The sequence below is a fragment of the Aulostomus chinensis genome, chromosome 11, assembly GCF_037954235.1.
Source record: "Aulostomus chinensis isolate RoL2024-O1b breed Wild chromosome 11, RoL_Achi_v1.0, whole genome shotgun sequence".
Classification (NCBI taxonomy): Eukaryota; Metazoa; Chordata; class Actinopteri; order Syngnathiformes; family Aulostomidae; genus Aulostomus; species Aulostomus chinensis.
In genome coordinates this window covers 11119715-11191803 of record NC_141330.1, presented here as the reverse complement: position 1 = coordinate 11191803, position 72089 = coordinate 11119715, and the positions used below count along the sequence as shown (strand labels likewise).

The 72089-nt window shown below is 42.1% G+C and overlaps 3 protein-coding genes across 6 annotated transcripts in view; all 3 read left to right on the top strand.

The window, feature by feature from the left end:
• efna3b (ephrin-A3b) overlaps window positions 1-19946 on the top strand; it is a 63814-nt gene extending 43868 nt beyond the window's left edge. For all 3 annotated transcript variants that reach the window (XM_086218422.1, XM_086218423.1, XM_086218421.1), the window contains 4 exons: window positions 8930-9222; window positions 11345-11410; window positions 12459-12536; window positions 18746-19946. In XM_086218422.1, the coding sequence (XP_086074548.1) occupies window positions 8930-9222; window positions 11345-11410; window positions 12459-12536; window positions 18746-18864 (556 nt within the window). In that variant the 3' untranslated portion in view covers window positions 18865-19946. The remainder of the gene's footprint in view (window positions 1-8929; window positions 9223-11344; window positions 11411-12458; window positions 12537-18745) is intronic.
• Window positions 19947-53363: 33417 nt separating this feature from the next.
• Window positions 53364-63231, top strand: efna1b (ephrin-A1b). Its single transcript, XM_086218420.1, has 4 exons — window positions 53364-53573; window positions 60983-61278; window positions 61358-61546; window positions 61629-63231. Exons 1-4 carry the CDS (start codon window positions 53476-53478, stop codon window positions 61745-61747), a joined length of 702 nt encoding a protein of 233 aa, XP_086074546.1. The 5' UTR covers window positions 53364-53475; the 3' UTR covers window positions 61748-63231.
• Window positions 63232-65863: 2632 nt separating this feature from the next.
• On the top strand, window positions 65864-71168 carry slc50a1 (solute carrier family 50 member 1). 2 transcript variants are annotated; one of them, XM_086217203.1, is made up of 6 exons: window positions 65864-66080; window positions 66422-66499; window positions 67188-67311; window positions 67494-67574; window positions 69685-69804; window positions 69934-71168. In XM_086217203.1, the coding sequence occupies exons 1-6, from the start codon at window positions 66013-66015 to the stop codon at window positions 70036-70038; spliced, it is 576 nt and encodes a 191-aa protein (XP_086073329.1). In that variant the 5' UTR covers window positions 65864-66012; the 3' UTR covers window positions 70039-71168. The 2 variants fall into 2 exon arrangements, with proteins under 2 accessions (XP_086073329.1, XP_086073328.1); XM_086217202.1 differs by having other exon boundaries at window positions 67413-67574.
• Window positions 71169-72089: the final 921 nt, after the last annotated feature.

The following is a 72089-nucleotide window of genomic DNA, read 5'->3' as shown; positions in this document are numbered from 1 at the left end:
ACCTCATCAGGTGGTTGCTGTGAAGGATCAGTCGCTTCTTGCTGTTTCATAGTCAAATTGCCTCAAAGGAAATTATCCAACCCATCTTGTCAGACGTATCGCGATGCCGGTTGATCCTCTCGTATATGGAATCAAACTAAGGTTGAAAGAGGTGTTACACACGGATGAGAAGCAATTTGAATCTCAAAAAGTTTCCTGTTGCGGACATCTTTGCGTGACAGAGCCCTACCATCTTGCAGTTTAAGTAGGTAAAAACAAGTGCAAGCTGATAAAGAATGATTTGCAAATACCGTCTGACCCAGGTCTGCTTGACGGATGGCGCTAGTTCTCATTCCACATGGTCCCTCTGCCTGGCAAACACTGTTTTTTGCCCCGGATCCCTTATTAAATGTGTCTCAGGAGACGGATCTTGATAATGTTGTTGTTGTTGTTGAGAATCCCAGCGCTTGAGCTCTTTTCCCCGCAGCCCTGATATTCAAGCCTCCAGACCCTGACCCAAACATATCAGTCAGCAGGACATAGTGCCATCCGACTGGGCCAGGAAGTGGGTTGAGAGCGATTGTTATGCAGCAGTTCGATCAGGTTTCACAGGACGCCACTGAACTATCAATCTGCTGGACCGTACACACGTGGTTGTGTATGTGTGTACGTGTGTGTTGCTTTTTTTTTTTTTTCTGCAACAGGCAGGGTCAGGACTTGTGTGTTTGGGGCAGCGAATGCAAGAATCAATAGCTGGGTCAGAGGGTAATGTCTCACTGAGTGCTGAGTCTATACACAGCCATCAGGCAGGATCACTATCAATCATAGGAGAGCTCAGGGAGCGCACACTCATTCTCTCTGCTGGGATCACTGTTGCTCGTGTCAGGGCTTTGGGAACCCAGTGAGAGAGAAGGAACCACAGAGGCCCGGGGTGGACTGACAGGAGCGAAAGTGGTTCATAATATGTGGTGAATGACACTTTGGTTTTTGAAAAATGGAAGAAGCACTTAAGTGTTAAAACTCTGTCTGTTTGTAAAATGGATAATAAATTAAAGTTGAAAAGAAAATCAATAAACAAGCAAATTAAGGTCAGGTCCACTAGTCCAAGTCCCTACTCACAGGTCCAGACACTTTTCTTCATTGGAGAGTTTTGCATTCCTGTTCTTCTCTTTCATTCTTTTGTCTACCTGCATCACTTGCTTCTCTTTGTCCTTTTTTTTCCCTGCGTGCGTTGCGGCCCCTCTGCCATCTGTTGTTTCATGCGCTTGTTCATTTTAATTTCCTCTCTTTTAATCACTCCCTCATCACCAGTGTCCATCTGTGTCGTGTGTGTTTTGGGTAACACCCACCAAATAAAGCGTGTGTGATTGATTACGAAAACACGCGTGTGCAGGGGCGAACGCGCTGGTACGCATAATGGTGATCGGGAGCGCGGCCCTTATGAGAAAGTCAGACTGCTCAGTTCAAAGGGACAATAACATCTGCCATTAGGTTTCGTTGCTGCAGGAACATTCGCTCTCACACCCACATAGTCAATATCCTCAGGCAAAGAGAGGAAGAGAGAGACAGGATGATGGATGGAGGAAGGTGAGGAGGACAGGAAGCAGTGACGATGAGGAGAAAGGAGGGCTGGAGAGGACAAGAGAGGTGAGAGAAAAGATGAGAATGAAGCAAACAAAGGAGGAGTTTTAAGAATCAGAGAGTGTGAGGCTCCTGTCATGGGATCATGTCAGCCCGCGGTGTTAGGTCACTCGACAGGACCCTTGGTTAAGCTCAAATACTCTGATCAATTACCCACAACGAACCAGAACAGGACTGTGTGTGTGTGTGTGTGGTGGGGGGGGGGGGGGGGGTTGAGTATGTGTGTATTGGCCTTGAGAGAAGGCAGCATATTCCAGTTGGTTGTACACACTCTAGACAGGTATTGATTTCTATGGGGAGAATTTAGAACCTGCTCAACCACTACACCCCCCACCCCTCTCTCTCTCTCTCTCTCTCTTTCACACACACACACACACACTCACACACACGCATGTTCCTCCAGCGGTCCAGGGAGATATAATGCACAGGCAAAGAAGAAAGGCAAGGGACCACAGGATGCTAACACTGAAAGATTCTTATTCACTAGAAGTCACGCTAATCAATACTTTCAGTGTCAACCAATATTGAATTAGATGACATCACTAAGAGGTGCACATACACACAAGTTCTAACACTTGTCTGCTTGCTCTCCCTCCCTCTCTCTCTCTCTCTCTCTCCCTCACTCTCTCTCTCTCTGATGTAATAGCCAAACGTAGACAGAAACGGAGTGAACGAATGAAAGGAGACAAAAGAAAGGCAGAGCTGTGGCAGAAAGGATACAGTTGGAAGAGTCCCGTCTGTGTTTGATCAGGTCCTCATTGATGCTACACATCTCTGGGAGTCTCTATTCAGCAGGGGAGCCATTCGATTATACCTACCGCTCTGCCGGCTGATTGGAGTCCTTCCATAACAATGTTAGCATCTCTGTACTAACGTGAGATGGGATTAAGGGTTCTAACCTCAGGAGGCAGAGTGGCTTTTCATTCCTGATTGGCAATCATTTGTAACGGCGCTGGACAAGATTTAATCCAGCTCAACCTTGTGGCCATCACTGTTGTCTCTTTTGATTTCTTCACCTTGTTTTATCTCGGCAAATATGGCCGTTGATTAGTACTCGCACAATCAGCCACCTGAGTTTGCACTTGGGAAGTAGAAAGAATTAAAAAAATAAATAAACGCCTAAATTCCAGTGTGTGTGTGTTCGGTGTGTGATCCCCCCATTCAAACTATGAGAGTCACATCTTGATGACGCACCAGGCCATCATACCATCAGCTCGCAGTGGAAGTGCGAGGCCTCTTGCTAACTTTTCATTGAGGTGATCGTCCTGTTCTGCGTTGGCCATGAACTCTAACTGACGCGCGCTCATTCAGTGGTGGAGATCGTTACTGCTGGGAGGCAGCAGGTGACAAGCTTCTATACACCTGAAAAAGTCTAAAACACAATGTCCTCACCTGTGTTCCGCACAGAAACCTGACAGTAACACATTTGACTTTCATGTTTCAGGTGATTTTGTCACATTGTGAAACAACTGAAGCCTGAACTTACGGCAACAAGTTGTAAAGACAGTAGAAAAATTAAGTTTTGCTCTTCGCTTGTCTTTTTGGCTTCATTTTACAAGAGCTCCACATTACATGTCATTACCTGGTTTGCGGCTCGGCCAGGCACAGACCTGGACCGTGGAGGGGGTTGCTTATGTGAACTGTGCATTGCACAAACACTGATATCTGCCCCCAAGGTTACCATGATTATGGGGCCGCTGGATTGAATTTCTTCTTTTTTCTTTTGGGAAACCAGAATCAGTGACAGCCCCAGATAATGACCACTGCTGCCTTAGTAACTCCATGGAGCTCAAGATGGGCTTGGGACACAGCTATCCCATCAGTCTGTACCACCGTGGCCTCATCTGACTGAAATCACGCCGTGGATACGCCCACTCTTCTTATGTCTCGCCTCTCTATCCTGTTTGAACTGGGACATCAAGATAGAGCAATTAAACAAAGAAGTGAACATATTCAGCTGAATAAGAACAGACACCTTTTGCTTCATGCATTTGTTTTCCTCTCACTGCTTTGTTCAAGGAATGAATAAACATTCATGCGTCAGGCACCGAAGGATTAAAGCTTTAGGAGGAGGCTAAAGGAGGAAGAGCAAGCTCGCCTCTCTGTATCAAACAGGAATCTTAAAAAGCACATCACCCACTTGCCGTACACGGCGGCTTGATTGTTGTCAGCCAGCAGTAAGTGATATTTAAATGTGTCATTGAGTGCTGATTTACTACTAAGATTAGTAATCAACAGTATGAAGTCCCCGGCAGCTGTAGCAGTGTGACAGTGAGCCGGTGCAACCCTGAGTCTTGAAGCAGCTAAATGGAATTCACTCATTATTCACGTCATTAATCTTCCAGCTGTCTAAATATTTTCAATGAAAAATCCTAATATTAATGGAATTCTGTAAAGGCACAGACTCTCCCAGCTTGCAATGAGTTTTTGTTTTTTTTTTGCAAATGCAGATTCTTTTTTAGGCTAATTTTAGCTAGTTACACTTCTAATTCAGCCATTAGCAGTCGAGCTAATGCCCTCAACGTTCAGCTGTTGCATTGTGCTTCGTTATTCTCTTTATCATCTGGTTCCCATGGCGATTTTCAAGGCCAACGTTAAGAATTGCTCATAAAAGGTCTTAGGGTTGCTAACGTGACTCGAGGAAAAGGTTCAAGAAACGGCGTGCAAAAATATGATGGTTTACATATGAGCATAGACTGAAAGCACAACACTGGAGGGTAATCGGGTAATTGTTAAATGTGATCGTGTAAATAATAATAATTGTCAGAGCGCTTTATCGTCACGATGTTGCAGTCCCAGCAGAATCGGAGCATGCAATCAGTGTAGAACCAGGATGTAGCGGTAAAAGTACACCTAGCTCAATCCCCCTGTCCCTCCCCTCGTGTCTACCGTCTTACCAGCTAAGCACAGCAGCCGGTCCCCCAATCTCCTGTTACAAAAGGAATGATTACTGTGACTCTCCAAGTGTTGTATTGATGTACAGCAGGCCTGTGATAATAGGCTGACAGGGGGCAACTGTGACATTATGTTGCCTTACCACTCATTTTATATGGGCAGCCTCTCTCTGTCTCTCTCTGTCTCTCTCTCTCTCTCTGTCTCTCTCTGTCTCTCTCTCTCTCTCTGTCTCTCTCTCTCTCTCTCTCTCTCTCTCTCTCTCTCTGATGTGATTTTTACAGTAGTGACATTGATCCAGGCCCACTTTGATCTTGCTCGTAGCTGTTGCTCCTCCATACTCCCTCCCGCGATTACCCTTCACTCCCCGGTGGCCAGACTCTGCTGCTTTTAACCCCAACTACCCCTCGTCTCATCCTGTAAATCTTTCGCATCGCTCCCTCCATCCGTCCATCTCTCCATCCCCCCTCTATATGAAAGCGTTCTTTGGCTCTTCGGGTCCTGTGTTGCTGATGAGACGTCCCTCCGCTCTCGCTGCTTATCAGCATCAACAAGGCAGGCATCACTTACAGGAGAGGAAATTAGCAGCGATCCAACACAAAATGAAAAAGGGAGCAATGTGAGGAGAGCAGAAGCGAGCAACATGTCGTGACTTCTAGCTACTCTACTCCTCTGAATTCTTCCATGAGCATTATTATCTTACTTACCAAAGCGTGGAGGAAAACAGCAAAGGCGAGAAAAGTGGACATTTTTTTTCATCTGGACAGTAAGAATGCATATTAATTTCACTCTAGCCCCAAGAGAAGGGAAACCAACTTTTCAAACTTAAAAACTCACTACAGAAATAATATAATGTTGGTTTGGGAATGTCACATCATCAACGTTGCATAAAAACACACACTTCCAAACACACACCTCCTATCCAGCAGTCTATAACGTTCATGCATCTTTCTACAGAACATCCAAGGGTGTAATTAATTCTGTAGTTGTAACTGAAGTTAAGGAATAAAACATTAAAAAAGAAGATAAAAACAAATGCCACATAAATACAGTGCAATAATTCCCATAATATGAGCTGCTGCCCCCTGGTGGGCCTGGAAGGTACTGCAGGTAGGCTGCAAGGTCGTTTGCAATGAATGAAACAAGTTTTATTTTTGTAATTAAGTTTGACATCACCATAAAATAATTGTGCTTAGATAATAAAACAAAATTGTATATAATGGGTTTTTTTGCTTCCCATATTGTCGCATTTATGTTCACGGATTATTCATTTTCACTGCAGTAGGCCCACGTTCCCATCAAATGGAACAGAAAAATATCCAGGTGAATGCTTCATCTCAGTCTAGTGTGTTTGATCAGAATTGTGATTTTAGCTTTGATTCAAATGCAGATGATTTTCAGATCCCCGACTGGAGCCGCGACACTCGAACTTTATAATCTAGTAAAAACAAACAGACAGAATGTCCCCACCAATCATCAGGTATTACACTTCTGTGTGGGAGGGCTGAATTTTCAAGTGCACTTCATCGAATCGGACTTTACTGTTGTGTTTTAATCCACTGAAACAACGTAAGCAGTCACTTTTTACAGGGACTACCCTGTATGTGACTCCCAATAAGACAAAACTACTATCAGTAGCTGAGAAATTTGAAGATTATTTCTACCCTTTTTACTTTTTTTCCTCCCTATAAAAATTCACCGTCATCACAGTGGCTCTATTTCTAGTTTAAACATGAAATAATTCAGATTCTAAACAAATAAGAACCTTAACATGAATTATTAATCATTGAAAACATTCATAGACCAACATTCATTTGGGGCTGTTAGAAATGTAAATCTCAGTGTTTTTTGCATTTACAGCTTTTTTTTCGTAGTTGACGTTGACCTGTTGCATCTGGACATCCGTCAGAAAAGAGCGGGACACGTACTTCAAGCGAGATGTCGATAAAAATCGCCACTATGTAATAAACACATCTGTAACACTTTCATAAGGATCGTACATAATGTCAACGTGTGCACTTTGCAAACGGTGTGAAGTTATAGATGCACTGATTAAGGTCAGTTAAGGTTTCGTTTGTTTAATACGTGTGTTCAAATGCAGCAGGGTTGTGGTTACGGAGAAGTTACACTGCAGAAGTATCATTAAGAATCATGGATTTAATTTAATACCTTTAATCCTGCAGCCTTGCTGCCAAAAAACACCAACTCCACACTCACAAACTCACTCTGCATTTGGCTGTGGATATTTTCCATCCTCATATTGTATTAAGGCAGATTATTGTAATGTAAAATGGCTCTGATGTCAGGTTTCCTGTTATTGTCGTACAGTTAAATCACATTTTACACAAAAGCCCAATTCCTGTGCGTGTGTGTGTGTGTGTGTGTGTGTGTGTGCGTGTGTACGTACAAGTATTTAAATCAGAGACACACCTCTTAAAGATGTCAAACACATAAAAGGTTGGCAGATTAAATGAATATGCTTTGATGTCACAAAGAAACGCTTATTCAGACCCAAAAACCAGGTGCACACACACACACACACACACACACACACACACACACACACTCACTCACTCACTCAGTGGGAATCCTAAAACCAGCTTTTATCTTAGAGAAGGGATTTGCTTCCAGATTACTAAAGATGCTCCAATCTGATCTCCCTCCGTTTTTCCTCTTTCTTTTCTCCCATTACTCCATAATTTTCTTTGGTAGCTTAAAACTCTTCTTGTGCTTTTCTTTTCTATTTTTTATTTAAACGTCTGCTACATTCTGGCTCTGACTACTTGATTTGCATGCACGCCTCCCCAGTGGACCCAGGCTCATCCCTGACTCTCCCTCTCCATCTCTCCCTCCCTCTCCTTCTCTCTCTCTCTCCCTCTCTCTCTTCATTACAAATATAGTTCTCTTGAAGCATTTTGCACTTTTTGTACCACTAATACCACAAAAAGTAAATCTCTTCTGCGGGCTAAATGAGGAGAGGAAAGGAGAGGAGAGAGGATGGATGCTGAACAGTTAATTTTCTCCTCATGTTCATCTGCAAGAAAAAAAAAGATGAGAGGAATGGTGAGTTAGGGAGAAAAAGAAATGTTCAGGGAGGTTTTGAAAAAAGAGCAGTGAGAAGTGATGGAGAGAGGAAGACATGGGGAACAGTGTTTCGATCTTCATTTAATAATTGAATAATAATCTCCCTGGAGACATGACCCAGAACTGGCAAAGAGGGAGAGAGAGCAAGAGAGGGAGAGAGAGAGAAGGGGGCATCTTCAGACTGAGGATGACACACTGCTGCCCCCTTGTGAATTTTTGATATCACTACTTTAATGTCTGAATGAGCTGTGCAGGTGTGTTTAGGTCTGAGTGAGGGACACATTCAAGACCCTGGACCAGTTTAATTGGGGCCAGAATGTCACTAAAATGCTGATTTTGGGTTAGTGGATCCAGAATGTTTAGGCTAAGATGGTTACAGCTAGTCTATGCAAATGTTCGTACAGTGTGTGTATGTGTGTGTGTGTGTTTGTGTGAAGGTTGGCATGTTCATCGACGTGTGTATGATTTACAACAGCAACCTGCCTCTGTCACACAGATATGGGCCCATGTCGGTGATGGGAAGCAAAAGAGGGCTTTTGGATGTCAGGAAAGAATATATTTCACTTTGTCTCTCTCTCTCTCCCACACCCACACACACACACACACACGGGCAGACACAGAATCAGACCTTATCTTCCTGTCAAGCTGAGTCTTTTTTAGGCTTGACACTGATATATGAGCTTTGGGGGTGGAGAAACGTGGCCTGGACGTTGACGGCTGACGTGAGCGCAACGTTGCACTCAGGTTGATGTACGAGCATTGGGGTTAGGGGACAACGCTGCGCTGACACCAGGAGAAGGAGCTGTAGCCCTGGGGCCCTGAGTCCATACTGAAGAGCCAGCTCCGCATTCTCTGCATGCAGCAGCCCCGCAGCCACAAATACACATTCACTCACACACACAGACACACACACACACACACCTGCTTTGTGTTATTAAGAACTCAATAAATCTCTTACTCAGATCTGCATGATCATTTCAAAATGTTTTGAAATGAGATTTTAGTTGAGTGCTTCAAACGAGGTTCTGATTGTACGTTCCGATTCCCGGTTACAAACTACCGCACTTTGGGATTCACCCGAATTTATACTCACATTAACTGCAAGAAGGACAACAATACTAGTTTTTGTCCTCGTGTTATGCATCGTAAAGTTGTTGCTTGCAGTTTTCTTTGTTTGTGCTCTGAAAGATTAAATGCTGAGTTTTAATAGCAACATCCTAGTTACGATTTAATGTTTGTCTAAAATTACTTGCAGAATCTGAAATACTTCCTAAAAACATTCAAATGTGTGTCCAACCTCTTCTCATGATGCATCCGCTTTGTCTCCTTCCAGTCTGCGCAGGGAGGGCTACACGATGCAGGTGAACGTCAACGACTACCTGGACATCTACTGCCCACATTACAATGACAGCCAGCGCATGGTTGGCACCAGCGAGCAGTATATCCTCTACATGGTCAGTTACCGCGGTTACAGGAGCTGCGATCCTCAGCTGGGCTTCAAGAGATGGGAGTGTAACCGACCCCACGCCCCCCACGCCCCCATCAAGTTCTCTGAGAAGTTCCAACGTTACAGCGCCTTCTCGCTGGGCTACGAGTTCCACGTCGGGCAGGAGTACTACTACATCTGTGAGTAGAGCTGCAAGAGTTGTGAATAGATAATCATGATATTACAGTAAAATCTTGCTATTTTTAATTGCTGCATGAATCTGCTGAACACTTCCAAAAAAAAAAACTCTCTGGGAAAACAAATTGCAGTTTCACATCTAATCTCAACACCCCGGAGCAAAGCAGCCTCTTCCGTTTTTGTTGATTGCTGTTCAATTAATGTGCAACACCTGAAGCCAAACTGGCCTTGTATGAATAATGCACTCTTAGCTTGCTGCTACAGCTGTTTAAAGACAAATATTTCCAAACCAAAGATAAACGTGTCATGCAATAAATTGCTGTATTATTGAGTGCATTCCTCATTTAACCTACATCATTTGATAGCAGATGTCTCTAGAAGGTGGTTTGGTTCTTCATCAGAAAGCGCCCCGGCGCCCCGTTACAATGAAACACTTCCTGGTGTTGTTTCGGTTCCATGCAGGCTGACAAGACTTCAAAAATACCTTCCAACTATCAAATCAAAGTGATGTCAGTGTGAAACACGGCCGCATTTGCTTTGCTATGTTTTTACTTTAATGCTCCATAGCTGTATTGTTTTGTTTTTTTTTCCACAACAGGAATTTGTCCAGTTATAGTGGTTGACTGATAGTTATCAATGGCTTTGTTCAGTAATTCATGGCAGCGTTAATTCAGTGAGCCCGAATCAACAACAGCAGAGCCCTGAGAGCAGCGTGATGTGATAGAAGATGTCCCCTTGAAGTAAAGACCCCAAAAAGTGATGGAAAACTCGTTTTATTCTCACGAATGTAAAGGTTGCTTCAGGATGCAGGTGCTCCTCCCACAAGGAGGGAAACTGTGGAGGTCAACCCTGGTAGCCAAGGTTTGGAGTGGGGGTCATTTCCATGGTAAAGCCCCCCCACCCTGTGTCTTTCTTCTGGGGCATGGAGGTTGAATTAAGTCTGAATTTGCCATAATGAGCAAATGCAATCGATGAACACACACAGAAAATACCCCCAGAAACAATAAGATATCATATTCTGTAATTATAGGGATGTTTTTTTAATCAAAGACAAATCATTTAAAAAAATATCATGCTGCAAAAGGAGTAGGAAGAATTATTTTAGTCCTTCCAATTCTCCAATAATCACAATATCTCGATATTAACGTCCTATTTCCTCTCCATAGTATATATAATTCATATAAACGTACAGATGTAAAATGTAGTCCTAACAAATGAATGCAATGAACACACATTGGCCAACTTTACCTTATTTGGGGGAGTAAACTGAAAACTTAACTAAAATTCTCTCGTTTTCATCCCCAAATAGTCTTTCAGGTCTATTCCTAACACGTTTCAGGTGTGACTTTGTCATCCATAAATTCTGTGCACAAATGCACTCTCACCACATTTCACCTTTTACAAATATTTGATTTGATACATATATTAGCAGGATTTTTATAAAGTTACCCTGGTTATAAATGTAGTTTTTAATTTGTTTGGAAGAATACTCTGTCAGGAACCATTAAGTCTCTTTATTTATGTGCGCTTTTAGATAATATTCATCAAATCCTCCACATTTAATTGCTCTGTATTTTCTCTCGGTGTAGGGAAACTGAAGGCTAGATTGTATTTGATATATTTCATTCACTGATGTAGCAACTCCCAGATGGGAACGTTCATCCCGCCGTTCATTACAGGCGTATGTTCTGGTTTTACTTCATGTGAACAATTGTAGTTCAACTGTTTGAAATATCAGAATCATGTTAAACCATCTCAGCCAGCTGATAATCAGTTAACAGGTCAGCCAGAGCTGATACCACTCAAATGTGACCCACATATCAGACACATCTGGGCCTGACCTGGGACACGTCTGGCAGTTGTGGCTCAGCTTAGTCCCACAAAGTTCTGTGTGGGCCGAACGTCGCCCAAATGTAATGAAGCAGGCTGACGTGGGTCAAATGTGGACCTGCGGCTGAGTCCAGTCGCAGGCACAGAAGAACCCGTGATGTCGGCCAAATTTTTGGTCAAGCGTTCACATCTATCTGGGGACTTTGGTCAGATTTTTGAGTCAAAAAAAAATGTCCAGGACATGAATAAACTTCAGATGGATGCTGATCTTTTGTGCAATTTCTATTTTTGCAGCCACGCCCACTCATCATCACGGCCGCAGCTGTCTGAGACTACGAGTGTACGTCTGCTGCTCCACGGGTGAGTCGCCCACATCGTGTGTGTGCGTATGTTTGTTTGTGTGTGTGGGTGGCATATGACCTGTAATGCGATGCTTGAAAATGCATCTGGAACCATCTGGCCACAGGGACTGGACTCCCCCCACCACCACCACACACACACACGCGCACGCACACACACACACACACACACACACATTGCTGCATACAGTTGCACACACTGTCTAAACAGTCTAAAGCAGGTAGAGCTGTTAATACTCCTACTGAGTTTCCCCTGCAGCCCTTTCACTCACTACTCTTGCTTCTTTTCCCCCTTCATTCTTTTCTCTATTTTTCTCTCTTCCCTCGATTCTTCTCCAGCAACAGAGCAGCCACATCATCTTTAAAGACTACCCCCCCCAACTCCCCTCTACCCTCCTTCCCTCCCCTCCTCCCTGCTCTCCTGCTCTTTCACCCCTCCTTCTTCGCTCCCTGTCAGAATCCATTTATTGCCATGTGCGGTCAGTGGGTGGCTATGTATATGTAGTGTTAACCTCTCTCACTTGCTCTCGATGCCATCCTTCAGTCTCTCTACCCTCACACACACACACGCACACACACACACACACACATGCACACACGCGCGCACACACACACACGCACGCACTCTCACACACGCTGGTATATACACAGACTTTGATCCCTGGCCTGTCCGGTCCTTTTAACTTCCACAGCCCTGTAGTATTAACCTCTCCTCCCTCTTTCACCCCCTGAGTCCATTGCACTCCATCCCTTTTCACACAGTGCCTCTCCTCAGTTTGATCTGCCTCCCTTCACCCTTCTCTCCCCTCTCTCTCTCTCTCTTTCTCTCTATCTCTCTGGTTTCTTTCTCGGGGCTTCTGGTGATGTTATGGCTTGTCAGTCTGTCTGCTTATGGGCCCTTTTTTTTTTTAGCCCCTTCCCCCTTTCCTCACGTTTCTGTCAAGATTTCTAGTTGGATGTAATTAAAATCCCTCGAGTTGGGGCAATAATTTAACCTCCACTCCCTCATTTTTACTCAATCTCTCCCTCCCTCCCTCTCCCTCTTTTAGCTTCCGATGTGGATGATGAGCCAGAGCCAACAGAGCCAGATTACACGCTTAGACCAGGCCTCAAAATCGATGATATTGGTGAGTCATATACACACTCACTTAAAGCTTACACACACACACGTGCGCGCGCGTAAGCGTGGTGAACGTCTGTCGGGCCCATCTGTATGTGAGCGAGTTTTGAGAATAGGAACGTAAAGGGGGCTTGTAGGTTGTGCCAGCAACAGCGAGCGCTTAGACCTCTATCAAAGTATGTGTGATATCGCCAGATGAATTAATGAAGCTGTCTGGTACTGCACCAAATTTTTATGGTGATGCTCTGCCCTCCACTAACTTTCCCGAAAATGTTTGCATAATCTTGTCAATGCTCACCAAAGCAATGAAAACATAACCTTGTTGGCAGCAATAATAGGATAATAAAGCTTATCACTAGCTTCATCTTTTTAATAGTGACAGCAGATTGATCAGACAGATAATTGATGTCTGATTGCCGAGTGACCAGATCAACCCTGTCACGCAATGACAAAAGTGGCCGTTTTCAAAAGAGACCTTCAGCACAGTTAACTTCAAAGCGCCAGCTGGCTTGGCAAGCTGCTGATCCCGCGAAACAACTACATGCATATTCATTTCACACTCGCTGTTTTCAGCAGAGAACACATAGTTTCATGGTTGATCTCCAAAATGTTAAAAAAAAAAAAAATTTCATTCAGAAAAGTAAGGTTCGTGCAGATTTCATGGCTGAATGCTGGCGAGTTCTTCCTGTGTGTCCATATGTTGCCGGTCGGGGTTACAAACAACTGGTGAAAATCATGGGAATCAAGTATATCATGCTAAATCTGTTAGCACTGGAATGACATTTGGCAGCAATTTCAAGAGGAAGTGGAGCAGTAAATCACTAAGTGGCAGACTGAATCATAATTATCTCTGGCTCCTCAGTATTGTGGCAACAATATTGTTGCCACACAAAAACAACATGGAAACATAGCATGGCTCAGCTAGCAGCAAACCGTTACACAACCGGGCTCATTGTCATTAGTCTTTGTCCTGCCCTGCTTTTCCAAGGTAACTTATAAAATATGGTTGTTGTTAATCTGTGTGTGTGTGTGTGTGTGTGTGTGTGTGTGTGTGTGTGTGTGTGTGTGTGTGTGTGTGTGTGTGTGTGTGTGCGCGCGTGTGCGCGCGCATTCTGGAACATGTGCCCTTATGTAATAAATCAGTCTGTTCACATAACTGTCATAAGAAAACTCATCACTGATGTAGCGGATGGCTGCAGGTGGTGTGAGCTGGTCGAGCTACCTCTCCTTTGCTTCGTTTTCCTCTCTCCGTCATTCTTTCATCTCATTTTCTCTCACTGCATCTCCTTTCTGCACGATCCTCAAGCCCTTTAATTCCCATCCTCCGTTCTTCCCAGAGCACCAGTCAGAATGCACTAGAGGGGAAAGCCACCAAAACCCAGTTTATTCACCTTTTGATGTGTGAAATTGAGTTTTTTTTCCCCCTTTATTTTTTAAACTATATTAATCTTTGGATTTATGGAATGTATTAATTTTCCCTCACTGATGTAAGCTATATTGAAGTAGAAAAAACATTGTACTTCAAATCTATTTTGACTCGTGGTTTTTGACCTTCTTACTGAATGTAATGACAGATTGAAGTAACTAATACTTGAGTTTGTCACCACACAACTCAGTAAAACCTTCCCAGTCCATGTCCTCATTTATTCCTTGAAAGCAAAAGTGACAGATATTTATTCTACTATGAAGCTCTCGCTTGAACCCAAATCGAGAAGTACCCTCTAAATTAAAGTCTACACAGAGTAACCGACTGAAAAGGGTGCAATATTGTAACCATAAATCAGTGGGATTATCCTATTTTAGAAGAACAGGTTATATATTCCAATAACAATAAATGTCACCTTCCCAAAAAAGCTAATTTTATTTTCACCAAGGAATGGCTACATATGATGGAGGGCTACACAGTTGATCAAAATGTTATCAAAACTCAATGGGAATTGATCACAGTTTTCACACCACTGGCAGGCTGTTTCTTAAAGGCTAATTATGTGACAAAATACCCACTTGAATTACATATTGTGTCGCTAAGGAGATGTCCTGCCTGCACGTCACATTCTACAGACTATAAATAAAAACACGTTTGTTTACATCAGATTCACACACACACAAAAAAAAGACACCATTCTCATTTTAATGGGTTTCTCAGTGAAAACGGGAATAATGATATAAAATTCGACATTCCTTCTAATATTGCAGTTACGGTAATATCAGGGATTGAATATCAGTCAGAATTAATGCTATCAGATATGTTTTCAAAATCGTGCAGCCATATTAGGATGTAGTGAAAGGATATGGAATGTAGATCACGTGAAATCGCTGTCAGTGTTTGGCGAAGGGCTGACACGGTAGCAGAGCACAGATTAGTCCAGCTCCTGGGGGTCATTTTCACCTGTTGTACTGTGTTGCCGATCAAATTAATATGATCGTCCAAATGGTGTTGGAGGAGTCGAGGAAATCAGCAGGGAGCTGTGAAAACAAAGATGCAGCACACTTGACAGTTCCCCTCCTTTGTTCTCATGACTGCCGACGACACTTGTCACATCCTCGTTTCAATTATTTCACATTGATACATTCAGGAGAACACGAGATCTGATCCCGTCTGATTGCCGCGTCTGAAAACATTGAACTAAAGCTGAACGTTGCAGACTGGTGTCATCTCGTTCCCCCTCACTGCTCACAGTTTATTTCCTGGGCGCTGCCCCTTTCAATCTGTGTCTTCAGCTGCACACTAACTCCCTCCTGAATACGGCCTCTAGTATTAGATTTCATTTAGATCTCATTTACATCACAGATGGAATGGCGCTAGCAGCTCCCAGTGCAACCATGTGATTACTGATGCTTTCAGTGGAAGGACACTCGCTCACTTACCCACCCTGTCGGCTCAGGTTACTGCATCTGATGATCAGCTCCGGCCATTAGCCGAGAAATCAGAAGCTTTTTCTTTAATGGGCTTTATTGTAGCAATTACCACTGCTTTAAGTGACAGTGTGTTTGGCTGCCGTTGCCGGTAACATCAGGTTGGATGTCAGGGATCAGAGTACACCGCAAACTATTACGCACTCATTTGAATATCACGTCTGCTTGAATCACGGCCTGCCTGTAAATCTCACAGGGCATCATGTTTTTACACACATACGTCGATACACTTTTGCCACACCTTACAAATATAAGCTGTTAACAGTCAGAACCACATTCTTCTCAGAAGTGTAACACTGCATCATTTGGCTCAGTATCTCAAGATCAAAGACTGTATAAACTGGACGATCCCTCTGGGTCTGAGGAGTGTAGCATCATAAGCCTGCAGTTTCTCGTGACCAGAAGGGGGCGATATCTGGGATTGTTTAAAAGTGTACAAGACATTAGTGAGTCTTTTTCAATGCAGCATGGTGTTTTTAATTTTTTACTTTATAGTCTCATTTAGAGGAAAATAGACAATTAAGGGTGGGTATTAGCTGCCCGTAGCTGAAATAATCAACTTCTGTTCTCCATTTCGTCTGACCTGGTATGAACCTAGCAGTTATCTCACACCAGCTGAATCAGGACTACTTTTCCCCCCTGGGGTTAACACTGAAATTGGCTTAACTTTAGCCACTTTGGAGCTCAGATGTAGAACATAATGCTTGATCTGATCTGATCTGAGACACTAATCTTACACTGTCGTTTCCAGCAATTAATTTTTTGTATCATCAGCTGATTTATTAATGTTTTCATCATCTTCTTTTTTTTAATGGTTTTTTTTTTTTTTTTTTTTTTTTGCAGACTTTACCTTTCAATTTTGGACTTTGGTTGTTCTATACTGGAGATGTAATGTCAAGACAAATTTGTATTGAGGTCATGGCTACCTTGTTACTGTGTCAATCGCTCCTCTTCAGTACCCCCGGCTGATCCATCAACTATAAAAACAGATGTTATTACATCTGGCTGTATTTTTTATTCTATAGAAACCTCTAATGATAACTGCTAACCAAACACATCTTCATGAACACAACTGAGACCAAACCATCTTCTCAGAGCCTCTTTGTGTCTTGCTTTCCTCAATATGGCAGAATCTACAGGCTTTTCTGCTTTCAAAATGTCAAAATGTCACATTGCACAGTGTCTTCCTATAATTACGTGTTTATACTCGACAGCCACGAGAGGCGGTGGGTATTTGTGTGAGGCGATTTGTAGAGCCGGACTTTTGGAGCCAGTTGTGTGAGATGCAGTGCAGAGTGCTGTTTGTGTCTTCAGAAGCACATTCCTCTGTCAGTCAACACCAAAGTAACACAGTGTCCTGACCCCTCCGCTGCATGCTCGGTTATGGAATGGTCAAAGCATTTAACCTGAGCCCCACTGCTGCGTAGACCTCATTAGACCAGCCAGCAGAGCATACCAGAGGAGTCCATCTCTAAAACCAGGTGTCTGCCAGTCATTACTCTGCTGTCTGACCCAGACAGCAGCTGGAAATATTCCGAAGCGCCAAAAAGACTGGAAACACTCCACTTGTCAATATGATGCCATCAAAACATTGAATACAGGACAGTCCTAACCAGCCTGACACGTCTGGTGCAGAGACAGAGACGTGCTTCTGTTGAGGCTCCCGTCTCATTAATGAAGTGACTCATGAGGGTGTGTCTGGCTACAGGTGCGTTTCCTAAGTGCAGACGTGCAAGGAACTGTCGAGTGGCTTGTGGTTTCTGTACGACTAGACAGCGCTTACTGTGTGTAGCCTGCAACAAAAGACTACTATTTTTAGGACATCCCCAGGTGTATGTGTGTGTTTGAAGAGGTTTGTACTGTGTGTCTGAGTGGGATCTGTGTGTGTGTGTGTGTGTGTGTGTGTGTGTGTGTGTGTGTGTGTGTGTGAGTGTGTTGTAGGAGTGTGTCACTTTAGAACAATAAACGCTCTCTGATAACAGCTGCAGTCTGCAGTGGTTCTGCTGTTCTGTCTTTGAAGTGACTAACCAAGTTGCATTCCTGCAGTCTGGTTGCTTCATTTTTAAAATTTTGGTCATGCTTTACTAAAAGTTGGGCCTTGTAAGCAGAATATCACACATTTAGCACAGTAACTTTGAAGCTGGAAAGCCCTCATACAGATCTAGATGATTTCTAGAAGCTGAACCATTTCTCTTTCATGGAATTTGATTGACAATTGCCACGTTAAGAAAAACACCGCTAATAGCTCAATCCTGCCTGTGGCCTAGAAAAGTCCCACTGCCTATAATAATAATGAATTACTTGTTCAATATTTCCACCAAATTCCCCTGAAATCTGTTTCTGCAACATCCTGTGAACAAACAGACACACTGGGTGGAGGTAATAATATATTTAAATTCGTTAGACACAAAAAAACGTCCCTGCGTTAACTTAGAATAAACTAATATTAAAAAGAAGACGTCATGCTCGTAAGATGACCTTTTAGCAGCTGGAATTTCAGTGCTGGAGGCCTGAGCGAGAGGTGAGAGCGGGATCAACCAGGTGTTTATTTCATCCACAGACGTGGTTCTCAATACAAATTCTGTGGTGAACAAACAGCAGCAGCTTTATTGAGTGCGTTTGGTGTTGCCTTCATTCAGACTTGAAGATTGACACCTCAACATATACTCTACTGCTTTGTCTTAACACAATAGCTCCTAAGTCCTGAAATAGAAGGGGAGGAAGCCTAAGGAATGTAATGGCTAGGCTAGGCTAGGCTAAGCTAGGTTGACCTTGCTAACATCAATGCTTGCTCCACCAAAACAGTACTTGAAGCCCTGGAGCTGATGGTTTTTAACGTCACAACTGGCCAAACAGTTCCTGCTTCTCCTATCATTGTGTAGTTTTAACATTTTATCCAAATTTAAGCAAGTTAAGTGAATATTGGGCCCTAGAGGTCTTTATATTTACTGACCCAGGTAGACATGGAGGGGGAGAGGACCTGCCCACAGCCCTACTCTGACTCTGATTGAATAGTTTAGGCATGAAAAGTGAAATCCAATGATAAGAGAGGGGTCTTCATAGAAGACAAGTGGGGACAACATATAATAAAAAATACTAAATTTGTATCCATTTATTAATTTTTCTAGCATACCATACCCCTGACATAAGTGTGCGTACCTCAGTTTTGAATGCTTGTCTTAAAGGGACAGTTAACTTATCAGTTTTCAAATGAATAATTAAAAAAAAAATGACAAAGCCGGTTTTTGTAATGAAGAAGACCTTCTTTATACTCTTCCTCTTTCCTCTCTGTTTCTCCAGATGAATATAACCCCTTCGTTCCCAAGCTGGAGAAGAGTGTCAGCGGAAGCAGCCCATCCAGGGATCGCCTCCTCCTCACAGTGATGATGCTCCTTCTGGCTGCTCTCTTCATCTCCTAGCAACGGCCATCCCATCAGCGTCACCATGCCAACTAGCCTTTGGAGGGTGTACGGTATCAGCGGGTGGGACAGTGAGGAGGAGAAGGAGAGTTAAGATATCACAAATATAGCAAAAGGCAAGGGGAGCAAGAAATTAGAGTTTTCAAGCATCAGTGTGTGTGTGTGTGTGTGTGTGTGTGTGTGTGTGTGTGTGTGTGTGTGTGTGTGTGTGTGTATGGGGGAGTGTACTGTAGTGAAGTTGAATGGCCTTTAGGCGCTCGGGGACACAGACTGAACCATGTATTGCATTAAACAGCCTGTGCACAGGTGTGTGCGTGTGTGTTTGTTTGTGTGTGTATGTGTGAGTGTGTGTGTGTGTGTGTGTGTGTGTGTGTGTGTGTGTGTGTGTGTGTGTGTGTGCTTGGTGAATCATGCACGCCACACAAAGCATTTATACAACTGGAAAGGCAGGCTGAAATCCTACTAAAGAGGAAAAAAATCATCAAATCCACCCTCCCAATTGAAACCATTCTAAGACTTTTCTCCTGGATCTGATTGGCTGTAACACTTCCTTAGGGCTAGTTGCCATAGTTTCTTGCAACAACACCAACTGAACTCAAATGAACTGATAGAAAACGATCTCAGCAGAAGTGAACTGAAATTGCCTTTTGTTGTTGTCGGTGCTCTTGACGGGGACCTCCCGTCCTTGGTGGAGGATCAAGGAGCCAGCTCCCGAACTGAGTACGAGACTCGTCAAAGTAGCTGATAGTTCGTCAAAACACATCCTGGGACTCCAGATGCCAGTGTTTTATTTTGTCATTCTGTGTTCACCTTAAGTCTCCAGCACGTCTTTTGATGAAAGCAGAAGGACCGGGGCAGAGTCGAGGGGAAATACAGAGCATTTAAACAATGAATTAATCACTACTTTTTCTGTCATGTCTTTGAAGTCAACTTGGTTAGTCGTCTGTCATCTCCGAGGTTAACGAAGCACACAGCGGCTACACAGCAGCCATAGATACACTCAGCAATACTGCCCTCCTCTCTCAGCTGCTGGGATAGACCAACTGGAGGCTGCACCGGGGGGGTGGGGGGTGGGGGGGGGGGGGTGAGAGAGGAGGAGGAGCAGAGAGGAGGGAAGAACAAGGAGGATGGATGAAGCGATCTGGTCCGGACAATAAGATCTCTATTGGTTCCCCGTTGATTTAGCGCCTGCTCCACAAATCATTGTAAACCAATTTGTCAGATGCCACATGTAGACAGTTTCTGTTACTGTATGCCTGTGCGTGTGTGTGTGCGTGCGTGCGTGCGTGCGTGCGTGTCTGTGCTCGGATGAGAGACCCAATGAGTGTGCGCCTATGTGGATTTTGGAGAGTGAATTTTAAATGGTACTAACAGCCTGAAAACACATCCACATACTGTACATGTTCTAAGTATGAAAATGCAAAATACATTTAAAAAAATCAAAACACAACTAAAGCAGCAAGTAATACATAAAAACTAAGTGCTTTGGTGGGGGAGGTACGGCAATTCAAAAGTCAAACTATTGTACCAATCGGTTGCTTCAGAATAGCGTTTCCATAGCAACTAGCACCTTATTCACCATGGATACCCTACTCTGCCAACAATGGACTCAAGTGGGGCATGGCTTACCATAGTAGCTGATAACAGTGATGAAGGTGATGACGATTGCAATGATGACGATGATGATGGACTGCCAGCCAGGTCACATACAGCAGCCCACCCACCGGCATGTGAGACATTCAAGTACTCGTGTAAATGTCGTAACAGACAAAGAATGGAATTTAAATGTTTTGCCGAGGTGAAATGTGATATATGCGTTTTTTTCTTTTTTATAAACTTGAAACTCAGTGTACATTTTTTTTAATCTTTTGTTTTATTTTGCTGTGACGTGTATTTGGTTTTCATGATGAAAAAGATGGTGATGTAATGGATTGAGCCATATGTAAACTTGGGCTGACCTCTCGGAGTCCCTAAGCCAAGTTGAACATCAATCATTTGAAAAGAAAAAAAAACCTGGAAAAACAAATAGGAAATCTGAAATAGTTAACCTGATTTTTCCTTTTTGTTTTGTGGTTTGGAACCACTTATCTATAATATAGGATATAAATCTAAGGAAATCATTTTATATATATACAGAAAATATGTGCTTTTAGTTGCTGTATTTTTCCTTCAAAGGTGTGTGACAGTGAGCTTTTTTCTCAACTGAACCTCACAACCACCTTTGAAAAGCCCTTGTGTATTAAAAGCACAATATTTTTTTAGATTTAAATAATGCAATTACTCTTTTCATAGAACCAGAGACAATTCTGAAAGAAGGATCAAGGATAAAGAAGGATCCTGTAGAGTTCAGTTGAGTCCAGGTATATATATGGCTGTTGGTGGGAGGGTTGAAGAGCTGTGGAAGAGGGTAAATCATTCTTCAAGAAGTTGCACTTAAGAATTTTGGTGTGCGTGTGTGTGTAGGTGTGTGTGTGTGTGTGTGTGTGTGTGTCATCTCTGTCGATCACTTCACGGCCATGTGCAGGAGCTTTAGCATGAGATGCCGTCCATCTTTGTGTTTAGTGGTGTCAGCGTGTGTGCGTGTGTGTGTGTAATTGAGTCTTGGTTTCTGCTCTTTGTGTGTGTGTGTGCGTGTGTGTGTGTGTGTGTGCGTGTGTGTGTATATGTGTGAGAGCGAGAGAGTTTATCCGAACAAAAGCATTTAATAGTGTTGGAAACAACAATTACAATCATGTTTACCTTCGACTGGAATGACTTTAAATGAACTTGAAAATAAACTGTAAACTGAACAAAAACCATAACAGAGGTTATAACAAGATCATAACAAAATAATAAGCTTACAAATCTTACTTTTAACAAGATGTGTTTGTCTCTTTATTTGCCCCCCCCCCTCTCTCTCTCTCTCACCTTTTCTCTCTTTCTCTAATCCAACCCAAAACAACAGATGGAGGGCTGGCAGGAACCGATAAATTCACTTCTCTCTGCAGATAATGTTCTTCAGGTGCTCACAGATATGATTTCTCACATCAGGGTTGGTTAGGCGACGATGCTCCCTCTGCAGTAATACCTTTGCATGCTCTGATTAGGAGAGATAAGCGCTTCAATCAGCGGCTCAACATCTGAATGACAAAGGGACAGGCCAGCGGTGTGTAACTGTGGCTGTCTGATGGCGGCAGATAAAACCACTCATGATGTCAGAGAGCGGCCACGCTTACTGTCTGAGATGTTACGCAACAGGTTTTTTTGTCGTACAGGTGGCTGAGTGACAGGAGAGCACAGGGAAGATGGACAGATTATGGAAGACGGAGTGAAATTGATCCATGATGCGAGCGTGAAGGGCAAAACTTGGTGGATGGAAGAGTAATAGTCAAAACCCTCAAGTAAAGTTATTCAAAGTGGGGCTTTGAAATGGTTTTTCATTATCAGGCTAATTTTTCAAGCAAACTCAATTATTTGTGAAAGCTTCTACATTGTGTGGATGTGTTGCCATTATTTTGGTTAAATTTGCAACATTGAACAAATTAAGTTTCCTCCCTTTTTAATGGGAATGTAAAGATAAAGGAAAAATGACCTGGAGATGAATCAACATTATATTTCTCACTTGGCTGGGTTTTAAAGTGTTTGTGGCAAAAGTTAACTTTCATGTCATTTCAGAACCACTAAAGGATTGAGATGCTGTTTCTGTGAGGCCAGGTGTGGGCGCAGAACAATTACAAATCCTACCATAAATACATCTTCATTGATAAAATAAATACTCAAAAGGCAAAGTACATAGTGAATCGTGAACTTTAGCTTAACGGGGGTTGGGTTGAGATATATTTTAAGACCAAAAAAAAACAGAAACTAATGCGCTGTGAAACTACAACCGTTAAGTCTAAAGTAGAAATTCATGATTCCGTAACGTTCACTTGTTTTGACATTACTTCCTCAGGGCTGACGCGTTGATCCTGTTGAATATTTCATGTTGTGTTGTTTTGGAGGGTTGATGTTACACAGGGGTGGTTATTATTTCGATGATCTAAGACGGGTCAGATGGGTCATCAGCCCGAGGGAAGAGCATCCAGGCAGTGATTCAAACCTTGTCTGTGATTAAGTAGTGAACCTGAGAGGGCGAATAATATCTGACACCAGAAAAAAACATATTCTGGAAATATAATTTTCTGGTAATTACCCTGACTCACTTTAGAGTGACATCAAACTTCTTGACAGTTTTATTGAATTTGTGGAACATTCTGTGACTGAGTTGAATTATAAAAGAGAAAGAAAGAAAGGAAAAAAACATCCAGGATTAACACATTAATGCAAATATAAGGTTTGAATAGTGACTAAAGCTTAGTCAGATTTAAGCGAAGTCTTTCGCAAAGCGGTGAATAACCATTGTATGGGAGCATTACATTGTGTGCGTCATAAACCAGCCCCCTTCATGCGGCAGTACCCCAGGATGACCACTGAGCGCTGCTGTTCCGTCACAGCTCTGGTGAAAAGAGGTCACGCTCTCCAGTGCCCCCTTCCTTGTAATCCTTTATCTGAATACATAAATCCATTAAAGCCACAATAGGTATTGTGTAACTGGAGTCATTGGGATTAAACAGGCAGATTTATATTACTGTTATGATATAACACTGCATGGTGGAGCAGGTGAGATCATAGTCAGGGTCCCTGATGGTGAGAAGGTGGCTGTGGAGGCCAAGGATGAGTGCTCTCACGTAAAGCTACAAACAAAGCAAGACTATCCATCCGAAGCTTTGGCAAATAACTCAAGGTCTTCCAGTCCCAGACGCGGGAAGCCTGTGTGTCTGCATTCAGTTATTACAATGAACCCGACAGAAGAGAAAGAATTCTGCGCTCGCTGATTGTGTTTGTTTTAGCGAGAAAGCAATGTTATGCATGGACAAGCCTGTAAATATAAAGCTGTTTACAATAGGTTTGTTCCATCAGTATCTAAAATGCTCACACAATTGCTTTTGTGAGGAGCTCCGACATGACAATGAAGCCAACCTGATGGCGCTGCACACTGGTGTTTCAACTAAACTGTTGTTATAGACTCCATCTTAACATCAATACAAAATCTAATATAATCTTGGACCACAATGACTTGAGTTTGCCAGAACTCCCATAGTTGTGATATCTAGAATTCATAGTGTTTTCGCCCAGCTGCTAAAACAAGTAAGGAACACTTTACACTTCATTTATAGTCAGAGAGTGTTAGAAAGTTAGAATCGTCCATGTAAATGAGCACTGCTGAACATTCAGTCCTTGTTTTTGCAGTTAAACGCCTGAGATACTTTAATGTTTTGTTGTATGAAATCAAATATATCAGTCGAAATTGAACTTGTGAATTTCAGAACTTTCATGTGTCTACCAAATGGAGTTTGCTAACAGGTTGCTAAACGGAACAACGAACGTAATTTCACCAAAAGCCGAAGAAGTGTGTAGCAAGTTGTGGTGAAATCTGCTCAGTAGAGTGTTCATGGCATACGTAATGTTGGCTTTGCATTGCTAACACTTAATTAGCAATTATGCTTCAACAATCATATAAGTGGTGTTAATTTGTGAAGAGAATCATGCAGAAGAATAAGTGCAAGTCTGAAAAACTTTAGTTAACCACAAAGCCACAAATCAGTCCTAAATTTTTTGTATATAAGAAAACCCCGTTGGTTTTTGGCAAAGGGAACAAACTAACATATAAATGGGCCCACAAGTATGTGTTGTCTCTGCAGCACTCCATAGCATACGGCACAAATGCATGTAGCCAGTATTGCTAAACTGCCGGTGAGTGTCTCAGACGTTCATCAAGTCAAATTTATTCATAAAAAACACATTTTATGTTTTAGGTTCATTACTGTCAGAGTTCCTGACCAAGACATTTGCAGGAAGACCTGGAGTTGGTCCCTGAACACCTCACATGGCTGCTCGCTGCTCTGTAGATGTACCGTAACAATAAAGATTCTTTTTCTGTATCCCAGATGACTCAAACTTGCCTTGAAAAGGTTTGTAGTCTGAACATGTGATATCATCTATCCTCATGTTTTTTTTAAACTTGTTACATTATTAAAACTTTATTGTAAAATTGTAAAACTGTGTCCCAAACCACTGCAACAACACTAAAACCTGTCTCAACACACAAAAGTGGGCATCTTCCAGGATAGGAGCAAGCCGACAGTTTTCCCTGCTTTACGTCCACATACATGATATGTCAAATGAGAGCAAAACTATCAACGCTGTGACCTTTTATCACAAGTCAAATACATTTTGATTAGAAATGTATTGATGTCAATCCAAAAGTTTGAGTTTTGCAGGAACAGCTTGTGCTGAAAGATGTAACACGCATCTCTATTAGCCAATCTTAAACCTAGCACTCATCACTGGCCTATAGAAACATGTCGAATGAATGATGGCAGTGATGATGATGATGATGATGATGATGATGATGATGATCAGGCAGTAATAATTGCTGCCTTTTGTGGAGCAGTTATAGATAAGTGTGAGCAGCTTCCTTTCATCTGTGGCTCTACAATCTATGTTATCTAAATTAATTTCAAATTGCAGAGACTGTCTTTTTTTCCTACTCTCTATCTAATTGTTCCTCCTACAGAATTTTTGCTGGCATGACGCACAAAATCAATGAACACTTGGTACATACTAAGTCTCAGGAGTGTAACTTGTGGTTGGTTTCGATCGTTAAACACCCATTACAAGCATGAAACTGGCAGGTTTTATTTTCTAAACGAGGTGTACAAGTTCAGCAGTGATGGTGAGTCAAACACGTGCTGGGAAGTTTGCTGTGGTGTTGGCAGGCCGACACACAACCAGGTCTCTGCTGGGTATTTGTAGTGATTAAAGGGGTATCTCCCAGGGACAAGACATCGTTGTTTTTTTCCATCTTTCTCATTTGCAGTGGTCAGAACTAGCTTGCGTGTACGTCTAGTTTTGATTAACCTCTCATGACATGGAGTTTTAATTTAACATACAGTTTTAATGATTTAACCTCCCACACCCAGTTAGCTACAACACACCCATCCACAAGACTGCATCATGTATGAATTAGTGTGTTGTAACACACACGCCCCGCTCCTCATGCTTCGTCAGTCACGCCTGTGCAGCGATGACCCGTGACTACCGCCGTGACGAGACAAGGGAAGCCCCCCTTCTTTGCTCTATGGTTCCTTTTTTTTGAAAAACTTGCTCCTGGCTAGGGGAGCACACCTTTCTGTCTGCATGATAGTTCAGCTGATAAGCCTGAATACACTCTTCCTCAATCCACTGAACATAAGGTAGACTGAGTCAACATGTATGCATGTTTCCTGGTGCTCATGTTTTTTTGACAGGCATTGAACATGCGTGTGTAAATGTGTGAGGGTGGAAGTCTAACAAAGGATGAGTGATGCAGCATCTTTCCAGAGACGCAGACGGTGAAAGCTGGCTGATTCACTGGTTATGTTGCACAGCACCTGGGGACAAAGTCAGAAAACCTCACCCACCTTCTTAATCATCAACAAATGGACGTCGCCAGCTTGACATCATTCATCTGGTTTGAAAGCCTAGAGATCTGGTTTATTTAGAGCCACGGCCATATTTGGAAAATGGGGTTGAGCTGAGAACAGCGCTGCTGAACCCCGCAGTGTGCTAAGCTGCACGTGTACCCATTGATTTTCTGTTCCAGTCAGACAGACTGAAGAAAAATTACACAAAGACGTTGAAGTTATTTTAAAAACTTAAGCGATTCTGGTCTTTTGAGAGAGCATTTGTGCCGGAGTCCCAGAATCCCCCTCTGCCTCACTCCTGACCTCAATATAGTGGTAATAAATCAAACAAGATACAGGGTCATTTTTTCAGACTTTTTTTTCTAATAGTCGCCCCCTGCTGCCTGCTAAGTAGAATGCATGTGTAAGGCTCATTGCCTTCACTATCAAAACTGGGAAGCCACGTCCACTTGTTTGAATCAGTCTACAGTCTACACAGCAAGACTGCAAGGTCAGTGATACTGTAAAGTGTCTGAAGCTGTTCTAAGACTTATCTGTGTAATAATGAATAGTTAATATTTAATTTGACGCAACATTTTTCTCTCTGCATTCAAATCAATGTCAAACATTTGTTCAAATGTTTTCTTCTCGACTAGTTTGTCGTATTTGTTTAATGTTTCACAACCATCCTCATATGTACACAGGACCTATAATTCCCAGTGACAGTCCTATCTGGTTTTGTCTCAGTTGTGCTTTTGGTTTTCAAAAATGCAATTTCATCAAAGATCACTTACGCAGTCTTTCTATTTCTCAAAGCCCACGGTTTCAAGAAGATTGAAGAAATTATTAGTGGCAGAGATATGTTTCTGATTTGAGGTTCTGTATTAGCAGGGAAAAAAACATTACAGTTGTATCCCTACGCCGCGTGCGCCAGTGACAACAACCTTGACCTTGACCTCTAGGTTTTTTCAGGACATCCTTGTGTCCCAGTTGATGTTTGCACAATATTTGAAAAAACAAATCCTCACTGTCACATCCTCCTGTGATGTGACAGTGACCTTTCTTTTCAGGTCATCCTCAAGTCCCAGTACACACCATATACCATCCTGGCATATATAAATGACCAATGACCATCCATACATCCATACATCCATTTTCTGTACTGCTTATCCGTTAAGGGTTGCAGGGGGCTGGAGCCTATCCCTGCTGATATTGAGAGGTGGGGTTCACCCTGGACGGGTCGCCAGTCCATCACAGGGCCATCAGGAGCAATTAGGGACTCAGTATCTTGCTCAAGGATACTTGGTCATGGTCACTGGGGAAAGTGACGATTGAACCAGGGATGCTTTGGTTGCTTGACAGCCACCCTGCCACTGAGCCATGCTGCCCCTATATATATATTTGTGTGTGTGTGTGTGTGTTTTGCATTAATTCAGGCTTATCCCTGTCCTGAACATGAAGCACACACTGAAAAGATGCTGCTGCTAAATCTAAAAACTTCTCTTCTTTTTCAGATTTTTCACACTCTGTGATTCACAATGATTTATGGGTATTACATTTTGCAGACATTTTTGGATATGTGGTCATGTGTGGTGGCCAGACCCAGGAGGGTGAGAGTGATGGTGGTGGTGGTGGTGGTGGTGGTGGTGGTGTGTGTGTGTGTGGGGGGGGGGGGGGGGGGGGGAGTGTTGTTAAATAATGTGTTTACAAAAATATTGACCAGTGTTCATGTGATAAGGAGAGCAAACTTGCCACAGCAAGCAACAGTAGCAGTGGTTTTTACACTCAAACAGATACTGACCACATTGCTTTATTACACGCTGGATATTTTTATATATTAGCTTTGATCTCATGCTACAGCAGCACTGAATCTCTCTTTATTCCCTTCATCGCTCTCTCTATCTTCATTATTTGTACATTTCCCTTCTCTCGGTTCCTTCATCCCTCTCACGGACGGACATCTTTACACTGCCTATTTTATTGTCAAGCCTTTTCTTTTTCATCCTCCCTCCCAGTGGCTGCTCTGACGCTGTCAGTCGCCCCCAGATTTATGCTTTCGGTATTAGTCACTGCCTGGTTTTTCCCCTCGTCCTCTCATCACATGCCCCGCTCCTCTCTAAGTTTAGCACTAATCCTCTATTTCTGAGACAGCATCTGTACAGCACTAATAGTTGGGAGGGTTCTATTTATTCATTCTGTCTGACACACACACAACCATGTAGGGTACAATGAAGTTTAACATTGCCATTCAATGCAAATATATGACTGTAACTCAGTAAGACTCTCCAATTGATTGTTTAGCTCCTCCCACTGGGGGGTTTGTCATTTCATGTAGGTGTCTTTTTTTTTTTTTTTAGTTTTCTGGGGAGAATTGTAATCATTCAGAGAATGAAAGTGTATATTTGAACATTTTTGTCCATTTTATCCTGTAGTGAAGTCTTTGCATGTCATATCCTGGGACAAGAAAAGGTATTAAGGGAAGACAGACAAGTGATCAGATAGACTTAATGGATTTACATCATCTGATTGATTATTCAGAGTAGTGGAGCGACGTGGTTTAACTGTATCTCTAATCCCCAGATCTGAAGATTTCCGGAGTGGTGGCCTCTGGAAATCTCTTGAAGATTTGTGGATTGAAGGCCTCTTCTGTCTGAAGCTTGTGTGTCTGTGATGAGGTGTTGTTCTGTCAGTCCAGGCAACACAAACGAGGAACAGGTCACTTCACGTTGTCAAAAACGTAATGACTTGAGTGACTGAGATCAAATGAACCGCACAGGTAAGCGGTCAATCTTGTAAAAAGTGGAGGAAAAAAAATGGACGGCATGGCTTTAAAGGAGGAGTGGCCATTTAGTAATCATAGGGTTGCTGGTTTGAGCCCGTGTTCCTTTGGAGAGGTTGATTGTGTGTCCATGAGCAAGGAATTGAACCCCTAATGAGTCCTTGCACCCACCAATAAGTTACTGCAAGCATAATTTATGCCAGTATAATGAAAGCCAATAAGAGGATGAGATGGAGTAAACTATACCCCAGACATGTAACATGGTAGACCTTCTCATTCCAGTCACACAGAAAGACCCAGTGAGTTTCAACACTTAAACACCCATCCTTTTAACCATCTCGCCACTTCTTATTTTCATTGAGTTCCATATAGTGCTTCGCATTTTACTGACTCCCATTCTTGTTACACACCTCCACTTAGAACACACACGAACACATGTGCGCGCTCATTTCAGATGCCAGCAGCTCGGACATTATGCATTTTACGTTTTCATACAAGGTCATGAGAGGGTGATAGATTCTATCATGTGAGCTGCACGTGTGCTTACAGTACATAGAGTAGAACCACACAGCTCCCAGTGTGACTGTAATTCATGCATTTATTCAGAACACGTGTGAGAAATTCCCTCACATATTAAATGTCAGATCAGAACTGAGAATGCAGAAATATGTCGGGGTGATCGACGGCACGCGGATAGGATGAGTCTATCTGATTAAAAGCAGTTTGAGGGCTTTGAGTTCAGATGGTTCTCAGATCCGCCCCACTGCACAATTTCTACTTTTCAACACTCCCCCTATGTGGACATAAAAAGTGCCTGTCCTCATTTGAGGAAAAGTAGTTGTGGTCAGCTTGTAAATTCAGTGAATGTGACAAATGATGGTGATTAGTATTCAAAATATTTATTGAAATGTCTGTAACGCTCATAAAATATTGCAATTACATTGCCTCGGCTCCATCATCTGAGCGCTGACTAAGAATTTTCCCCACTCATTTACTCTCATTTACATTTACATCCATAAACCAAGCTGTAAAAGGACTGAAACCTGTATATGACACATCATTTTCTCAATGAATTACAGTGACTCCACAATGGCTTGTTGACCAGTGTTGACGCAGTAATTCATCTGTTAGTGAGGAACAAAATAAAAGGCTTAATTCCATACTTAACTTGCTTGGCTAAGTTGAGCTTCAAAAATCCATGGCGTGGACGTAAGTGCACCCTGGGCTGAAGTGGTGGATAATGGGTCATGCGGCATATGGTGTGTTGTCTAGCTATTGTTTTGTCCTTAGATTTCCCCTTAATCTCTCATGCGTCTCGTTTCAACTTCTTTTCTATCCGGCATTAAAAAAAATTTGTAAGGGTCTTCTTCATTTTTTTTTCTTGCTTGAAAAGTCACGTTTCCACTTTTATCCACACACATCGCTTGAACAGCTGAGCTGCCTGGCTGACACACACACACACACACACACACACAGACACGCTGTAGCTGTGAGCATGTTGCAACTTGCTGAGTACTGCTTGAACCAAATACAGGAATTTATGAGGAAATAAATAACAGCCTGTTCTAGTGGGACACAGTGACAATGTGTCTGTGTGATACAGAATCGAGTGATACAGTGACCAATGTAGATTGTGTCGTGACACAGACTAACAAACCACTGAGGGCCAGTAAAGGCAATAATTTAGAAACAATGGTCTGTAAAGGCTTGCAGAGTTATCAGTGGGCTATTTTTTGGCATTTCATTGACTGTCCAGTCAATTATTCTTTGTAAAAACATTTTCATTAATGACAATTTTTAGTAATTAAAAGAAACAATATACAGTTTTTTTTTTTAAGTGTTAGAGATGGAGACATGGCATTTGTTGTGCAAACTACCGAATATGTGGCTACACATGACAAAATCTGGGTGACAAAGAAGCTAGCCATTTGTATTGAGCTTGAAGCTAATACACATACAACCCTGGCCAAAAATGGTACACAGACTGGCAAAATTGTCCAATAATATCTGTGTACAAAATCTCTGTTGGGTATAATCCATATCTTTTTTTCTAGCCATATGGTCGACAATATTTGAGCGAGCAAGCAGGCTGGTTTAACTGAATCCACCAGGTGGTTGTGCTCAGAGCTACTGCTAATGAACACCGAAAGTGAACGGTTAGCCTACACTTAGTTTACAGCCCACATTTTTGGGAGGTTGTGTGGTAACTGAGCACACGGCTGGAAAAGGAAAACGTGGATTATACCAGAGAAAACACTTGAGAGTTTCTAAATGGACATTTTTACAACAGTTTCACTATCAGTAGTAGTTGAGTGGGAGGGTCACTGTTAGTTTCAAGCTAAATGTATGTGTCTGGCTCTTTCAGCATTCTGGAATCACAAAGAAGTGATGCAGCGATGAGAATACGTCTATGCAATCACTCCTATTTGTGAGTAACTGAAAGGCACAATGGCAAATCTGACAAAAACAACCACACAAAAACATTAATTTGCTATGCTAAATATCCTAATTAGCATGGATCACGTCACCGAGGTTGTTTTGCTCTGACTTTATTCCTGTGACCTTTGGGTACATCACCTGAATTGTTTGAATTCATAGTCTATTTTTGGCAAAGTTTATATGGCTCTAAATGACACTGCAGGTCGGGGGGGGGGGGGGGGGACCTGTTAAACAAGGAGCCGACCATGAAAAATGTCATTAATTAAGGTTGGTGTTTTCCTGGGAGACTGAAAGTGCTGTCATATTACTATTGCAACGTTTTAAAGGAACTCCAGGTCTCATGAGTTAATTAAAAAACCTTATCAATGTGGAGCAAGGAGTCATTTAAGTGCATAAGCTCTGCTTCTTTCAACGTGTTATCACCAGCACACACTCTACTCTACCACTCTCTTTCATACAGCCTTAATTTAATCTGGTAAAACTCTTTCAGGTGTTTGTCAGTTCGGTTTTAGGAAGAAAATGCAGACGATCCTGTCGTTCTGCCAATTCCAATTTTCTACTCTTGTATTCTTCATTTGTCTCTTTAAACTGCTCATCGTTGGTCCAGATTGTTCAACTGCAATGATGATAATGCAGAAACCAAAGCCCGGAGGTTAAATCTGTCTGAGCTGAACTGCTTTCTCACACTAAAACACACACACACACTTACACACACACACATAAACTGATTATGGAACACTTTTGGAGCTATGACTTATAGCGACATAACATTTTAGGTGACAAACCGAGCAACAAATAACATTCCACCGTGGCATGTATGTGTGTTTTCACGGTTAATCGCACGTGCACTTGCTAGCACATGCGAGAGGGAACGAGAGAAACATTCCCCCGTGACTGCGATGTTCTGAACAGACAGCGCTGTAGCCTAAGCTTGTAAAATGAGTGTCTCATCCCGTGCCCCCTGGAACCCAAATAACCTCTCTCATTTAGTCAAGACATGCTCTAAACCTCCACTCATCTTCTTATCTCATGTAATTACAAATCAACACTGGCTCAGTGTTGCAGTGGCTTCATGTTGAGTTTCTCAAAGCTGTTCCTCTTGTGTCCCAGGCTGCCTCAAAAGTTACCTCGCATCAACCGCGAGTTCTAAATTTAAAATCTCTTTAGGACTTTACTGAGCTGTATCACACTTCATCTGTGGCCCTTGTTCATTCTGATATACAGTTCTGCTATTACGGGTGAGAATCTATGTCACGAACCGAGAATTGACAAAACAGAGAGTGTTGCGGAATATTTCTGCAGACATTTAAACACATTTTCTAATGATCTCTGTAAATCTGAAGTCATTTCTCCATAATGGGATTTTGTCTGAGCCTGTTTCTCGATCTGCCCCAGTGGTTTCATAACTGTGAGGTTTTTCCCTGATCTGGCCCGACTCCCGACCTTCACATCAGTCAGATGTCAGAAACGCACCGACTGTTTTGATCATGAAAATGAGATGTGAGGTATTATGGCTACTATTGTATAACACTTTGACTGTGATTATTGTTAGGAATCTGTGCGTCCGTACAGCTGATATGACCCCCTCAGCTACAGGGTGCATCCAGGTCACGACATTTCATAATATAGTTGGAGCTCATTAAAGCAGTGTGCTGGCTGCAGTATACTACAACAATATATATAATACACACTCAAAGGTATTAGTGGCATTATAGTCTGCAAAAACGTATGAGCAATGAATTGCATCGTACACTAACGCACAGATATCTTTTCTATCTGTGCGTTAGTGTTGTAAATGTAGCCTACATCCTCACAAAGTCCCTTTATGTTTAACCTGATTTTATCTTAATTGCAGTTCATTAAATCAGTCGAGTGTATTTTTCCATCTCCGCAAATGTGAAATTTAGCACTGATGCAAGATGTAAGATTCATAATTCTTTTTTTTCCCATGTGGGCTGTTTGTTGCTCTGTGCCGCCGTGAGCTGTCTCCTAAACAATGCTCGCTATGCTCACAAAAGCAGCTATTAGATTCATATCTCGTGTTTTAGATCAAAACAAACTTCTGCAGTTTCTTTCTGTTTTGGGGCTTTAGGGCCCTGTTTTCATGCTGGTCGCAAACTAAACACGGCAGCTTTGCTCGTCAGTAAGGTGGCAAATGGTGTGCGAAGCAAAAAGCAGGACATCGTTTTTACAGTAGGGATGTCAGTATGTTCCATTTCACGATCAGATCTCAGATCAGATCTCGTAAATAATTCACAAACAATCCACATTACAATTTCAATTCCCTTAAATTGCTGAGTAACTTTCACAATCAATAAAATTTCAGCCGTGTTTTATAAGTTAAGACTGTAGCTTTACTTTTGATCAGAAGCTCTCAAACTTTTGAATATTTTGGACCCTCAAGTTGACCCTCACATTTGGGTACTGGGTATGTGAGGTGTGAAAGGGTTAACAGAGTCAAACAGTTAATAACACTGACATTCTGCAGTGCATCTGGAAGTATTTATGGTATAATGTATTTCTCAATTGTACAATTATCCTGGGAGAATGTACAGCCCACCTCTAGCTGCTCCACACAGTAGCAGCAGTTGTTCTTACAGAATAAATTCTCAAATGCATAGAAACGTCTGTTCTCTGTGTCTTGCCTGTCAAAGCCTCACATGGCAATGAAAAAACACCAGTGGATTTTAACGCATTTCAAGTGTTACTTCATCCTTTCTAACTAAACCAGACCCACCGAGGACTAAGCTCCATCTCCTTTAGCGCATGACGATAGAGATGGCACACATGGTCGTAGTTTCTAAAATCTATTCACACTTTAATTATAGACAACTTCTTTATATATGTGACTTACAGTAATGCACCAGAATAGATTTGATCTCATGTTCTCTCTCAGGGATTTACTAAAGATGAACATAGTAGTTTGGGTAATATTCTCTCTCTCTCTCTCTCTCTCTTTCTCTCTCTCTCTGTCCCACACACACACACACACACACATTATATAAAGTACATTAGTATGAATACAATCACCTCATTAACAAATATCCTGCAGGCTGCCTTCGCTTCATTTCAGCATCAGTGGCATATTAACACACTCTTGGAGACGTGTGTGTGTGTGTGTGTGTGTGTGTGTGTGTGTGTGTGTGTGTGTGTGTGTGTGTGTGTGTGTAAGATGGGGGGGGGCAGGGTCTATTCTACTTTACAGGCTATAAATACATACATGTCCTTGACAGAAGAGTGGATGTCCAAAAATACCATCAGTATCAGGAAAAAGATTAAGCAGAAAGAATGATGGACACACAAATACATAATAAAGACTTGAGCGAGGGAGAGAGGGGAGATAAATGGTAGGGATTACACGCATCAACAGCAGTAAGCCAGTGGGCCAGGACAGGAGGCCAAGGATGATGGTTGAGAAATGGAAGGATAGATGAGGAAAATAATAATCTGGGAACATCTGGACATACCAGCATAGAGGTGGTGTCTTAAACCCACAAACTTGTGGTCATATAAACACAGTCCAACTCACAATCCCTCTTTTTATCCTCGTACAGATAATAAATTACTTTTATTGCATGACCTCCAGAGGCAGTGTCAGGTTTTACTTGTCCTCCTTTAACTCAGTTCTCATCAGCTGTTTTTATAAGGTAGAACAAGTCTTCTCATGTGGGATTTTGCTGTATCTTTCAAGAAACTGTCACATTCGTGCTCGGCAAATAATTATCATTTGGCCACCTTTTACTTGAAAATCACACCAAAAAGTCATGAAAGTAGAAGTAGAGGAATTAAACACCGCTTTTGCAGTTTTGTCCCATTTTCCATATTAGCGCTTCCATATTATCATTATTTCGGAAAATAATTTGCACTCCAATCACTCCATTGTTTCTGCTTTTCATCTTTTTTTTTCTCTGTTCCTTGACATCAAAAGCTGCAGACGCGTAAGAAAAGGAAGTGCTAATAGCTGTGGCCACAGTTCATTTGATGGTGATACAGTTGGATCTTGGTATAATCAGTTCCATGTACAACGGAGTACATATTTGTAATAAAAGGTGGCAATTTGTGTGTGCGTGTGTGTGTGTGTTTGTTTCCATATTTATTGTGTCAACAAGCAAAGGTTTCATCCTCATTAAGCCCAAACAAACTCTCCTTTTTCAGTCTTGATACTCCTTTTCTTCTCCCACATGAATCAAAAATATTCTCTATTCTCCAGGTTTCTTTCATGTTTGGCCTGTCTCTATCATAATAAATGGTCGGTTAATGAGTTTGTTCTACGACAGCCTTGAATACTGGCATTTCTCACATTGGTATACACGCGCACACACACACACACACACACACACACACACACACACACACACACAACGCTAACTCATGCTCACACACGCACACTAATCTAATTGTTTCCCTTTGGACACAAACAGAATTGTGTTCGGCTCCACCACTGAGCAGAAACAAACAGTTTTGACAGAGAGCTCTGTGGTACGAGGAAACGGAGATTGGGTGATTGATGGGAGCGTGAAATGATGGGTAAGACGACGAGGAGACCAGAACACTCCTAGATCTCCTCTGACCCACATCTGAGAGCTGGGCCACACTGGTTCTTGTAGTGTCAAACTTACTGTGTAGCTATTTATTTTTATCCTAACAGTCCAAAAAGAAAACAAATTTGGTGTATTTTGATATAATTTTAGTTTCTGCTTCACTGAAATAACCCACAACAAATGTTTTCAGTCATATGTTTATAGGCAGGGTTCTCTTTTTGTGGAATTTCCAAGCATTTTTACAGGCAAAACACTTTTTGGAGTGAGTTGCATAAAAAGAATGACCACTATCATGTCTGTAAACTAGACGTGAAACGGCCAGTGACGTTAGCTTAGCATACAGTGAAACATGTTAGTCTATTAGTATTTGTCATCTATCTTTATTATTACTAGAAAAGCTAATACTTAACTATTGTTTCATGAAAGTAAGTAAGTAATCCAGCAAATCTGCTTCAAATGACCATACAAATTTTTGTCCTGAAGATTTGTCCATCTAGCTAACAAGCATAGGATGCTAATAGCTAGCTAGCACAGACTTTTCGCAGCGAGCAGGAATGCTAACAGAATTGTTAACGAACTTACACCCACAGCTCGATGAGTCCAAATGTAACAGAACCTGCCAACACAAAAATTCAAAAGCTCCACAAACAATTTACTGCTACATCAATTTATTTTTAAAGATTTACTCAATTTATTCAATTTGTACAAAAATTGAACCATAAAGATCAGCTTTACCCCTTTATGAATTACATATTTCTTAGTCTGAGCCAGTTACTGTACTCTTAAAAGTCACTGGTCCCAATGTATAAAAAGCTTTACATAAATAATACTACATGTAATTAAACTGTTCTGATGATAAGCGCAGAAGGAAGTCATTTTCTGGAGCTCTGTGTATTATATCACAAGGATCAAATTTGATAAAAAATTCTCTCTCCAAATCTGTTCCTCCACACTCATTTCCTGGACACGTAATCTGCACAGATTTACTGAAAGTCACTGTTTATGTGGCGCAGTCTACTTGTCTCCTGAAACAAAGCTGAACCTCCAATAACAAAGTCCGAGCCAACAAGAGCAGACAAGCTACAATTAGCAGGTGCACGGGAGTGTCAGCTCCAGTGGTAATGCTAAACGTGTGCAAGGTCTTGTGTTTCAGTGCCTGGAATAATGCTGACTGCACCGTGCCATCATGCATGAGCCAACTCTGCTGCACATTAACGGTGAGTCAGAAGAGAGAACAAAGAGCAAGTGGTGAGGTAAACAGGCGTCATGTTTCTCGATATTGTAAATAGTGTAGTATCAGAAGCCAAACCCATATTATCCACAGGCATGATGTCACTTTATTTATTTGCGCGATAAGACAAAGGACCTCTTAGTAAGTTTGTTCTTCAGAAACAGCTGGCCAACAAGGTGCCACCCTCCCTGAGGCATAAAAACGATGCAAAGAAATCCTAATATTTGTAAATATGTGCGTTTGAAACATGGAATATATGAAAAATATGATAATACACATTCCTTTCGCTCGTCATGTGGTATCTTTACAGCTATAATTTGACCAAGACACCACATGAAGAAGGTCTGTGTAGCAGTTTAGCTAAAGACATGCTGAAATCTTGATAAGGACCAGTGCAGCGCCAAAGTAACTGCATTTTGAAGTACTCCATACTGCTATTGGACATTGTAGTAGTTTGCACAAAACTAATGGGTTTTAGCAACAGAGAAAATAAGCTGGAGGACTGTAAGCAACATTACCAAACATGATTTGACCGTAATCTGAAGCTTTTGTGTGCTGATGAACTGATTCTCATGGTTGCCTTTACGCAGAACGTTGTAATGCACATCTCCATTGGTCAGTCACCAGCTATGTTGTTACCCATCAGAACAGAGAGCAAAGTGCAAACTAAACCTTTGGATTTGCAAAGAAAAGTTTTACAGGATTAAAGTTTGAATAATACATTTTCTTTCAGTGACAAACTTATTTGACCTGCAATAAAACATTGTTTTGTTTGCAATGACAATAGTTTTGCTCTCATACCAGTTTTCTGAGTGCAAACCTACTCTATTTGATTATACAGTACAATAAAGATAAAAAATGAACTCCATTCAGCCTCCATAATACTCAGGCTGACACTCAGCTTAATTTTTACTTTTCTTTATGTTCTACTAAAGAAGGAACGATACACAGCCGTAACAACCAAGCAAATATTGCCTACTGTCTTTGTTTTTAAGCAAATCCCCTGCTCTACATTAGCCTGCGTCTCAAGACTGTCTCGTTTCGCCTCTGCTGTGTTTTCCTCATCAGCACTTTAGTTTTTGCAGGAGTTTACTGTCTCTTCACCTCAGAGCAATGGACGCCCACACTTCTGCCCACTCAAGAGTGGAACGCAAAGACTTACACCATTATTGCATTCTTCGACCTAACAAGATCCGTAGAGGAATCTTAACAAATCAACATTTTATGGAATTCATCTGTGTGGATGATGAAATAGAATGCCCTAATGGGTTTGTCAAAGGGGGTTATTTACTGCGTTATTTCCTTTCATTTTTAATAAAATTATTCTTTTATTTTTTTTAACAATAATGTGTTTTTGATACCTTTCATGTTTGTTTGCAATAAATCATTTTGGCTGTTTGCTGATGGGATCGTGTGTCATTGCTTGAAAAATGTTCCGCCAGCCACCAGTGTTAGTCTTCCTTTGTTCACTTCAAAGCGTGTCTTTTTTTGAGTCTACCAACTGCGAAATCCATGAGCTTACTCTCCTAAAACATACTGTCATACCATCATGCATGCATGCTTCTGTTTGATTAAATACTTTCCACACACGAATGCACAAGGCAATAACTGTGCATAAATGCATGCATGCACAAACAGCCACTAGTGTTGTGATGGAGAGACAATAGTGTCAGTGTGAGGCGTATGTGCGCCGCTGTGCCTGTCTCTGTGGGAGTTTAATGGATTCCACTTCAGCCAGATCCAGCAGGGGAAGGAGTTTAGAGAGTCCACTTTGTCTGTTCAGCCAAAACAACCTAAGTTCTAGTCTGCTCTTGAGTAACGGTGAACTTTGCACGTACACTTGTCAGATAAAAGTTTTATTGGGTTATGATAACAAATACGATACACTGTTTTATATCTCTCTCTCTCGCTCTCTGAGTTTCTTATCTGTTATGGAACAAGGTGCACACACACACACACACACACACACACACAGACTCACTCGCACTCATGACTAATAGCTTTCACAAATACAGAGTTCCCCATGACCCATTGCACGTACACTCAACTATAGCAAGACCACATGGATCAGGTTAAAATAAACACGTGTAAGGCGATTAGACATCAGGCCGGCAATATCGTATTCAGGACAAAACCTTTTATGTATATAACCTGTGCAATGTGGAAAAAAATGACCTGTTCTGCATCCCGTAATACCACCCAGCTGTGTCCACTGTTGCCAAGGTAACCCAACTGACTGGCCAGTTGTTCTGTTCTCCTCTCCTTCTCAGCCTTCTTTCTACCCCTGCATCCGTCCTTGCCTTCCCTTTCATCTCTCCTCGCTTAACAGAAACAAGAAAATGCGGCTTTTTTAGTAGATTTGTGAGACAGAGTGCTTACTGTCTGATCTGTCTCGGTCAATTAAATTCCCTCTGTCCGAATCTGTCTGATCCTGCTGACCCTGTGAGACCGCACAGTCCAGTTCAGATTTTGACTGCTCAAGCCAGTCCTTAATTTGTGGAGACTTACAGTGGACCGGACCATGCATTAAGGACACAGGGATCAGGGATGTGCTTATTGTGAAAAAAAAAAAAAAAAGCCCCAAATATAGCTGGTCATCTGACCATCTTTCTGCTTAATTCACGCAAGCAAAGCAGAGCCTTCATTTTCTCTGCCAGCTGTAACAGCACTGTACTAATGGCGCTGGGCGAGGATCTTTTAAGCTGCAGTAGGTGTCTGTAATGTTGTGCGTAAGTAGGGCTTAGCCTACTGTTAGCTGTCTGAAACTATGGACAGTAAGATGTAGGTCATGGGCAGTGGATGGACATTGGTAAGTTTGACATGCTGTGTGCGTGTGCTTGTTTTTCATTCAGTCTGCTCTTTGAGCCAGACAGAAACGATCTGAATGTCCACACATTAAGTCAGTCTCCCCAGAGAAGTCAGCACCAATCCCAATAAAACACTGTGAGCGCCAACAAGCACACAGACATAAGTCAACAAGAGTAAAAGGAAAACTGTGGCTCAACCCCAAAGCGTGTATTCATGCACCTCACCCAAACACTTCGAAATACTCCGCCTAGGCTCCAGAGACTAAGAGCTTCCATGAAAGCGGTGCACACTGAGTGTACGCCTCAAAAAACAATGATTTCATATACTTGACATGTTGATTTGACATTACCTCTCTGTACATGTAATTTTGATTTGTGTTTTTCTTGCTTTCCTCAGGATTTATGTTGTTTCCAGCATTCCCCAACAGCAGCAGCTGCAATCGCTGGAGATGAATTTGACTGTCTGACCTCTTCAGGCAATCTGGCAAATTATCTGTCATTCATTCATGAATCCATCCTTAATATAATAAGATTTTCTTTTCCGCCGAGCCCAGTCAGCGCTCTATGACAGTAATGGACTCCTCTTCTCCTCAGGCCTGTACTTCTGCGTAGTGACACGGAGCTGTTTCTGTAACCCTCCAAAATAAATTTGGCTTTATCAGGACAGAGATCAGGTTACCTCCTCTTCACCCTCATCCCACCCCTCTTCTCTGCTCTCTCTTTTTGGCCTCCATCTTTCTCTGTGTCATGTTTAAAGTCTCCACATTTACTTGCGTGTAAACATTTCCTCTCTTACCTTTTTTTCAGCCATTTTATGTCTTTCTTAAACTGTTCCTTACACTCATTTCCTGGAGTCTCTAGTTCCCTTGTGGTGGTGCAGTAAAAACGAATGGCATAATTAGAATCACACACTCTTAATTGGTTCTTTCTCGGCTCCGTTCATAATACGTCTATTTAAAATCACACACTTCTCAGGATGCACGTGTAACTGGAGGCAAAACTGTGAAATCAAGCTCACCAGAATGCAGTAAAGCCTGAACTCTGGACACTGTGTGTGTGTACTGGTGTGTGTGTGTGTACTGGTGTATGTGTGTGAGTGCTCTCATTAGCCCATGTCCTCTAATGAGAGTCACGGGAGGTTTAACACCTATAGACGGGCCTCGGCCATGCCAGGCTGAATCCCGCCTGCTTGTAATTATAGTCAGTCAGAACAGACCACAGCGCATTAACAGCCTTCTCTCTGCTCTGTCCTCCTCTGTAATTAGAAATGTCTGAGCTGACCTATTGTGTATCTTTGGCCAGCCCTGCTTCTACAGAGACATACAAGAAAAACAGCTGGAGGGATTTGAACCGGCAACCTTGCTGGCAGTTTGTAGTCAAGGGATTATTTCCAGTGCGGTCACGATGGAGTGGAGGCCAGCAGAGAGGTGATAGAAAACTACAGGGTTTGTTCCCATGAGCACGGCTGTGTGTGTAACAGAAAGAGCGAGTGGTGTGAGCACACGAGCACGACTCTGAACCACAGTGAGCTCACCACAATGAAGAACTGCAATTAAGATTATTCCGAGAATAGTGAAAATATAGCAGAGAAAACAGTCAACTTCTACACTGACCATACGTCTCATTATACAGACGCACATCACAGTGTGGACTTGCTGCTACAATCCGTCTCTTTCAGCGACGGACAAAAAAAAAATCCACATCAAACGTGTCTGCAACTGCAAAGGAGGTTTACTATTGACTTGCTTATCAGCAAACACGCACACACACACACACACACACACACACACACACACACACCTTCCTGAATATGACAACCTTGAGAAAACTGAGCTTTCTTCGAGCCGCTAGGGTTCACGGATTAATTTAGGATTCATATCATCCACCAAGCTTACTTTAATGAAATTTTCAAGTTTGCTACATTTTATTTCTCACAATTTTCCACTCATAAAATACAGAGAGTGAAGTGGAGGAGGACAAATTAATTTCTAAAGTTGACATTTTATTGAAATCCATATCAGCGCTACCTGGTACATTGTGTGAATGCCAAAGTAACAGCGGTTCTCAATGATTTGGAAATCCTCCATCTGAGGAGCAATAAACTCTTATATCCTGCAGTGAAGAAGGATCATTTTACTTCTTATAAGAGAGGAAAAATGCCTCATAATGGAGATTAAAATGACTTCTTCACACGAGCACACGACCAGATGCAAAAATAGGTAATAAACCGAGATCATGATAGGGTGTTGTACATGTAACCTAAAAGTTCTGAAAATTGAAGAAAAAAAAAACTGAGTGGAAGAAGTCAATGACATTGGTGTGTTTATTGGATAAACATTCACCTGATACAAGTACAGATACAGGTTTTTAAGGGTGGAGGGCGACACACAGCCCTGCTGACAACGGCCGTAACCTCTTAACGTTATATTGCATAGTGAAGGCATGTTTCAAAACTACACGGTGGCACCATGGAAACAATTAATCTATGAATCACTTAGGATCGACTGGGATTAATGATGACATCATGACGCGAAAAAATGTAAGAAAGAAGGTGGTGGTAGGCAGGTGAGGGTGGTGACTGAGCCACAAACACTGGACTTTAAAAGATGGGACGTCTTGAGTAAAGTTTACAACACCGTCTTTCACAACTTTTGAGATTGATTTTTTTTTTTTTTAATTCAATGTATGAGGACAACATCATTTTCCAACACTGAAGGTCATGTCGAGGAACTGCTGAGAGAGTCACTGTAAAATAAGTTTTTCTAAACAACACAACATTAAAAGCTTATACTTTGACAAAGCATTTAAATCCTGTCACAACGCTGTTTTTCAAAACTTTTAAATACATTTTTCAACATTTTATGACTGATCAATTAGCGCTTCATTTTTTAATGTTAAGGTTCATATCAGGAAAAAGTTATCAGAAAGTAATGATAAAAAGTTTTATAAACTGTAATTCAACATTAACCGCTGCCTGAAAAGTTCTGTTTTTCATCTACAACTTCTGTGTGTCCACCACGAAAAACAGATTCATGTCTTTACCACAAAATTGCTTTCTATTGGCATTGTTTCCATGGGGAAGGCACGTAATTTTGACCCACAATCGAGCCACCACAGCGGTGGGAGAGAGGTTGTAGTAATTTTCATGGTTATTTCACATGCTTGTGTTTTGATGTGAGGTAAATGAGGGTGTAAGTTAGCGTTTCATTTGCTGTCCTAATCTGGCATCTTTCCTAGACCGATGTACATTCTGCAGTGTTTTCACTCTTTGGCGGGGTCAGCTAAATGTACACACACAAACACGCACCGCTGTGATAGCCACCGCCAAATGACATTAACCCCCTTAAGTATAATATCCAATAATGGGATTAGCTCTTTTATTCCATTGACGGAGAGGAGTGAAGTAAAGAGAGGAGGGGTCCAGGGTGTACTGGGACAATCGTAAAAAAAAATCGACGCTCATAAGTCTTCTAAATATTTCTTGTTCCCTCTCTGAGTCCACAGATATAAGATTTCAGAAGAGAAGTGAGCTGCTGTGGATTTGGATGACAAATATTGAGAGTTGAGATGATCCGTATAGTGCTTTGAAGCTTATACAGCCCTGAACCGTAAGCCTGTTATAACCAGACTTAGCCCGCCTGCCCTTCATACCGTATCCCCCCTTTGGCTGTAATGCGATTGGTTTTAATCGAATGAAAGTCACAATAGAGACTTTGAGGAGCTAAGTAATCCTGTCCAGTACTGTTCTTTGACTGTTCTTTGTATAACCCTATGACCTGCCCTTTAAGTGTATCCACTCTAACCTGACCTCCGGCTAGTAGGTGGTATTGGATTACATGCTTCCACTGTAGACATTGTTGCCCAGAAGGAAGAAAAGACTTTAAATGTTGCCCACGTGTTTTTTACGATAAGGTCAGCATGTACAGTAAAAACTTGTTATCTATGCTCTCGGGCCAGTTTTACACCTGAACCTTGGACGTGTTTAAAAACTTTACAAAACAGGTTTGTCTTGTTAGCCAGCACCAATGGCAGCGATCAAAGCCAAAAATCTTCCTTTTGTTTGCACGCAAACACGTAGTTTAGATTTTATTCTGCTCTCACTTCCATACCTTGCTGTCTTTGACGAGATCAACTATGACCACAGGATGTGTCAACTGAGAAATGCCTTGGATTGCATCATATTCATTTTTTTAGGGTGTACGCATCCAACAGATACGAACACATCTCGGCTGTGAGCTTGACTTTCCAATCAGAGCCCGTATTAGTGAGAGAACATTTTATTTGAATGAGGAGATTCCTTGGAGAAAAGACTCATCCAGGAGAACCTCCCTTTCAAAGCATGATTAAAAAAGCATCCTTCAGATCCCCCAAAAGCCTCTTTCCCTGCAAGACCAGTGTGTGCATGTGTCCAAATGAATCAGGGTACTTTATTCCAATAGGTCACTCTGGTAGAGGACACCATCTGTTAGGAGTTTAAGAGCTTGGGAGGAGACCACCACCCTAACTGAACTTTCTCTCACTGCCTGTTTTAACTCTCCCTATAACCTCCAATATCTGACCTGACCTTCTTTAAACTCATCACCTGCTGTCATTAGAAAACTGGACGCACAACCTGTCTGCGCTGAGGCCACTTGGATCATTTCAGGGCCTGCATGTCAATAAATCACTCAAGTGAAGTGTGTGTGGATGACCCTCTGCTGATCAGGTTTGACAGGATGGTGGAAAATCCCACAGGAACATGTTGTGCATGTATCCATCTGCTAAGGATAAAGTATTCAGACCTCCCAGCAAGTGCTTCTGTGTTGTCTGCACACTTATCAAGACTGACTAGATCGCTCACTGATCTAACGAAGGACATTCTGACTAGTCCTTTTACTACTAAATGAGACTGAGATAAGAGGGATTAGACATGTTGACAGAATTAACTGATTAACATTAGTGGTCAAAGGACTGTTTTTGTTTTATGCTGATATTTTTCTAACCAGTTAAAGCAGCATCATATTAGGAGAGGTTGTAATCTGACTTGAAGTGATGACAAGATGTAATTTGATGACTTGAAAACCGTCTTGGTTTTGATTGGATTATGTGCTTCGACTATGGACCCACAGCAGCTGCCGTTAACAATGCTACAGGCTAGCCCTACACTACCTGAGTGACTAGCTGTTGGATACTCTTCTTCTTACTCTCCTTTGTTAAAATCCTCTTCCTACTCTTTTTGCCTCGACCATGATTTCTGTAATGGGAAGTCTAAGCTAGCGTCAAGGTAGCGAAGCTACTCAAAGCTGGCATACAGACCTCAGGAGGGATAGAAGAGGAACCGCACAAGTCAGTGCACCATTAAAATGACACTGAATCTGATGACTGAAACATTCAGTTGGAGGCGGCGTCACAAGACAACAAAATACAGTAATGAAGGCAACATCACGTTGTTGAAAAGAAAGCTTGATTTTAATGCCACCACCATATTAGGGAGGAGAGGACAATGGCCATGAGATGTTGCTGACCACCTGTCACCTGGGAGTTAGCATTACTATAAAAATATCTAACCATTTTAATCTCATCTCTGTTTTCCCTAATGTCCTCAAGGTTCTCATCTATACTCTAATTTTGAATGTATCCTTTAATGGCTTTTTTCACAGCGTGATCTTGAGCACCTTTTTCAAAAGTCCAACTAATCGGCATGCAAAAACCTAACAAAAAGCGTATCAGATCTTGCAGAGAGGAGCATAATAATCGTAGGTGTGTGGCTGAGAGGTTGAGTGTGGGTGGATCTGGCTATGTTGTATTGCTCTCTGTAATTGCATCTACAGACACTTTTCCAGTGGCACATTTGTACTGTTCCACACGTCTGCTCAATAGTAGAAAAGAACAGAAGCTGGGGTGATTGCTGAGATGAAGACAATCGATTTTATGCTTGTGTGTGTGTGTGTGTGTGTGTGTGTGTGTGTGTGTGTGTGTGTGTGTGTGTGTGTGTACGTGTTACATGTGGATGGGAACAGGGGGCAGCTCCTGACATGCGAAGTGCTAGACTGAGCTTTCTTGATAATTAAGCTACTGCACAATTATGCAACAAGCGTGACCGTGCCAATGATAGACAAAGGGAAAAAAAAAAAACAGAGAGAACAGGAGGCTGAGAGAACAGCAGTGTACCAGAGATGGACACATTCCTACGAAAGAAAGAAAGAAAGGAAGATAACCTTGAATAAAAAGAGAGGTTTTAAAAACAACAAGAGGTGTTTGGTTGCTCTAAGTTGGAAACTTTGTTAATGGTGTGTAAATTGTGATTTATGCAACCAGTGAGCATGCTGTAAACTAAATTTAGTTGGGGTCAAGTAATGTGTGTATGTATTTAAAGAATGCTAACGTATCCATGACATACATACATGCACTCTAGCCTTGCACCTGTAACTTTGCAATCCTAGCAGTGTGAGTGTGTGTGTGTGTGAGAGAGAGAGAGAGAGAGAGAGAGAGAGGTTTAGGTTGTAACTTCTTGCCTTCTTGATGTGTTGATCTGTTGAATCTATCCATAGAAACATTTAGCATAGCATGCATGTTTGTGGGTTACTACACTGATACAGTCAATGACGTGCATACATATATTTACGTACACAATTAAAGCATGGCTAAAAGTATGTAGACACCCCAACTGTGCACACTCGGAACCCTGTAGATAGGACCAGGGTCACCGTCAGTGTTCTAGTTCATTCCAAAGGTGTGTGATGAGGTTGAGGTCAGGGTCTCTGCAGGCCTGTCAAATGCCTCCAAACCAAACTTGGAAAACCTTTTCTTTGGATCTGGCTTTGTGTGTATATTGAGCATGTTTAAGGCCTTCCCCAAATGAATACAAAGTCAGAGGCACAACATTGTCTAAAATGTTGGAGCTTTAAGGTTTTATTTAACTGGACCTTAACACAAACCACGCAAGACAAGGCTAGAAGAAATCCCCAAATTATGGGATCCAATGTGTCAACATAGTTTTGGCTACCTTTTGAAGTTACATTTAAGTGATGGCCTGCAAGCAAAAGTAAATAAGACAATTCATGCGAGGATCAGCTGTAGATCACATGGTTTTGCAGTGTTATTGCAGCCATTAGCTGTAAAAACAAGCCGTTATTTTTTTTTTAAATTCCTCAGGTGTTCCCATGTGATGGTAATGATGTTCCGCTGATCCCACAGTTACGGTTGTAAAATGGTAAATTGGCTCCATTTACCCTGCACTTTTTCCTATCTGATCCATATTAACTGAAAAGGTGATCGTGTGTCTGTGTTATTCTTATTAACTTGAGGCCTTTAAAATACATTTTTAAACCTGTATCTGTCAAGATGTTTTTATTTAATGCGATGAAAACAAAAGTGCTTCACAACATAGAACAAAAAAAAAAAAACAGGAAATAAAAAAAGAATAAGCAGTTGCCTGCTGTAAGTGCTTTGACCTGAAATGTTTAAACTTCTGATTTGTTGTCATTGAGCTGGAGGTTTGCAGCCACAGAGGATTCTCTCTCTCGGGCAGTTGTTGTTGTTGTAGTTATCAGGCTCCAGGTTGAGGATCACAATCCATCCTTAATGGTTGCATTCAAATCTGGACATTCATCTGATCAGGCGCTATATGAATGTAATCCAAGCAGAAACACATTTTTATGCCGGGTCTAAATGAGGAGTATGTGTCATCCGCATAACAGTGAAAAAAAGAGGTCATGTCTTTGAATAATTTTAATCAGATCTTGTAACGTGATCTTGCTAAACAAGCTGCCTTGGAAGATAAGAATAATGTGGCCTGGCAAGAACACAGAGAAGAGTATTAGGCCAAGTATAGAACCTTGGGGGACACTAAGAAACACAGAGAGACTTCTTGGATAAATATGAAGAGATCTGTAATGTTTCATCTGCTTTCATGTGGTTTTGTCGTTACGGCGCAGGAGCAAGTGTCTTTACGAAAAAAACCTTCATGAATTAAAACCTTTCTTAGTAGCAAACCAATCAACCCACTTGTTGGCTTTCTGCAAAAAAAAAAAGGGGGGGGTGTAATAGATGCATATTATCACCTCTGAGCAATCTACCGCTGGAAGACAAACTAGCAAAGGCTTCCTTGCCCAAAAGGCAAATATGAGCACATGTACCCACACATACACTCGTGTAACAGTCATGCACATATGTATACATGATTATGCACACATGTACCCTACAGCCCTGCATGCACATGCAGACACACAATCCACCCACGCACACTCTTGGAAGAAGCCACTCACACTTCGCCCCCATAGAGTACATGTCAGTCCATCTGGGATCATTAACACTATGGTAATGAATATAGGGCTGGGGCCAGGAGCATTTGAGGAGAGAGCAAGAGACAGAGAGAGATACTGAAAGAGATGGAGAGAAAGATAAAGGGGACTGAGGGTGGTTGGGAGAAGGCGGATTAAGGATTCTCCTCTAACAAATGCAACACCCAACGTAGTTGTGGGAGGTAAAAATGGGGATGTAAAAAGATTAGAAGTGAGAGGCAGCAACAAAAAGAAAACCTCGAGAAGAATAAAAAGCTGAATAATAAATGAATAGAGAAGCGCAAGAGAGTATGAACAGAAAACAAGTGAAAGTAAAGTAAAGAGAAGGATGTATGTTCTGGCCAGGGGCTGATGAGGGTTATGTGGAAATAACGCAACAGATGAACAGAAGTCAGCAAAGGAAGGGAAGACAGCAGAGACAACAGATGAGCTGAGAGAACAGGCAGCGAGACAGACGAGGAGATACAGTATGACAAATGATGGTAGGAGCAATGCAAGCTGAGCGGCGTGGTTAAATATTTCACCGGGCTTTGTTTGTGCTTTTGTGTGCTGGTGTGTGTGTGTGTGTGTGTGTGTGTGTGTGTGTGTGTGTGTGTGTGTGTGTGTGTGTGTGATGAAGGACAGAGTGCCAGGGAGAGAGTGATCAAGTGAAGTGTGTCTGTTGACTGGTCAAGTTAATGATTCCTGTGGTCTGAATAGTGAGACGGCGTTAGTCCATGAAGGTGGGGGGGGGGGGGGGCTCATTTACACCATATCTACACACACACGTGAAGGTTTTTGGTTTACGTGTGTGTGTGTGTGTGTGTGTGTGTGTGTGTGTGAAACCTCTTAAGCACATTTGGAAGCAACACCACGATGATTTTCGTCAGAGAAGAAATATTTGCGAGATCTTGTCATTGCAAGATCCCCTACAACCCCCTAAATATAGACAAATGGAGCACTATTAAGCATAAGTGTGCCTCCCAGTGAATGGAGGACCACCTGTATGCAGATGAATGGGGGTGAATGGGGGACAGAAGACATGCCTTTGTGGTGCCAGAGAAGGAGCAGCTTGTCGGAGTGTGCCGCTATGAGCCAGAGGGCCAAGTGCCGCAGGAGGCTGGGGATAAAGGGACAGAGGCCAGCGGGGTGACAAGCTGTCCATGTGTAGATGAAACAATGCCAAGTGTTAACAAGCCTGAGCTAGCCGTAGTGGCAGAGATAGCCTGAACAAAAGGCAACTATTTGAAATGCGGTCTTTGATCCATCAGAGTCAATACCAAACATATTACAGCCATTTAGCTCCTTTAAGCCTCTTTCATACCCTGTTCATTGTATCATAATGTTGATGACCTTTGTTCTAGTACAAGCTAAGGTTACTCTCAATGGGAGGGCGGGAGATGCACGTCAGCAGCTGTGGCAGAGGCTCGAGGGCAAGATGGGAGATGATGAAGTCAAGACAAAAAAAAAGAACGAGACATGATCAACAGGATAACATGTTGCTTTTTTATCATAGTAATAATAGAGACAGAGGAAAGGGATCAGCACTCCTACACATCTTTAAACTGCAATAAAAAGGTGTGCAAGCACACACACGTACTTCATCACTGTTTGCTACTTGTTATGTTTCGTTGTAGCTGACGGCCAATGTTTCCACGTATCTTTGATCAATAACTTCACTCCACCTTATATTGTTTAGTCTCCTTTATCAAGGGGTTCATGTCGTGCATGTGTGTTTCTAAATGTAATTAAGGAGTTGGAAATAGAACTAGTTGTGTGCTGTGTGTTTGTGTGTGTGTGTGTGTGTGTGTGTGTGTGTGTGTGTGTGTGTGTGTGTGTGTGTGTGTGTGTGTGTGTGTGTATGCGTGCATGTGTGTATGTTTGTGTGTATCAACTCTTGGGGCAAAGACGATGGGAGCGGAGAGGAAAAAGAGACACAAAGGTGAAAGTTTTACTCTCCTTTTAAAGGCGCGAGCGGATGATCAAGTGTTTTTAATAGCCGCCACCCACGTCCTTCACATGTGCCATCAAATCATTTAGTCGAAGTGAGCGCCACCACCACCTGCATTTTTTTATGTGCCTCTTCAGTTTCCAAAACACTTTCTGCTTCTGCAATTTGAAGCGTGCTGTCTTTTACATAATAATGCGAGTTATGCAATTGTGGGATTTCCATATTATGTTGAAAAACTCCTAGCTGATACTGTGCCAACTGGAGACAAGTCCCAAGAGAATAAACAGGTTGGTTTCAGGAAAGTTTTGTATGGCGGTTAGATCTTTATTTAATATGGCTCTAGGACTATAAAGTTTTTTAACATCTCCTTTTCCTTTCTTTTATTTCAGTCCGGTTTCATCCTGCTTTCCTGTAATTCAGGGAAAGCCTGGTTGTTCCCTGTCTTTTGTGTCTGCATGTGTTTGACTGTGGGAGGATTAAGTCCCAATCTGTGAGTTGGCTTTAGTTCCTAACGGCAAGAATTGTTTGCATGGGTGTTTTACAGCATGCAACTTGCGTGTACACATAATTTATATGTAAGTGATGGGAGATTCCCAGCATTTGATTCTTGGCTACAGCAGTCGAGAGGAGGTGTATTTGTGGGCTGCGAGTGTCTAATTTTATGTTTTTTCACTCCAGTTACACAGTTATGTGACGATGAGGAGGAGATCCCATGTTTGAACAGCGGAAGCTGGCTGGCATCAGGGGACAGTTTGACAGGAACTCCCACTGTTCTGTCGTGTCTGAGTGCTGAGGTATCCTGTTGCTAGTCTGAATCCTATGAATCACCAGCAAGTTCTGAAGATATTAGAACAAAATTTGCATTCATTCCTTTAAAAAAAAATTTTTTATATTGTATGCTTGAAGTGTATTTGCATTTCAAGCACTAAAAAATAGGTTTCTTGAGCTTGAAAGTTGACCCCCCCCCCCCCCGCTAGATTACATTTTTATGACTCCAGAATGAAGAAAGAGCCAGCCAGGAGTATTTATCTTGAAGGTAATGATGACCGACGGCTAACAACAGTTATATCAACAAAACAACAGAAAAATTGCAAGAAAACCTCAACAAACTCCGAAACACATCATCTGGTTTAATCCACGTCTTTATGGAGTGCATGTTCTGTAATCAAGACTTTTATTTGAGCTAAAAAGAAGGTAACAAAAACCTCATCCAATTCCAGGTTACAGTGAACGAGTGCAGACACAGGTTGGTTCAACTAAACACTCGGTAGCACCAAGAAGGGAAGGGTTATAGTTGGCTTTTAGATCAAATCAAAGTATTTTGGGATTATCCCGCATAAAACTGGATAAAAAAGGCATGGATTGTACTGGACAATGCACTTGAGAATTTGTAAAGAAACATTTTTGGACAGTTTTGCTGTTCAAACAGAAATGTGGCTGCTCTTCCTGCATTCTGTAGACTCAAAAGACGTGAAACACACTGAGCTCAAGGCACCTTTTTGTTGATACCTGAAAGGTAAAAACCCCTTTTCGGGTGAGGTTTTGCTTTAAGCAGTTTTTTAATTCCAGTAAGGCAAACATTACAAAACTTCAGGGATTGAGCTGTCATATTCATGCATCATTTCACTTTGTCTGTATTTTCCCTTCAATTTGGGGAGAAATAATAAAATGGAAAATCAGCCTCAGCCGTGATTAACCCCCACTGCTTACGGGATTGTGTGTGTGTGTGTGTGTGTGTGTGTGTGTGTGTGTGTGTGTGTGTGTGTGTGTGTGAGTGTGTGATACTCTGTATGAGCACCAGAACGTGCGTGTACTTGCCCAGCCAAGCCTAGGGACAGTCAGACACCCAGCTTGTCTACACCCCACAGACACACTCCTGGAACTGCATGCACAGACAATGCCCCCCTCCTGTTTCCCTCCAGCTTTGGAGCTCTGAACCAGCTAACCCTGACTGGGCTCCATCCCTGCCCGAGGGAAGACCCCTCCTGCTGGGGGCCACGATCCTGCTGGCACACCATAGTCTGGACTTTATCCACTCCATCTGTGGAGTTGTTTTCTACAGTTACCTGTCTGGGGACGTGGCTGAGTGGAGACCACATGATCAGACAGACAGATAAGACAGCAATAATTCTTGACTATCTGACCAGGAGTAATCAGTACACCATCATGCCTAGACAACAACAGCCCAGAAGAATACACACACACACACACACACACACACACACACACACACACACACACACAAATCTTTTTGTCAGGTCTCAGATGATTGAAACACAGCCAGTTTGACAATATCCCACAATACTAAAAATGCAGTTTGGCAAACAGCTGAACAGTGCAGTATGACACTCTAACACAGAACAATGAGAAACAAAAGCCCAGCAGTCTTACAACAGAACAAACACCACACTGCCAGAAAGAAAATCTCCTTCAATTATTATTCAAAATGTTCAGTTTCAAAACTTTCATTTGTAAGCCTTTTTTTAGTTTGTAAAATCTAATATTTTTCATCCATTTTACTCACAATTAAGTAGCTAATAAATAAGTTGTTTTGTCAGAGAATCCACCACCCTGCCATGAATGTGAAGACAAAAACTGCTCTTGTACTGTTGGCGTGCTGGTGCTGTAATAATAAATCATTTTTATTCATTTAAGGCTATAAATGATGTCTTCATTTTACATCAAGCACATTTTGTTGCCAATATTTTCATTTATCTCAGAGTATGACTCCTATTTTCAGTGGGATCTTTTTGGAATGTGAGTTTACTCCTCTCACTAAATACTTTACTATATACACATACATATAGAAGTATATATATTAACGTTTCATTGTGCGATGTCATAATAGCTTGTTTTTGTGTTTTTCTGAGATATGAAGAGGGAGCAGCTGGAGGGCGCGTCTCTGGTTGCTGTGGTGGGCGGGGCATTCATATCACCCGATTCCTATTGGCTGGTGGCACCCCCGGGGTGGAGCCCCGGCTACACAAAACAGACAAGTTGCGCTTGCTGAAGTCAGTCAAGTGTAGCGACAGTGTGGCGCGACACATCACTCCTATTTGTGTCGATTACTACAGAAATCTTCGTGTTGTTTTCGAATTGTATTCGATCATCTTTTACTGAGCGAAGGAAAAGACAGGCTATGGATTTGGTGTGCGTGCTTTGTTTGGTGCTGAGCATCAGTGCGTGGTTCGCCTCTGCAGAGAGACACAGCGTCTACTGGAACAGCTCCAACCCATAGTAAGTGTGCGTGCATGAGTTTGATGGACTAGTTGTTAAACATTCGAGTGCGCGTTTCGAGTGCTTGAAACTTTTCTTTTTCGCCAATTTCTTACAGTTCCACACCAGAAAAGTCTGTAAAGTTGAGTTCTCTGTTGTTTTCACTCATGTGACGATTAAAAGTCGGGGTGACGTTCGTGCTTGTGACTGTACACCAGCAGCAGTGTGTAAATACAGAGGATGCCCAGACAGATGGACAGATTCACCACTATATTTAACCGCAACAGACACACTCCAATAGTAATAAATAGCCTGGCTGTCTGCAGGCTCTGCACCTGTGTGTTTGTCATGCATTCATAAATATATTCGTGAAAACGAGTCTTGTAAATGCGTTTCAAATCGAGACGTACAGAGATGCGAGTGAGATTGAGGTGCATGCATGAGGTCAGAAATGCGATGCTATTCGAGCACTCAGCTGAATCGATAAAGCTTGACAGATGCGCGATTTATTGGGCTTTCAGCGCGCTGCGATGTCGACTCTATTTTATAAGCAAAGCTGAAATAAAAGCACCGCTCTTTGCCTCGATCGATTATAAAAACCCGCTACCGAGACGAAACAAGGACAAAAGCTTATTATGGCCTTTTAGTCCTGGCTTGATTACATTACTGGAGCTCTAATTGCCCTTTAACAATGACAATGGGGCTTAAAAAACTAAAAGTCCTGCAACATGGAAAACAGCTGTCCTGATAATTAGATGAGAAGTCAAATGGAAAGTACTGGCGTCATCAGTCGTGTTTTGGTCATGTGTGGGTGAGTCAGTGTCACCACCTGAGCTACACCTGACTCACCTCAGGAGGGAGTCAGGTGGAGACTGAGACAAGGATCTTCTCAAGACTTGCTGATACAGACAGGAGTGAGTGGGGGCGGTTCAACACTCGGACAGATTTTATGTCCCTAATCTCACTCTGAACTATTTTTGCTATCAAATGACAGTTGCGTAATCTCAAGAAGAAAAATCATACTAATCTCCTTTTTTGTGTGTGCCCCTTTTGCACAATGCCTAAACATAGACCCAGACGTGAAGGGATACACGCTTCACACATCAACAACTCCTCCATCTCTGTGAATGAATGTGGCTCTGCTACTTTGTCACTGTTGAGTCAAGGTCTGTTGTCAGTGTTGGAAGTTTCCTGGACAATAATAGCGCCTCCTCTTGTATCATTGTTTTTTTTGCCACACCTCTCTGTTTTATATCCCATAATCAATCCATCATAGATTCACCCTCTCATTCAGTTGTGTATCGGTTTTCCTCTTGCTCCCTTATTGATGCCCAACTAGCCAACTCTGTCCCTGGGGATCCATCAGTCACCTGGTCTGGGGATTCCATGGATCCATCAGCAGCCCTTGATGGCAGCAGGCTGTGGATAATTGATGCTAATTGATTCTTGCTCTGATTGTAAGCAAGTGATTTGTTTAAGGTGGAGGACAGTGGCCAGATGGCAGCAGTCTGCTCATTCATGAAGGGGAGTAAAGATACAAGCTTAGGTGTGTGTGTGAGAGAGAGAGAGAGAGAGAGAGAGAGAGAGAGTCCGAGCCCAACACAATTCTACACCTACTAATGATTGTAGCCAATTATAGGGTATTCATGTTGTGTGTTTCCATGACAGGTGTTGAGGTTTTTCTGAGTCAAGTCCCATCTTGTTTTGCTTCGTGTCTCAGCCTGTGTTTGTGTGTGTGTGTGTGGGGGGGGGGGGGGGGTGAGAGAGAGAGAGAGGGAATGAGAGTTTGAACTTGTCTTGCCCTCAGCCAGCTTTTAACGGGAAGAGATTTTATTTTTGCTATGGACTCAGGGTGATTGTATGTGTTAACGTCAGATAGGGAGTGGCAGACTTACCGACACATGATAGATATGTGACTCACATATACTCGCACTGGGGGGGCAAGAGGGAGTACTTGAATGTTAATATTAGCTACAGCAGGCATTCCCCCACCTCTGTTACTATACTCTGTCAGCTGTTTATGTATCTTCGTCTGTACCTGCCAGCACCTCACCCCACCGTCACTCCTCAGACTGGCCGCTGGAGTTGGATGCTGCCTCTTAATATCACTTATCACCTCCACAAGAGTGTGTTTATTTCTTATTTTTACACCATCTCTCATATCTTTATCAGTGTAAGGTAATATTCTGTTTATCTCCGTCTGCTTGCTTGTTATTGAAGCAGCTAGGCCTGTCTCAGCACGTAGTCTGGATCTTAGTTTGGGGTGATGGCTGTGGATGACACACACACATACACACTCCACCGCTGCCCCTTGCTTCATCTCATACATGTTATACATTTAGTTCTGTCTCTCTTATCCCTCATTATTTAGCCCTCCCCTCCCTCCAGCCTATGTCCCGTCTGGCTGTTGCCCTCTAATCTCAGCAGAATGAGAACACACACACTAACATAGATTATAAACGGCTTGTAATCTGACCATCTGACCCATAGACACACAATCATTACCATTCTGGCTTTATTCTATATATATAATATATACACACACACACACACACACACAGGCTTCTGTAATCCTGTGATGTAATTTAGGTTGTTATTCTATGTCTTCTCAAGTGTGTGTGTGTGTGTGTGTGTAGGGGGTAGGTGGAAGTTCACGGTGTTAACCTGTAGTGGTCACAGATGTTAGCCAACTTAATCCTCTTCAACAGAAAAATCAATTACAAGCACCACAGAACATCTTTATTTACTTTTATGAGTCTTTTCCTCATCAGAATTCATAGTGCCCCCTCCCATACTGTCCTTTTACCTATCACACACACACACACTTACAAATGTACTTGCATATAGTGTCACACTTGATAGCACATAGTAGCACCTGGGAATTACTGTGACTACTACAGTGTACACTCTGTGGTTTGTCCTCCTTCCCCTCTGCAAAATCACTCTGCTCTTCCTTTTGCTTCCTTATCTATGGTCCAGACTTCCTCCCCACCACCACCACCTCTCTCTCCCTTCACCCCCCTCTTTCTCACAGACCTTCCTCTGTTTTTTTGCACCAGTAGTTTTCCACTGAAGTCGGACAAAGCAGCTCTCAACCGAATCGAGGGGCCTGCTATTGCCCGGCATTATCGTAGTGTGAGTGTGTGTGTGTGTGTGTGTACACTGCTCATTCACAGCATTTCAGACGTACCTATCTTGATGTCCACTTGTAGCTCACTGTCGCCCCCTATAGAGCAGAATTAATAGAATAATTAAGGTTGGATGGCTCAAGTATTTGAAGTTGTTCTTTTCTGGATGGATTCAAATACATAAAAATGTATTGAATATAGTCAAATACTTGGATGTTACTGCCCCCCCCCCCCCCACACACACACACATACACAGCCACATCCCCTCTCTCTTTCTACACATACAGATTAGGTCTCCATGACCCCCCAACATATTAAACCAAGCATGGTAGCATTTTGTCTTTTTCTATTCATTGCATTCATTATGGAGAGATACAAAAAGAGGAACTGGGTGAAAAGATTTGGGGGTCAGAGAGGAGGAGTAGAGGTCTGGGTGCTGGGTGAGTGAGGGGTGAACTGGAAAAGAGAAAATTAGCCTGGATGAAGAGCTTTGGTATATTAAGTCAGCGTTAGGAGACAGGACAAAATAGAGGATAGGGAGAGGGGGGAGGATGGGTTCGTTTAGGGAGAATAAAGGAGATGCAGACAGAGGGAGGAGAGCTTGGACAGTGATGGATGAAGGGAGGAGAGAAGTTGGGAATTGAATAAGTGAGAAATAGCAGTGTTGACAAATTTAAACCTTCTCTTTCTACGCAGGCTAAAGAGATTCACACCTAACTCTATCATGCCAGCATATATAAGAAAAGGGAGTTGCAAATAGTGAAACAGAGTTGAGTGAAAAATTCCCTCTGGGTTTCATATTGCAAGAATGGAGGTAGATTACATTGGACACTAATATAGGAATAGGTTTCACTGTATTAGATTGGCTTAATAGAGTATCCCTCTCGTGAGAAGCTAAACCCATTAAAAGCACTGACAGCTCCTCAGCTTGTGTAAAAGGAGGTGTGAATCTGCCATACCACACAAAATTAATAGGGTATTAAATGTACACCTCGATGTTAAAGTGGGAATTTGATGAGAACGCCATATGAGGACGTACTAAACCATCCAAACCACAGCTCCCCCTCTGTAGTGACATTCCAGCATGTGCACACTTACTACTGATTACCTGTGGAGCAAATGGCTGGGGGTGTGTGTATAAGTTAAGTGTTTCAGTGGCACTGACTTGTGTGTGTGTGAAACAAATATCTTCACTGCTGACTCAGTTGTGTGTGAGAAGTTCCGACCCTGAACTCTTACCCCTTGACCTTGCTGCCAGTTTGAAACAGTACCCAGTGAAAGGCCGTGTTCCTGTGTCAGTTGTTTTGGCCGAAAGCAGCGAGAGCTCAAGGGACAAATGGAGGAACAAGAGGGTTGTCTGAGAGAAAGAGGGAGGGGGGTGAAGGATGGTAGGAAAAAAGAGAAGAAGATGAAGTGGCAGACCATTGCCAGGACAATGGTGACACTTCAAAGCTCCTGTGAGAAGTGGCGAACATCTCACATACTGTCATACCAGTGAGGCCTCTTAAATATTTTGTACCCTTACAGCACACCCAGGGAGCTCTGGAGAGGCCATAAGACAGGAAAAAAATCATTGAGAACAAAGATATACAACTTGTTCCCTCACTTTACTTATTTTAAGGCCACCACATACAATTTGTTCCCACAACTTGTTATAAATTGTGGCCTCAATATATTTATGTTTTCCGTTCTCTCTCTGCGGCCACCTCAGGGTGCTGTACACAATCCTGGCATGCAAAAAGCTCCAGTTAGTCATTAATGAGAACTGACCTGTATATTGGAGAAAGGAAGAGAGAGTACAGCGTGCTTTCAACCTTCAGCATTTCCCCACTCCTCCATCACACACTCAAACAGAATGAGCAGAGGCTCCAGTAGGCCTTGATAAACAGATGTGTTCATGAGCCTGGGGCATGAGACGCCCTGAATGAAGGTCTTCAGAGAATCCTTCTCCTCTGGAAACACATACAAGTGTGTTGAAATGAGGTTTGCGACAATGAGAGCACACACCTGGCTCCCGTTCTTACGTACAACACAGCTATCACGTTAATGTGACTCTCACTCTCATGAGAACTGTCAGTCAGAGGTGAGGGAAGACGCAGGAACACATAGACGTCTCCAGTCGTCGAAAGCTTTGATGAGGAGGAAGGAGGGAGAGGAAGAGTTAAATACAACACTGGATCTCTAGCGTGCGTTTGTGCCATGACATATTGAAGGGGAACTCAGTCCACAAGCAGAACAGTTATTCAAACTAATTGAAACAACTCTCAGGCTTTAGTGAAAACACTAAAAGGACACTCAGCATATATATTACACACATACAAGCTAGTCAGGCTAGTGAAAGCTCCATAGGGGGTGAGGTACAGGGGTTGAAGGGGCCCTGTCGCCTTCAGGCATGCTGTCTTCAGGGAGGGAAAGGGTATAATTACACCCCATTCATTCCTCCTCCCCTCCTTTTTTAGAGAACACATTGGCCCCAGACCCCTAACAGCTTTTAATTAGCCATACCAATAGAGGAGGGGGGAGACGAGAAGGATAAAAGGTTAGTTTTCTTAATGACCAAGCTCTGAATGAGATTAGCAACAGAATGTTTTGTTGGCTTTTGACAAGCGTGTGTTTTCATGTGGAGGTCAGCCAGGCCACTAACAAGGACACAGTGTGGGGGGTGGGGGGTGGGGGGTGCAGCCCATACAATTAAACTATTCTTCACATCACAGGGAAGCGCGAGAGATCTACCTCTCTTTTATTACAAGCTTTACAACAGCTGCAAGGACAAAGTTACGACTAGTTTGCAACAGATATCTTTGTGAGCAATACACATAAATACAAACAAACAAAGGTGTGCACACAAGGACGAATGTGTTTTTTGAGAGAGCGCATTGATTTTAAGTGGAGGGTGGTGATCAGTCTATTAGCTGTGAATAACAAGAGTAGAGCTGTGCAACGCTAACAAAGCATGTTTTGACAGGTAAGTTAGTGCTAACTTACACACACACACACACACACACACACACACACACACAAAGAGGCAGTGAGGAGGGGTTAGAGGCCCATGTTTGGAGCCAGTGTGTCTGTGACTTGGCCAGGGGGTCCTAACAGGAGCCACAACAACAGGAGGGAGGGGGTCAAAGCTAGCACGTCCTGCACTTTGATGCCGAAGTGCGCTCACAGACACACACATACATGCACACACACTTACAACACACACAAACAATAGCAGACACACAGGATGGTTCTGTTGTCACTTTCACTCTCAGCAGGACACTGATGGATACACACAAACACAAGCATCCACAAACAGTCCGTCAAATGAAGCAACGATATTAGTAGATGAGAGCCGGCTGCCTCCTGAGGATGTTGCGTGATCCACACCCTTGGCTTCATGTTGATCGCACAGAAACAGCAAAAACACCCACCAGACACATGTACCAGCATGATGATCACATGATTTAAAGACTTGGGAGAAAATGAAAGTTGAGTTGACAAATCTCCATTTTCAAATATGAGAAATGCCCATGTTCCAAAGTTCAATTAAGGGTGACAATTTCAGCTGGACTCCTGCTCAAACTCGCCATTCTTTCCATTTGTATGAAGTGTGACAGTGCAGGATTTCTATAGCTGTTCTCCATAAACATCATTGGGACAACAAGTAAAGGAAGCGAGGACAGTGGAGACTTGAAAAGAGTCGTAAAACTACATTCAGGATGAAGTTGAAAAGAATCAGTCAGACTGGCTCCACCCCCTCGGTCTTTGTTTGTTTTAGAGGAATCGAGAGAAGATAAAGACAACACATAAAAAAAATGAGTAGCCAATAGAGTAAGAAGTAGGACTGGTGTGGTGATGAGCTGTCATGTACAATCTTGTCTACTTGTTTGCTGAAGGCAAAACAAGGAGGTGTGTAAGAGTGATGATCGCGCTTTATGAGAGGTGTGTGTTTGTCATTTTAAAAAACAACAAGTGAACAAGACTAGCTTGATCAGGCTCTTTCTAATTCTGTCATGCTGGACTTGTTTGTACGAGTACGCCTCCCGTGTTAGCTTTTCCCTAGAGGTAAACATGCGTGTAAGTCTGCTACCGCGTGTGTCTATGCATGTGACTGGCCCTAATTGTTATTATTATTATTATTATTATTATTATAATAGAAGGATTAATTGTACGGGCAAGTTTTTGAGGGTGTGTGTTTAACACTTGAATAAAAACCTAGCAGACAAATGATATCCGCTTCATGTTCTTTAGGCTAAATGAAAACTTTTGACGGTGAAGGGCGAGAACATTAACCACCTCTTTCTTCCTGTCTCCCTGTAGCTTCCTGTGGGACGAGTACACAGTAGAAGTGCGTATTAATGACTATCTGGACATCATCTGCCCCCACTATGCCTTGGGCGAGGTGTCATCGCATGCAGCTGAGCGCTACGTGTTGTACATGGTGGAGAAGGAGGACTATGAGGTGTGTAAACCTCACTCCTTTGACCAGCTCCGTTGGGAGTGCTCCAGGCCGTTTGCTCCTCACGCTCCTGAAAAATTCTCTGAGAAGTTCCAGCGCTTCACACCCTTCACCCTGGGCAAAGAGTTCAGACAGGGAGAAAGTTACTACTACATCTGTAAGTATTTAATGAGATTGTTAATCAAAATTTGCCATTTATCTTGACTGTGAGGTTAATAAATGTTCCCACTTTCCAGCCAAGCCGATGCATCATCATGGTCAGGAGTGTCTACGGTTGAAAGTGGATGTTGTTGGGCATAAAGACTCTGGAAAAACTCATCAAGAAAAATCCAAGGCAGAAGAGACAGGGAAAGGCTTTGATGGAGGAAAGGGGAAGTTTCCAGCAGCAGGAGGAGCACACAACCCCTCCAACAGGCTCTTATCAGGTGACTATTCTTTTATTCTTGCATCTGATCTCAGCTGGGCCTGAATCATGAAACTAAATCCTCCTTCCCTGTATTTTCTCAGACGACCCTGTTGCGATGGAGCCAAACGTTCAGAGGAGTATCGGCAGTTCAGGAACACAGCTGATCATCTCTCTCTTCCTCACCGTGATCCCAGTCTTGTTATCGATGATGCTACACTGAGGCATGCTGGGAAAACCAGAACAGGAACATTGTTATAATCCAGATGCTGGTCGTTGGGATCATGAACACTCAGAGATCTTTTATACAGACTTTTTTTTTTATACAAGCATGGACAGTGTGTGTTTGATGTGTGTGCGTGTGTGTGTGTGTGTGTGTGTGTGTGTTGGCGTGAATGTGGAACGTGGATCGTTCCAAAGAAGAGGACCTCATACGTGTTTTTTTTAATGGATTTATTATGAGGATGGCAACTTGTTTTTGACCACTCAAGATAAAAAACTGCAAGCAGACTGATCTAAAACGCTAATATCAAACAGGAAATTCCAGAAAGATGGCACTAACCTCATTGTCATGTTTTGTCAAAGCATCGGTACAGCTTGAATCCCTCATCTCAGCCTCTCAGTACAGCTTTTCTTCCTCTGCATATGGAGGAGTTATCAATTCTGTGTCCATTTAATGTTGGCGGCTACTGTCAAAGTGGTTTCTGTAGGATTTTTGTGATGTTGTGTAGCACTCAGCTCTCTTCAAGTCTCCATTAAAGCACCACTCATACAAAACACACCATATATTTGGATTCAGGTACTGGTTTTTAAGCACACTAAAGAAAACTATCTGATGTTTGTTTGGTTTTCAGTTATGAAGCACAGTTAACGTGTGACACCATACCGGTTTTTAACCCTTTTCAATTATTTTTCGCTCATGACTTCATGGCTTCAGACTACATCAGGCACTGGGGAGTTTGTATGACATCGTGGGTGTCCCACTGACTTAGGAAGTGAACAGATCACCGACCACCATTAAACAATAAATGAGAAGAAGATGATCCAGGACCCCCCGACACAGACCCTTACCTCCTTATACTCACACACAAACAAATGGAAAAAAACAGATGGTGGTCTGTCTCTATCTTTGTCATCGATGTTGTGGTTCTCAGAATGTTGACTCTTGTTCTGGGTCCCTGCATTCCCAACTGTTTCAGCTAAAACCCCATTTGAGATGAATAAGAGAACTGCAGTGCCTGATCTGGTCTGAATGAAGCCTTAATGGGAAGAGTTTGTTACTTTTTACAGTTTGATGGTTAACTTGATTAGAAAATCGTCAACATAAACATACCATACCGTATTTAAATCCCCAAAAACAAGTTAAAGAAAAAATAATTCAGAGCTACTCACACTAGACAATAACTAACACTAAGTTAAGGAGCTGAGCTTCTTCATTGCTTATGGTTATTCGCTCATTTCTACTGTCTTGACAGTATTGTGGTACACTGGCTGATGTTTGCAGTTGTGATGCAACTTGCACATTGTCAAACCTCAAATTGAAGGGACTGTACAAAAACATTTATTGTACTTTTGTAGTTTTTTGTTGTTGTTGTTTTTCACAAATCTACTTGTCATTTTGTAAATATGTAAATTTGTACATACAGAAGACTATAAGAAATTGTTTTAAGATGTGAAAAAACTCCAGTCAAATAAAAAAAATTGTGATGTCATATAGATTTCTGTCTCTATTTCTTTTTTTATCCCCTCTGGTGAATTATATTTAGAACTATCATTCCTTAAATCCCACTGACATGCTTGGACATTTGATGACAAGAACAATATTTTGGTAATGCTATCCATCTCATCTACGATGAAATCTCTGCATTTCTACCCCCAGGTTTTTTCCCAACCTCTATTTTCTCACCATCTCTCCTCTGCCCTCTCAGTCTTTCATCCCTTGTGCTTCGGTTTGCTCTGGCTAAGATTTCACAGGCTGAAAACCAAACACGCGAGACTAGAGGGGGATGATGAAGGAGCGTGATAGCGGGATAGTGTAGAGAGAGAGGCCCACAAGCACACTAACAACTGGGTGCGAAGGTGTCACTCTCGCCTCCTCGCTCACACTGTCTCACTCTTCTTTTTTGCCGTTTCTTTTACAACTCCACGCATCCTCTTTGGAGTTTAGAGGGAAGGCTGAATATCTGCCTACACGGTGGAATGCTGGAATGACAAGAAGCACCGTCAACAAACCGTCAAACCTCAAAACTGACTGAAAACTGTCAAAAATGACTATCCTCTGTAAAACCACCCAACATATACATTCAAAACCCAAACATAAAAACGAGTTATTTATTTTTCCATAATCACGTCGTACCTTCAACTTTGCTGCAGATGATCTCACAGACTCAGAGATCGTGTGTTATGTGTAACACCCGTGTAGATGTACTGCAGTTTAAAGCACAGCAACCTTACGCTGGACCAGCAGAGCAAACACAACATACATGCATACATGTATTCTCTGCCTCAGTGATGTCTCAGTTGTAGATGATGTCATGTAACAAATATGCAATGATACCGTGTGAATACTCAAGTCTGATTCCAATTATAAGATGTACAAAAAAGCTATTAGGCACTATTTTTTTTTAAATATCTAAAAAAGTTGAAAAGCTGACTGAAGTCAATTTTCAGCTTGAATGAGGGAATGTCAGCTCTTGCAAAGTTACTGATTTAAAGAAATGGTTTCGATTGCTGATGCATGCATGATGTTTTTTTAAGGAAAACAAATCCTGCAGATGGGAGAAATTTCTATTTAAATGACCCCAAACATAGCATGCAAAGACTATCTTTCTCCAATGTATGGGCATTTTTTTATGCATTCACATACGTGTGACAAGTTTCCTCAGACTTAATATACAGTATGTATGTAATCATATGTATCTATGCATGTTTGTGTGTTTATATTTGTACATATGTTTATATAAAATAATAAACATGATTTCAAAATATCATATCACATAGAAAAACTGCAACGTGACGGATAATTTCATACAAAGAGCTTATTTCTTAATAGTTAAATTTTACGGAAATGTATAACAAACAAAAAATGGAAATTTCATAAAGGACAACTGAGAGAAAAGCTTCTACAGACACAAGAAATTCACACAAAGAAGTGGGGGGGGGGAAATCAAATAAAAAAGGATGCAAACTTCAAAAAGAACATGAAGGAAAGGAAAGGAGAAAATTATATACCAGAGACCGTTGTTAAAGGTCAGAGTTCAGTGCTTTTTCAGTGATTTCGAATGCATAAGGATCAGTGGGAGGAACTCAGCGGTGATTACGCTGCACAGCTGGACGACTCATCTACCCCTCACAGCTCTGATGCTTGGTCCTGACCGACGTCCTGACAGCTGCACGCAGCAGATGAAGTCTGCTGGTCAGAGGGTCCATGACGGTGGGAGAGGTGTTGGATGTAAGAAAATAAAGGTAATAAGGACTTTGTAGGTGATTCAAAGAATCATCTGAACTTTTCTAAATGGGAGTTTTCAATTTTAATTTTACAACTTGATCATGAAATATGAATCCTGATTTTAAAAGCTTGCTACAACATCTATGAAACTACCCGAAACCACGGCGACCCTCAGAGTTCAGCATGCTGCCATCTATGAAAAGACATGCACAAAAACAATGTGTTGTTAAGGAGATAAGGAGGCATGAGTTTTGTCTGTCTTTCCTTGAATTGCAGCCTGTGTGCTCTCAGGATCCCCTCGCAAACCAGAGGAATGCACTGATTGATAGATGTGGACTCAAATCAAACATGTTTGTGTTTGTGGTGGAATTTCAAATCTTTATTTAACACAAAAAAAATTATATTGTGACATTCAGCGTATAGGAACTTGATTGCAAGAAAGAAAAAGCTTCAATATTTCCACAATTGGTTAAAAACCTCTTTTCTGTTTTTTCTAAAAAAAAAAAAAAAAAATTCAGAGAAAGAAAAAAAGTTGATCTCAAATTAGATGTTCGGTCCAAACAACCAACTGTGGCTGTACGCATTCTATATCATACAAATGTCGTCTAAATTTTCACCTCCAATTTTTCTACTTTGAGAAACTCCACAACCACGAACCGTGCAGATGTACGGTATCAGACGCTGACTGACCCTGGACGTCAGTCAGTAGATTTACTGAGGGAGAATGAAGTCCATTGAAGAGCTGCTTGAGTTTGTTCGGACCACCCGCCTCATAAATTATCTTTCTTCCATCCGCCACATGAACCTTCCGTGAGCGTTTACGCGTTGTCGTCACACGCAACTCCTTATAGCGTATCCAATAGGCGCGCAGCTACCTCGAGGGCACTGTTTGCAAACACGGAAATACTCGGAGAGAAGAAGCTAGTGGGGCGTCAGCGTTGCTCCTTGCTATATACATCTGCAAGTCCGTTAGAAATCATAAAAAACAGACTTTGCACGCAATATACCAAACCGGGTATACTTATTTTTCACACCGTTTTATGGATTTGCTGTATCTTCTGTCATGGGCCTGCATCGTGTTTACAGTCGGGATGTTCTCGACTGGACTGTAAGTTGAATCGCCTCTCTGAGTGGCAGCCAGTGGCAGCTTTCCATCCTCACGTCCTCCTGTTTGGTTTAGAGACTTTATCTGGAGAGACAAATCAATCTATTCATGGTGAAGGTAAAAAAGAAAAGTAGTACTTACTGGTTTATAGTAATAACAACAGCAGTGATGGTAACTTGAAGTATGCGACTATAAATATCTATTTGTTGCTCCTTAAGTCAATTAGGTTTAATAATTTGTAAGTAACAGCAGCACACTAATAGTTTCTCCCATTGTGTGTGTGTGTGTGTGTGTGTGTGTGTGTGTGTGTGTGTGTGTGTGTGTGTGTGTGTGTGTCTATCTAGGACCGACCTAAAGAGGATGCAAGTATCCAAAAGTGCTGACAATATCCAGTTTCTACCTTTCCTCACCACGTGTCTTAAGTGAGTAAGGGTCGTTTCATATTTGTCTTGTTTGGTCCACACTTGTCAGTTTGATCAGAACTTAATGAACTTGTGAAACCTCTTCTGGACCATGTTCTGGAACTTAATGAACTCGTGAAACCTCTTCTGGACCATGTTCTGGAACTTAATGAACTCGTGAAACCTCTTCTGGACCATGTTCTGGAACTTAATGAACTCGTGAAACCTCTTCTGGACTGTGTTCTGGAATGTGGTTGGTCCAAACTATCAGGAATTGGTCCTCCTGGAAAGTTAAGATGTGTGAAAAAGTGAACCATGGGCGGTACCTGAGTCAGCCAGTATATTTGACCTGCTCTAGGGTCCAAACAGGGCGCAGCACCGTGTGAGTTGCCAATGGATGCTGAAGTCTGAGGAGAATCTACAGTGTCACAATTAATTGCATTAGGACATTAAAAAGCAGCAATAAAAGAGCCGAGGGAACACCAGAGCATTTAACATTTCTACTTGATCTTTTTGTAGTTTAATCTTTAGATCGTCTTAAATATTAGCAATAAAATTCTGTTATTACACTTTTGTTCAGAACAATGCAGTTGACAGTGATTTTTTTTTTTCCCCTTGCAAATTGTCGGTCTGAAAAACACTCCTATAAACCGCTACTACAATCTTTACTGTGGTTACGTGTACCGTCGAATGCTTCTTGTTTCCCCAGTAACCTGGGTTGGTTGTATTATGGGATTCTGAAGAGAGACCAGACGATTGTCCTGGTCAATGCCATTGGAGCTCTTCTGCAGATCCTCTATATCGTCTTCTACTTCCACTACACGAAACAAAAGGTCAGCATGCGGAGGGGGGGGGGCGCTCATGTGGGCTGGACTCGTCCGTTGCACGCGCACTTGTCTAATTGCGTGTTTCCAATGGTGTTTTGTGTTTTTAGAAGCAGGTGATGACTCAGACCTTCGCAGCAGCAACGGTTCTGACCTGTGGTTGGTTCTATTTTACCACCTTCCTTCCTCAGGGAGATGCTCAGCTAAACCAGTTAGGACTAACCTGTAGTGTGGTCACCGTCAGCATGTACCTGTCGCCGCTCACTGACCTGGTACGAAACACACACACACATATACGCACACACATACGCACAACAGTCAACACGGAGAGAGTCGAATACGCTCTCCTCACAATTAGCGTAGAGATGAATAAGTTTTCAAAATATAATATTCTCTTGTACTCAACACAACCAGTACTGTTGACAGATTGTAACAGAACCAAAAAAGCCAAACATTTACAGTTTCCACTGTATTATTTTTCTAAACATTGTATTCGTGTCACATCTCAGAGATGTCTGTTATTTTTCTGTAATTCAACATCCAAATTTGAATCGACGTTTTTTTAATACAACAACCCCAAAGCTCCTCCTGTTGTATTTCAAAATTATAACCCTGAAAGTTGTTGAAAAAGGAAAGCAGTGATTATTCTATTCATTCATATTGCTTCACTGGTTGTGGTGACTTCTCTGACAATCACAGTTTCGAAGAAACAGGTCGAGCTGGTTGCACTTCAAAGTGCAGCTCGTCCACTTCTTTGGCAGTATGGGATTTTATGTCCAGCGGCGTTGAAATTACGTGCAGCATATTTAACATTATAAATTAAAAAAGAACGAAATAAATGTTTATCAAGGTGAACTTAGCAGTGAGTAAACCTCCGCTCCACTTTTAAGAAACACTGAAGAGATGTTCCGGTTTAACCTCCTCGCTCGGCGCCTCCCGTGCCTGAGGTCACAACCTCAAGAAGAGCGCTTGCTAGTTATACATCGCAGGTTCCGCAAAAGTTCATTTATCCCAACATCAAACATTTTCATCGCTGTGAGCAAATAAATGCAGAACTTGCTCCGTCACGTCAGTCTCGCTTCCACCCAGCACAGTTCTTCCTCTCTGACTGTGTGCCCCCCCGAGCAGACAGCAGCACACATCTCCAACCCCTCAGTTTGCACGTGCAGCTATTTACCAGTAAACATTTGAACCTCCTGTTGTCTTCTCTCCCTTTTGTCTCTGTGTCATCTCCCTCCCGGCTCTGCCTACTATCCTGTTTGCCTCCTTCCCTCCATCTGCCCCTCAGTTCCCAAAGACCCCAGCCAGCTTCCTGCCATTCTTTTCCTCATCTGTACCTTCCTGTTATTCTCTATCGTTATCTGTTTGTACCCCCTTGGTCACGATTCCGTTTTCTTTTTACAGTTTACATGATAATATGTTGATAAGTCTCAGTTATTCAGAGATGGCAGTAAACGTCTCCATCTCTAACCTGCACTTGTGGTTCATCACAGGGTCGACTTACTCCGTACAACTTTAGCTGTTTTGACCATCAGTCCCATCGTCCAAATGCTGCTCAGAAAAGCCAAACAAAAAGAAATATGAGGAATCTGATTTCATGTTCTGCGCACGGTGTCGCAGTTTTCGATTTTCAGTCAATTTTTCGGTCATTTCTCTTTCTTAACCTGTTCCGTGGTGATGCGATCTCAGTAAGTGAGTGTATTGTTAAAATAACACATTGATTACAACAGAAGGTTTAATTTCAATTTGGATTGAAATTCAAGTGTAGTTGCTAAGGAAACACACCAACTCTGTGGGATATTTGGTTGTTTTTGTCCTCTCCAGTGCCAGACAAGAAGATTGATACCCTTTTCTGTGCGTGCGGAGATCCAGAGTTAGCTTCACACAATTAATGGTAGTGGATGGAAACTTTAGCGTAGCAACATCAAAAGTCATCAAATACACTTTTCTCCAAAAGGCTAATGTGCGTAACGTTCTTTATTAAACAATAATTTAAAATTATGGCAATGTTTTTCCCCGTCGTAACTTCAGCCAACAAAATAAAATGTTTGCTGATGACGAGATGAGCAACTAATCACGGCTGACTACGTAATAGCGGATGAGGAGGATTTGTTCCCACCAAATCAAGATTCCTGGACTTTAAAATTTTGGAACCAGAATACATATAAGAGGACGTAGGACATGGAAGCTGAGCTGGCATGACGAGGTATGCTAACATGCCCATCCGCTACATTCATTGCACTAAGCTAAGTAGCGATCAGCCAGTCTCTGCCGGTCTCCCTACTTATCCTCTTATCTTGCTCTGGTGGGAGATGGCACATTTGCATATTCCACAGAAAATGTAATGCAATTAACCAAATATGGCTGACTCCTCTCTTTTAGGTGGAGATCGTGCGTAGTGGTGACGTGCAGCGCCTGTCCTTCCCCTTGACTGTAGCCACTATCTTCACGTCCACCTCCTGGGTCCTCTACGGCCTCCAGCTGAACGACTACTACATTGTGGTACGACACAGACAGCCTGTTCAGCAAAATGTTGTTCTAAAAACAGCTTACGCATAAAATTGTTTTGAATTATTAATGCCTATTCTTCATCCTTGTTTGTGTGTGTGCGTGTGTGTGTGTTCATTGTAGGTTCCAAACACACCTGGAATCCTCACCAGCCTGATCAGATTTTATCTGTTTTGGAGATTTGCGTCTGTCAATCAGTCACCTTCCTATAAGTCTATGCAGATATGAAGATGTCGGAAGAAGAGTTATGAAATGGGGAGGGGGGGGATGGCAGAGCTGTCACCGCTCGTCTCGTGTTTTTAATCACACGGCAAGATGATGTTACACGGAGAGAAAGTGTCAACGGGGGCGACGCCACTCGTGAAGTGGAGATAATGTGTTTCATTTCAGTGAGGTATATCAAGGAGCACAATTATTCATTGCCTTCTGAATTTAATTGAATTCTAAATCTCTTTTTTTTCCTTGCATATATTTGTAAAACCTGTGGGTCCTCTTCATGTCCTTCAAGTGCCTTCTGATAGGTCGTCCGTGCCATTAAAGACAAGTGGCATTCTCTGATCTACGAGCATTTCTAAAGACTCGCTCTCTGTTCATGATCCAGTTTATTTGGATTGAATTGATGTAATCCAAAGATTTTGTGGAAATGCAACTTAACTGACTGCTATGGCTGCTTCGTTAACTGGTACTTGAGTTTCGTGTGGAGCAGCCGTGGAGAAGGTTTCATTTATCCTCCCCGTGCAACCTGGTAAAGCAGGGATGATTTTATATGTCCTCGGCTTGAACCCGTGCCTCTGTTCAGCATGTAGACATTCATCCATGTCAGTGGTTCGTTCCCGTTAATTTCATGTCAGATATATTTATGCTAAATGTGTATGTTGGCTTTTGTGCAACGTCAGGTATTGTGAATGCTATTTTTATACATTCCGTAATATGAGATTGAATGAAAAATGCGAATGAAATTATCATCAAAGACTTTGTTTACGATGACGCTCGTCTCTTGTTTTAATGCAGTTGTCCTGAGATCAAGAGATTGTTATTGCATTGTCTCAAGGTAACAAAGAGAGTTTTGAGACAGTGATTGAGAGTCAAGTCATCTGGAGATGTTGTGCTATTTTGAGAAAAGTGTCTCAGGCTGTCTCAGGATCATGGGTTAATTATCATAAGTGTTATCTGTTTTCTAAAGATGAGGAGATTTAAATAACCTGGTATGAGAAACAAGTTTTGTTACAATTAACTCACAATTTCAAGTCAAAAAAAAAATATATATATATATATAAAACCACTGCTGTTCTTGGTTTCTGTTTATTTCACCGCTAATTGAAACATTTGTACGAGATTTTTCATCTTAAAGGTGCCATGCCAATAAATTTCTATTTTAATGAATGAAGATTTTATTTGCTATGATTTTATTATTTTATTTCAGGATTTAAATGGGGATCCAACACTTTTTTTATCGCTATAATGAAACAGGAAAGCTGCAATTTAACCTTTTAGAAGTGGACAGATTTTTGTTACAGCTTTGGGTTTTGTTTTGAAAGCGGTAATGAGATTATGTGCAGATGTGTTGAGCTAAGTGTGTGTGAGTGTGTTGGTTGTACAAGAAGAGACAAAAGCCTGTTTGATGGTGAAGCAGTGCGAATGAGCTTGTTTGTGTGAGTGTGTTGATACAGGGAGGGCAGCGGTGGGAAAGGCCACACCAGAGGTTCTCATCCCAGAGTGTGTGTATGTGTGCGCGCTTGAGTGTGCTACATTAGTCTCTCTTCCTGAGCTCAAACAGCCTGACAGAACACACAGACTCAACACGGTATTGTGCTTCAATGGAGTGTTATGTAGGAGTAAAGATAAGCGTAGCGGATTGGAGGTGGGAGATAAATGAGCCGTGGTTGAAAGAGGGAAGGAGAAAGGGCAGAACGTGAACTGTAGATGATGTCGCAGTGCCACAGGTGCAGCAGACACCAAAGGAAGGGAATGAAAGGCATTGTGAGAGACATTTGTGGGCTAATTTGTTGTAACGTGATAAACTTTTCATAAAAGCAGATAAAAAGCAGCGCGAGTGCCTCTTAGACAGCTTTGCTTTGAGCTAAGTAGAAGTATGTTCATTATCTTAATTTAGCTAATTAGCACTAAACACTGACCGGGTTTATTTGAGGATCATAAGTAGTGGCCTGCAGGTGTTTTGGGCAATTAGACTAACATATATACCAGCATGTACGGACTTTAGATTATTCTGATTCCAGTATGTACTGTAAATGTTGCTCTTGATGCTGGTTAAATTAAAG

Coding starts and splice junctions, on each gene's coding strand:
- slc50a1 (XM_086217202.1), top strand. CDS start 66,013: ATGGATTTGCTGTATCTTCTGTCATGGGCCTGCATCGTGTTTACAGTC. Junction 66,500..67,187: donor TTCCTCACCACGTGTCTTAA/GTGAGTAAGGGT, acceptor TTGTTTCCCCAG/TAACCTGGGTTGGTTGTATT. Junction 69,805..69,933: donor TGAACGACTACTACATTGTG/GTACGACACAGA, acceptor TGTTCATTGTAG/GTTCCAAACACACCTGGAAT.
- efna1b (XM_086218420.1), top strand. CDS start 53,476: ATGGATTTGGTGTGCGTGCTTTGTTTGGTGCTGAGCATCAGTGCGTGG. Junction 53,574..60,982: donor TGGAACAGCTCCAACCCATA/GTAAGTGTGCGT, acceptor GTCTCCCTGTAG/CTTCCTGTGGGACGAGTACA. Junction 61,279..61,357: donor AGAAAGTTACTACTACATCT/GTAAGTATTTAA, acceptor CCCACTTTCCAG/CCAAGCCGATGCATCATCAT.